At 35.2% G+C, this 72,089-nt stretch overlaps 1 protein-coding gene across 2 annotated transcripts; it reads left to right on the top strand.

Annotated features, from left to right (window-relative positions):
* The first annotated feature begins 15,204 nt into the window (after nucleotides 1–15,204).
* LOC124370462 (GDP-Man:Man(3)GlcNAc(2)-PP-Dol alpha-1,2-mannosyltransferase) lies at nucleotides 15,205–51,330 on the top strand. 2 transcript variants are annotated; one of them, XM_046828756.1, is made up of 11 exons: nucleotides 15,205–15,552; nucleotides 22,651–22,736; nucleotides 28,372–28,472; nucleotides 28,865–29,121; nucleotides 31,204–31,304; nucleotides 32,016–32,233; nucleotides 42,906–43,059; nucleotides 44,242–44,360; nucleotides 44,585–44,783; nucleotides 48,057–48,252; nucleotides 51,072–51,330. In XM_046828756.1, the coding sequence occupies exons 3-11, from the start codon at nucleotides 28,380–28,382 to the stop codon at nucleotides 51,160–51,162; spliced, it is 1,428 nt and encodes a 475-aa protein (XP_046684712.1). In that variant the 5' UTR covers nucleotides 15,205–15,552; nucleotides 22,651–22,736; nucleotides 28,372–28,379; the 3' UTR covers nucleotides 51,163–51,330. The 2 variants fall into 2 exon arrangements, with proteins under 2 accessions (XP_046684712.1, XP_046684707.1); XM_046828751.1 differs by lacking the exon at nucleotides 22,651–22,736.
* The last annotated feature ends 20,759 nt before the right edge of the window (nucleotides 51,331–72,089 follow it).

The raw sequence follows: 72,089 nt of genomic DNA on the forward strand, positions 1-72,089 counted from the left end.
CTTTAGTCCTACAAAAGTGTGCTGTAAAGATACTAGCTGGACTGAATCTAAGAGAGTCATGCAAGGATGCATTCAGGGAATGAGGAATACCCGCAGTACCCTCCATCTATATAATTGAAGTAATTATGTATGCTGTACAAGAAAATCTGCAGAGATTTATCCACATTCATCAACATAATACAAGACATTCCCAACAGTTTACCCTACATGCACATTGCCTAGCACTCTTACAGAGAAAGCCGTCCTATGCCAGAACAAAGTTTTTCAATGCCCTATTAACAAGTCTCAAGAATATTCTACCAACAACTCTAAAGAATGAAGCTGAAAGACTGGTTCATTGACAAATCTTTTTACTCCATTGATGAGTTTTTGTACAGAAATTATGAAACTGTGTAAATATTTAACATTGTATGTTTTTGTTTAAATATTGTTTTAAAAGACAAAAACTGAGTTAATATGAGACACTTTCTAAACTCGATGTTTATGAAATAAAGAGATTCTGATTCTGATTTTGTAGGCTAATTCTATAATTGACTTTACCTCTTATTAGTCTGATTTATACATAAGAGGTTGCTACACAGTATTACATGGATAAATAAATGATTAATCATCAAATCAGAAATTACTATGCACACAGTTGATACTATAACTGATTACAACTGTAGATAACAAATAATATTACTGAACATGAATCACTGATGAAGCTGCTCATATTTTCTGATCCACTTAATAATTATATAATATTTTTATTTGTTTCAAACTAGGAGTTTTTTGGAAATTTGAGATAAAATTAGTGAAAACTGACATTGCATCAAGTGGTGAAAGAAATATATTAAGATTACAATAAATGCAAAAAAAACATTAATACTAGAACTCTATTTGTTGTGATAGGATTAAAATTACAGGACTTTTTTATTATTTAAAAAACAATTAAAAGTCTACATAAGTAAGTCCTATTACAGAAAAATTCTACAAGAAAAGTAAAACTGGATTTCCATTTGAATTCACAGTTTCAGTTTAAATAATTAAAATACCATTTTTTGTTTAAAGCATCTTGTATGTGTTACAATTTTTTACTGTTTGAGTTATACGAAAATTTACATGGTAAAGATAGTGTCTTGTAACACTATGTAAAATTCTATACGCTATAGCTTATTTTATTATTAACAGATAGAATGATAGACAATTATAAGGAACATAAATTTCTACATCCCCCGGCAAACAAGAGACATTGTGTCAACCTACTGAGTGATGGGGCTTGGATGACATTCATCCAAATTCCATAGCTTGATATGCTAAATCATAGAACTCATTCCTGTCTACAAAAAAATAAATTTTCTTGCAACATTTCCAGTCTACAGATGAGATCTTTCTCGAGACATCTTGACACTTGATACAATCATATTTGTATTAATTAAAATGGTTATCATATCAGTGTTTAAATAACAAAGTCCAACTACACACCAAGTTATCATAAAATGACGTTGTATGTGTTGGGATAGTTAAGCTACATTTTTCTTTATGGTGATATTTTCTCATTTCCATCATAATTACTCATAAGAGCAATGTACAAATATTCGCTAACACTCAGCCAAAACCCATAGAGTTAGATACACAATCATAGAATTCAGAGGTCCCCATATAAAAATGAATCATCACCCACAATATCAAGTCTATATAGGTCAATTCGTTTCAAGATATCGTGCAGCAGACGGACAGACATACAGAAATGAAGCTCTACTAGCGATAGGGTTCATTAACACTCTGCAATATTAGAATTCTTTTATTCTAACCATTTTGTGGTTATGAATTTTATATGTAAAAGAACAAAGTATGTAGGTATTTTGAAAGCTAAGATTTTTAGGCCTGAGTGTTCTAAGAATTATCCAATTTAGTATAATAACTATTAAAAAACTAATTAAGCCATATAATTTACAAAATTGCACAAAATTATTTTTTAAACATAAAATCTGCACACTAAATAAAACTGTTTTAAACTGATTATATTATAATTTTTAACATAATAGCCTAAATTTAAATTGTCTATTACCCCAGCTCAGAGTAGCTGTACATTTAATGGTATACAGTCAGGAATAAAATTGATATTTTACTCATTACAAGAACTACTGTCTAGCATTTTTAGTATTTCAGTATTTTAGTTTATTCAGTGTACAGATTCAGAAGAATTTTTGTTTCTTTGTGAGATTTATGTTAGGTTTTTTTGTTACGTATAACTCCAGTAAAAAAAAAAAAAAATCAGGTAAAGAAGGGTTAGAATAATATGTACATACACAATGCAAATACTATTACTCCAAACAATTTAAAGGGGAACAAAGAAGTAATTAAAAATTAAAATTTAGCTTTCAAGCTTGTCTAAAAAAATGCTGATTTTTAATTAAGATAACACACCTAAACTTTTAAATATTGTAAAGAAGGTTTTTTCTATTTAACATTAATCCATTATTTTATAGTGTATTGCCCACTTTTAAGCGTGTTTATGTTTGTTTGGAGAAAAGGAGCAACAACTTCAATTTCTGACAGCCTCTATTCCTTATTCTTTACATTTTACTGAACAAAAGATGATTTTACAAAATTTCCAAGCATTTCACAAGTTTGAGAGTTACTACTTAGTTTAATGTAGTCTTTTCTTTTGTGGCAGTTTAAAAAACAGTTGAAATAAATCCACATTCTGGATTTGGCTTAGGTTTCAAATGGCGCAAATACAGAAATGCAAATCGTAACAGTCACTTATCCTAATAATTTTATGAATGGGAAGTGCCTTTATTTGTTTGTTATGCTTTCACATGTAAACTATTCAACCGATTGTACTGAAATTTTATAAAGACATTCTTATTTCTTAGCATCCCTGGTATGAATATAGGCCTATTCTTATTTCAAATATCCCTCCGAACTACACTCCACTTGTCTCTAAAGAAGCATAAATCCCAAATTGGTCGCTAAATTGTAAAATATTAATTGAAAGGGCCTGTTAAAGGTAATGAACTGCTCTGTGTAAACATCGTTTTATTACACCACAACCATATGTTTAATTAATTTAACAATTAATTTTTTTTTACATTTATAGTGTAAAAGCATAATGTTGATAATAAAAACACTCTTATTTCAACCTTTTCTGGAACGCTGTTGAGCACAGCCTTAGATAATGTCTAAATAAGACTATTAAAAGTTTTAGTATAAATATACTTTAAACTGTACATTTGTAGCAAACATTAAGTATTAGATATAAAAAAAATATTATCTAACTTTTACTATTCATTGAAAGACTATTTGTTATAAAACCCATCTTAGTTGTCTTTTGACAGAAGTAAGTTTCTCAGATCTGTATATATTGTAATTAAATAATTATAAATATCTAAAATAAATAAACAAATTACACTATTACAAATAAGAAGACTAAAAACAAACACTAAATATACACCATATCAACTTAAATTGTATAAATACAATAAAACACAAATCACATATAATAATACGATTGATAATGATATCTCGTATCTGATCTTTATATGTAGCCGACAAATATTCCAAAATATCCCAATAATTGAAAGATATACAGTTGTTGGCACTATCATTAAAATAACTTCTTGAGATTGATTCATTACAAACTGACAAGTGAAATCAATACATCAGCGTCAGATTCAATATTTATACAACTGCTTAAACACCTGTACAATCATTCTGAACTATAATTGGACTGCTAATAATAGTTTATTAAAACTCATAGGTGTTTCTAGGATATCTAATATGGGGATTACAATTTCAAATTTTCTGTACCTCCTAGTTAAACTGGAGTACGCGAGCACCCCCTCCCCCACCGAAATATGTTAAATGCTACTAACATTAAAAATAGGGGTTTGACATTCGTCTAAGAGCATTATTATTATTTTATGCACTGCAAAACGGCTGTAATATAAGCATAAATGTAACCTTTTGGAAACCGACCGAAAACACAAAAGAATTTCACAATAACGACGTTGTATTAAAAAGAATAACAGAGGCTCAGAGAAATGGCTATATCTTAAGAACTACATGACACATCCTCCACTTTTTCCTTAGAATTTATACATTCTAAAATGGTCTTGCAGAATACATTAACTTGAAAATATGGATTTTTATGTCAAATAATATTTTACATTAAAATGTTTTTTTTTATGTTTCAAACCATATCATCCCTGTAAAAAATATTGTGATATACATTTACATGTATTTTTATATATTATATATTTACTGTGTATACAACAACACAAATTTTGACACGTGAAATTAGTAATTGCGTGTTATTTTACTGCCGCTGAGCAGTTGATGTCCACTGTGTGTATTATGCATAGATGCGATAAAAAAATTAGACCGAAAATATTAACTTTAAGTTAAATACTACGAGTACAAAGCACATTATTTTGTTATTCTGGCTCTCTAATTTTGGGTTTTCAAATACAAAATGTGACAGAAACACGTTATAGCGATTGGTAAATAACTATTGTAATAATTAATGAACATACAAGAATATAAATCGATGAAAAATAAATCTATCTTGTTTGTTGTTACTTTGAATGTCATCCTACTGGTTATAACAAAGACTCTAATGCTATACTAGATATTCTTTTTGTTCACATGCAGTTTTAGAAAAACTATTTCAGGCATCAACCTGAGATCTGACAGGAGAGTTATGGTATACACAATATTTTTGTTAATCTTTCACATAACAAATTACTCTTTTATTTTTGCAGTTTGTTAGAAGCAAGAACGCTGAACCTGAAAAAATAAAACTGATAATTTTTAGTGAAAAAACTATCAAAAAACGTTGCAACATGAAAATTGGAATAGAATGTTTAATGAAAGATTTAAATTAACGAAAGATCATTAATTTTTATATACACGATTAGAGACTATTCAAACAAAATGTTTCCTTTAAGTCACTAAACAATATCAATTTATAAGAAGTCAAAGTTTAATCAAAAAATTTGAAATTAACAGATCATAACTTCAAGATGTTTTTATTTTATAGATCAATGGCCCACAGAATTAATGGTTATTATAAGTTAAAGAAGTTTCAACATAAAACTTATTGGTAGAGTAAAATTTGACCATGCGAGGGAGGGGCTTGATTGCTGCCGATGGCAACCCGTTAAAGGCAACCTGGAAAATTGTCATTTATAGCACGAGATGGGTGAATTGAAACTCAATAGGATTATCACACACGATCTCCAAGAAATTTCTTTAGTTTGAAATACTAACTTTACCGACAACTCTTTTACATTAAAATCTAAATTCTTGTATTCCAGTAAACAGGCCAGTCTTACCAGCTGTTCAATCTAAATCTTTAACTTTCCCATTATTAATATATTTAATTCAGTTTTACTTCCACACAATCCAGTTATTTGAATCTCTGAAAGTGTTCCTCACTAGTTATATAATACTTTTTGAGCTTTCCCCTTACGACTGTTTTGATAAAATCCTCAGTGTTTTTCCGACTGGTTTTGAGATTATTACAGTTATCTTAATCCTATAGAATTGAAATTATAATCTTAATAGATCTAAATCAATTGATGCTAATATTGATTATTCAATTTTTTTTAATATTTCAGAAAATGGTATACTATATTTGCATAAAGTAAAATCTACTGTTTCAACAATTTCTGCAGTTTTTTAATTCTTTGAATAGCAGAGACTACTGTTGAGTCAAATTAGCAAAATTTTACTCTGTTTTTCAATTTAATGAAGGCTTTTGATGTTGTCGACTGTGAGACTCTCAAGGTGGAATATTTGAGTCTAGACTGATATATGTTTTCTTCAGGATTTTAATAGTATTTTTGTTCTGTGTGGGTTTGTTGGTCGCCAGGGGTCTCGGACCACGAGAGATTTTAGAGAATATTATTTATCAGCCTCTACGGACTCGTCATTCCGAAAAATTACAAAGCATTTGTCTTGTGTTTTACTATATGTCAGATGTTATAGTTAAAATATCAAAACAAATAAATAGAAAAACCTCATAGTACATTGTTCGACTATGAGTATACTTTCTGTTTAACACAAGTAAAAATATACTTTGAATATTTGTATTCATGAGGGATTAAAACCCTCAACCCCCCTGGATATGCTTATGTTAAAACTGACAAGTTTTTTAAAGACATTTACAAAGATGCTGTCAAGTTACTGTACAGACATCACTTCTACAGAATTTTTGAGATTGAATATTTTTAACTCATAATGGAAGAACAAACATTTGATTATTGTACCAGTATTCAGATGAAGTAAAAATAAGGCAGATCTAAACCCAGTCGATGATTTTGAGGTTGAAAATATTAGGTTTCTGTATCGTAAAATTATCTAAACCTAGGTTCAGAGGGTTATGTAACAATAATTGCAGACTAATAAAATATAGAATTTTAACCATTTATAAAAACAGAAGTATTTAATGTAGTGGATCAGAAGAAATATTCCAAATGTCCAAAAAGGATGGATGTAGGAACCGGCTCAATCCAAACAAATACCTCATAAGTCAGAAAAACAACCAGTTGTCTTATTTAAGATTTTAAATATTTGATATATTTGTATTTGGTTCATGCAAGACATTATGATACATTATATATTAAAAATATCTGTACATCAGAAAGTAATGGATATTTATCAATATTATAATTAAAAATACTGAAACAGATTTTGAGTACTGTAAGTTCTAAAATGAATTGTCACTAAACATCCATACAAAATAAAAATATTTAACTCCAGTTGTTTTCCAGGGTAACAATTTCTCGTAGTTTTTAGAAGGAAAAATTGGATTCCAGACATACATTTACATCTACCAGACTGTGTAGGTTTCAAATTCCTAACTTTTCTTGAGTAAAAATATCAAAGTTGAAAGTCCTACACTACTTTTATATCATATATATATGTCATGCTGTGCAAAAATCAGATTTTTACACCATGCTCCATCATATAGCGCTTCAAACTTTAAAAAATTTCAAATTAAAAAATTAAAGAAACCTGTTTTAAGGCTAAACTTTATTATATATGTTAGAAAGATGTTTGAACTACGATAAATCAGCCCTTCTTTATTTTTTAAGCTTCCAAAAAGTTAATTTCCAAATGTCTAACACTAAACTTTGGAGGCTATTTTGAGTATACAACTTTGCATTTATAACTAGACTTATAAAGAAGATAACAAATATTGTAGAATACATATTTGAAAAGAATGGTGTTGGTTTGAAAGCTCCAGCATAATACAACCTAGAAATAATCTATTTAGGCCTAATGCTAGTATCTGCAAAGCCAAAAATCATCAGTTTGCCGTGAACAAAAATGGCTGCCACACACTAACCGAGAAAGATAAAATTTTTAAAAATAATTTTTAAACCTCTTATGAGTAGGTATAGTAAAAACATAGAGAAAATAAAATATTTTTAAATGGTCAAGCAACCAATTTAATTTTTATTGGATCACTTCATACAGATTGACACTTGGTGGTTAAACAATTTTCAGTTCTGGTTTAGCCACCACCTAAGATAACATCTGGCCGTAAAATGTATAATAGGAACACACCTGTGAAAGTTGTATCAAGGGAAATGGGGTAATTTCTGAGTTCTGAGTCTACGGGCCACCGTTATGTAAAGACAATATGACATACATAATTTTTGGATTTTGTATAAATTTAAATAATCTAAAACAATACAAAGTGCTCAAAATTAGCCCACCAACAGAAAGTAATGTAACTGCCAGTTTCATGTTTAAAAAGTACATGGTTTGAAGAGAGTAAGTAAAGAACTACTAATTTGGATTTATTATTTATCCTAGTTATAATAATAAAATAGATAATCTATACTTTGTCTATATAGAGGTTAATATAAAAACTTTTTCCCAACATTAACATTAGTTAGTATGAATTCAGTCACTCTGAGCTGAATTCTCTCAAGGATTGATAGATATTAAACCGATTTCATACACAATAATACTGTAGTCAAATAGACTAATCTAATCATTTTATTAATTTAAAATAAATGGTTTAGGCTACACTGTTATTCTAAATTATAATTTTTTCTGTTATAAAAATACTGTTAATACTTTCTGCAGGCTATTACAGGCTTTACAAGGACTCAATATCAAGATTATGCATGTTTAAAAAAAGTTACAGGATCTTGTTTAGCTATATAATCTAGAGGTCTAGCATACTAATAATGTGTAATAATACTTACCATAAGCATTCAGTGCAAGGGTCTTCCAAGTCGGAGCAAACCTGTGACAATGTCCACACCAGCTATTATAAAATTCCACTAACCACATCTTGTGTTTTTCTTCACCAAAAACTACAGTTTTAAAATTAGTACCATTCAATTCTCTTAATTTAGTAAACCCATAATACAAACCCCGACCAGAAACTATATCATGGTATAATTTTTTCCTATCTGGAGATAAATCTACTGAAGATGAAGGTTTCAGGAAAACTATTATCAACAGAAAAATTACATTGTATACAACAAATGTACGAAACATACTTCAACTCAATTGCTTCTCTCAAAGGAAACCCAGAAGTTAAGTGTACTAATTAACGAAGTTGTTACGTTTCACTTGTTAATTTATTAAGCAATTCCAAGGATTTCTCCTCTTGTCTCTCACTGATTTGTTGTGATAGTCATTTAAATGACTACACCACCACACGACAGGTTATGAAAGAACGGACTGTTCTATTTTCTCAACCTCAGAATCTCAGTTCTGTGCCTGCCAGAGAAGGCAAATACTGCAGATTGTCAAAGAGGGGGGAAGCACTGTCAACTGTTTTGCTGTCATAATCAGCTGAAGGATATTTTCATTGACATAATGCCAACATTTCGTCAATAAATAATAAAACTAACAATCATATTTCGACACATGTTTTCTTAACACATTTTAACCAGAGTTTAAAATTAATTTGATCGCTCTTTGATTTTTATTTTATCCAGAAACGAGTGACAGATTGACGGATGTGGGCGAGGGCGAGGGCGCCAACCATGAGGTGTGGTTACAATAACGACAATTCTAATTTTTGCAAACAATTTAGTCCATATCTACTACGTTTTGGCAGCAGGAATTAATTCGTATATTTACTTTCCCCAATCTTAAGCGTTTCATTTAGATAATTCCCCCGATAAAGGTACTGGCAGTAAATGAAATGTTCTAAAGCATGGAAGGGATATTCACCATGGGAACAATTGCTAATAACAGATTTAAAATTGTATCTAATTTAATTCCTACAGATCTATAAATTATTTTTAGACGTGTTTGTACTAGAAAGAAAGGCGGTTCTAACTAAACAATTGTATTAACACTTTCACTGCCAAGGTATTTTCTTATGTTTTTCTGCTATCTGCTTATGTCAATGAAATATAATTTACGCTATTAGGCCAAGTGTATATATTTGATGCACACAAAAATTTCCATGTCCAGCCAAGTGCATAACTATTATGCACGGTTTGTTTCATTGTTTGAAATTCAGTGTATAGAAAACTATGCATAGCTACCATCTAATACAATGTAATATCATTTACTTCTGGCCTGGTGGAAACCTATTTCAACGTTGGTTTACAAATTTTAGGTTATATTATTACCGATTTCTGTCACTAGAGTGAGTGCATGTTTCTCAACCAAAACCTACAGAGGCCGCAATGTGACAACACAGTAGTGAGTAGACTAATAGAGTTACTGTTGTTGTTTTTGTGTTTGAGGTTATGTTTGAGAGACTTAACATAGTGTCAATATAATGGCGAATTCAGAAGAAATTAGAGATTAATCTGGAAGACTCACTTAGTGACAAAGTGAACTAAGCAATTTTTCGTAACCTTAGTGATTCTGACGACACCTGAATATGAGGCTTTCGAGTGATTAAATAGTGATGATAGTATCTCTGAGGATGATCCTATACCAAGTAAACGTCGGAGAATTAGGCTTGAAAATAATGAAACTATAACGAACATAACTATGCACTCCAAGAAAATTTTGGAAACTCACAGCCAAGCACTAGTACTCAAGATTGTGGTGGGTCTTCTGAAGAAGTAGACCAAATTCAAATTACTCAAGATTTTAATAATAGAGAATCATTTAACTGGGGACCAGTAACAGGTAACTTATATAAATTTGATTTCAATTTAGTCGGTGGCCTACAACCTCATGTTATTGACCAGTTACCAGGAAGGGCATCTGAGATTGATTGTTATAATTTTTTTATAGATGATTCCTTAGTTGAGTATATAGTAAAAGAGACAAACTTGTATGCCCAATCAGTCCATTGTTGAATGTATTTTGCGTGAAAGTGTTGGCACCCATTCACGTCTAGCGTCCTGGAAAGAACACTAACAGTGTTGAGATGCGTCAATTCTTGGGTGTGCTAATATGGATTGGTTTAGATAACAAGCCAAAGTTGCAGGACTAGTTGGTCAACGAACCCTTTATATGCGTCTAAAGTAAGCAAAGTTATGGCAAGGAATCGGTTTGAACTTATTCTAGCAAATTTACATTTTGCAGACAATGAACAAAATGAAGCTGATAAACCCAAAACTCTATAAAATTCAAAAGCTAATAGACACTCTAAAAATAAAATTTCAAAATGCATGCATACCAAAAGAACAGGTTTGCATTGATGAAACTATGATTCCGTTTAGTGGAAGGCTAAAAATAAGGCAATATATATCCCTAATAAAAAAACACAAATATGGTCTTAAGATGTATAAATTATGCCTTGAGGGTGGGTTACACCTGGAATATGAAACTGTACGCAGGCAAGGAATCTTCAGTAAATACTATTCACTCAGAAGCTGTAGTAATGGAACTAATAACTCCTTTGCTTGACACGGGTTAGGACTCTAGTAACAGACAACTTCTACACTAGCGTAAGTTTAGGCATATAAATTGAACCAACGTAAAACACATCTAATTGGAACACTAAAAAAAAATAGAAAGCACAATCCCAAGCCTGTTACACAAAAAATTCTCAAAAAAGGAGAAATGATTTCTTTACAAAGCGGAACAAAATGTATTGTATCTAAGTGGAAAGACAAAAGAGACGTTATTTTCTTAACAACAAAAGATGTTCCAACAATGGTTGAGGTAACCTCACAATCGTGGACCTGTAAAAAAACCATCGACGATTTTGGAATATAATAAGGCAAAGGCCTATATAGATATATCTGATCAAACTTGCATCTTATGCCTCTACTCTTCGTAAAGGCGTTTCGTAAAATGGTATAGGAAAGTCGCAATTGAGCTTAATAACTAATACATCTGTGGTAAATGCCTTTGAAGTTTATAAGACTTTGAATGGGTGTGATAACAAGCACTTTGGAATTACAGAATTTCGAGAAAAATTGGCAATTTCGCTGCCTTTTTGGACAGACACCCAACAATCTCTGGCCGAGAACATCTAACTGTAGAAAACATGAACTACAGGATACCGAAGACAAGAAGAGGAAAAGATGTACAACATGTTACACGAAAATTGCAGAACGTTTTGGTGCTGCTACAGCACGCAAACAAGCAAAACAAGTAATTACACATTGTGTCGGTTGTCCTGATATCGCAAACATGTGTATGTCCTGTTTCTTTGTGACACACGATTGTTCAAAAAAATAAATCTGTACATTTCTTGCTCATAAATAAAATATTTCAATTGTAAACTAAGATGACTTGCTTTCATGACTCAATTTCTTACCCAAAACTAAGCTCACCCGGCCACTGTGCATAGAATTTATGCATGGTACACTATGCATATTATATGCATATTTGGTTTGTTATGTCAGTATTTTATGATACTTCAAATGGTTTACAGCAACAATTTATAAAAATAAAATATATAATTAATCAAAAATTTTTTTCTTCTAATGCATGGCTCAGTATGGAACAATTGTGATGCAATCATATATTTAGCACTTGGCCGGGACTAACAGAACAAAAAGGAAATTATTCTGTGCATAAAATATATGCACATGCAGGGAAAGTGTTAATTTATGAATATAATTTGTCCTGGTAGCTTCCAAGTATCACAATTAGCCTGTCGCGATCAGGGATCTGCCGTGACATTATAGAATCGGGTGGTGTAGCTAATGTAAATATATCACACCTGCATCATTATTTATTCTTTTTTTACCAAAAACTTAATTGGACAGTGTAATTTAATACAACAGTTATTACTTTAAGTATAGGTCTGGTCAGATTACTATATTAAGGACATAATAGCATTCAAAAAATCGCGCAGCTGTAACACTTAGAAAGTACACGGGAGACTTTAAATTTGAGGGGGGGAGCATTTGTTCTAATATAAATATGCTGTTTTTATTTATTTATGATGCCAATTAAATATATACTCTCCTTTATTTATCATATTATCATTTTCACTTGTTTCTTATTTCAAATAATACAAGTGTTATCTTTATTGTATACAAATACTTACCGTCTCCAATTATATTAATTTAAAGATATATCCATTATCAACAGTTTTTAATTCATTTAAACTTTACACCATACAAATAATTCAAATATTGTATGTTATCAATGAAAACATTATCTATGAATACCTTCTTAACAATTCCTCTTTGAGTTTTTTACGATATATAATTTTACTACCACTAGTCTTAATATCATTACCCATCAAATTCATAAGCCTAACGGACATTACATGGAAAGGTCTACCATATGTTACAGTTCTGTAAATGGGAAACTAAATCGTACTATTACAAAACTTGTTTCTCTCAAACGGACATCAACTAATATTGATAATTTTTCATACAAGTACTCAGGTTTCCTGGTCTGGAAAAGCTTATACACCATACTTAAAATATTATATTTCCTGCTTTCTTTCATTTTAGGACATCCCAACCTAGAAGAGTATCCTGTTACGTGGTCATCTAAAGTGAAATTTAAAATATAACTAATACACGCATTTTGAGTAATTTACTTTTTAAGGTATCGGTTAAATCACAAAATACTAAGTTAGCGTAATCAAAATATAGCATAATCAATGTTTAAACTAACATTTTTCTTAATTTACAATGGAAGATTAAGACACAATCTTTTAAATTGGTATCAGGACTGAAAAACTTTGTTATGGCTATAATTCACAAACTGGTATTCGTATTATTTAACATTTGAGTGCATTCGCTTATGTGGCTTAAGGTGCATATGAAAAGTTTCTGCTAAAGACCTACCAAATAATGTAATCAAAAGCAGAACACTGCGATCTCATCTGTGTTGATTAATTCTTCATGAAGTAAAAGCAAATGATAAATGTTATACAGAGTGATCCAGATAGGTTTGTAGATAATATATTGAAGCCTAGAAAACTTTACAAATATCATGAGTATGCAATTATGGTGGATTTTACTTTTTAGTTTGAGAGGGAAAACATTATATGTACAGTTTTTTTGAAGTACATGTCAATTCAAACCATAACTATGTATAGGTAAATACAGAAATATTTGCTAATTTACACAGATAGATAAAAGATAAAACTTAGCTATGGTGAGAAGGATTGATTCGAACGAATGTTGAGTTTACCTCCATTTCACCTACCGCCTAATGCAGTGTCTGTAATCTGACACTATCACAGACTTTACTCCTGGAATCTGGAGTTGACATCCGTCTAGAGAGATCCAAAATAAGTTTACGACGAAGACGATCAGAACGAACTCGTTGCGTCGTTTCGAAATCAGAGTTACCTAGACTACAAAAGAGCACTCATGTCTTGTTACCGAGCAGCAACCGAGTATAAAGATATATTGTATTAATCTTTTCAGATTTCCGGATCTGAAATCCAGATTCCAGGAGTCGCGTCTGTGACATTGTAAGATAGTAGACACTGCTCTAAGTGGAAGATGAAATGGAGCTAAACTCAAAATTCGTATCATATTTTTGCTTTGTTTTATAAATGAACTATTGTCAAAAACGTTACAACGATGCTAGCTTTCCATCTCTCCATTCTCCTTGTTGTTTTACCTATTTTGTTATCCCTTGTTTATCCTTTACGTGCCGCGCTGTGCTAGACAAAATATACGTTCTTCCGCGAACGTGGACTATCTGGCAGTGTTGTTCTCTAGAATCCACACACCTGGAACTCTCTCTGGTCTCGTCTACCTTTGATCTCATGCACCTGTCCAGGGAATTTTCTTGTGGTGGTGCGTGGGAAAGACAACTTCTTTTGGTGAGAGACTTCTTTGGCACATTACATGAAATTTCCTATCTTAAAATTATCTTCTTCAAAATTGTCGGAATCTGGAGACCCCGACTGGTCCTCTGAACGTTAAAAAATAATTATTCTATAACAATTGATTGATTCATTTTCTCTACTCTACATTGTTTAGTCCTCCGGGCAGAATCTTTTGTTTTTCATTTTATTGCAATTTCTCACACGACACTGGCTTATTATAATATACATTCTAACGCAGATTATGAATAATTGAAAAGATAGAGAAATATACAGTAAAACGCTTGTAAAAATTCTCATTTATCAATATAAGCTAATTTTGACACATTTATATTTACCCTAAATAACAAATGCGTCATCTTCGACTGTGACATTGTGGATAGAAATGAGGTTTTAAATTGTTGTACTGCAATAAATGATAATGTGTTAGTTGAGGTTTTTACAGGTACAACGTGTCGCAGTTGCAATTAAAGATGCTATTAGATAGGCAGTCCTGATTTAGTAAAACTGTACTTGTTTTGAAGAAACCACTCAACTGGCAGTTGAATAATCTATTGACAATACATTTGATCAATTTATTTATTATGATTAAAGAAAAAGAAAATTAACGAAAGATATTTAAAAAAATCCATAAATGGTGTCAGTTGTTTAAACATAGCACTACTACCTCTGAAAACACATCTTACAATTTATTACAGACTCAAAAGTAAATGATATCATAAATGATATGTAAATATAATTAAATACGTAATACATTCATAACAAAATTCATCAAATTTATATAGCCTGAAATAATATTTTAATTTAATAATCAACTATGTAAATTACGAAAAAAAGCTGAAGTGTAAAAATTAATTACTGTATAAAACACTGAATAAGTTAACTGAGTTGACATTGAAAGGCGGAATTGCTTCATTGTAAAAATGCCAAGTGTCAAAAAAAGGAAAGTGAACTTGTCGATAGATTTAAATCTTGATTACTCTATGGGTTTACTTGATGCCTTTGCCGGTCAGCGAGCACCGGGTACTGTCATGTGTCAGCATCAGTGATGGTTTAGTTTAAAGGGTATACGTAAACAAAACAAACAGTTCTTGTAATTTTTTACAAGTGGTTATCTTTCTTTGTGTGTGTGTTATCACTTGCCACATATTTTTGGTTTTGCGAGTCTATCTAGCTGAGTAATGTGATAGTAATATGAAATATCTTTATTGAACGTTGCGGTCTGAAGCTAAACAAAAACTAATACTACACTATAGTGTTTAAAGGTTAATAATGAATTTTTAATTAACAAATTATTACATAATTTTATCAATATCGAATAGGAAATTCTCAGTGGTTCGTTGCCGGATGCATTAGTTTAATTGAAAAAGGTAAAGTCATAGCAATCTTTATTAATGCTATAATAATATTAAGTAATAATTTCTGAGATTAGTTTTAACAAAGATGTGGTGTGTATTCCACTGAACTGTCAGTTGGATTTTAGTAAGCTAATTAATTAACCTTTTTATTTCATGGGTATTTCTCCAGCAACGCTATTTAAATTCCTATCCAAGTCCCTGAAATATATTATTGTAAGTGTTTCCATTTGCTGAATTTCATGCCTCAGGCCTATTATTTTTTGGGAAATTGTTTATTTTAGCCACTTCACAATATTTGTTTTGGGTAGGGTACGATAAGCGGACCCGGTTTTTTTATATCGAAATTGGCAAACGATATTACTTAATCACAACCATTGATATAATCAATCGATAGTGGTTAATTATTTTGGTAATTGTCACATTAACGGCCGGAGTGGCAAAATACGAGTTTCGCGTTATTAACTTATTGGAATCGTCTTACAGAACAAAACAACAAGGTTTGACTGGGTGGAAATGAGAAATAACGAAGTTCTAGAACATAAAAAATGGAACAACTGTTCAAGCGCGAAGCAATATTTCCATGTTCTACATCCACATCGGGCATCACGTGACCTTTTGTGACCATGATTCAACCTCGTGATGATGTCATCGGATGAGGTGCCATCTTTGCAAACATAAATGAAAAATAATACTCAAATGAGCAGAATTTTGATTCAAATGAACAATGTTTTTCTTAAATTTCGAGCTACAAATTAATTATCGAGTTAAGATGAGTGCCTCCAGCCATCAGCGCGGGCTTCGGCAGCACCAAGGTAGTATTAAGCCGAAGCCCGCGTTGATATCAACGAAAGAAAAACATCCCTCGAGATAGTACCTATCAGTAAAATATCAAATTCTAGAGGGGCTGATCAGTAATATAAATTGAATTGTAATGGAAAGGCAATTATGTACTGGGTAACAAACTTAATAAATCATGAATACCCCTAATATAAATATATAAATGGACATTAACCCTTTGCACGCCAACGTACCTATATTACGGCCGTCGGCTACTCAACTGAAAATCGCCAATGGCCGTAATATAGGTAAGTTACGTTTTTCGCCTGTAATTTTCTTATAGGTTATCTGATTGCCGCGAAATTTTGACTAATTGATAGTCGATTAGTTGCTTTGAAACCACAAAGTTGTTTATTCCTTTATGGACTGGTTGTTTGGTCGTATTTGAGCTTCGCAGCTGTTGGATTGTTTGGTCGAGAGTGAGGTTACGTTCGTGTTGCTGTGCGTGTTTACGTTTGTATTTCTCTCATTACTTTTGTTGCTAGGGCATTTTTATTATGCCCCTTTTATTAGATTTATTGGTACTTTGGGATTATACCGACCACATTCGTAGATACCTTATTGGTACTTTGGAATTATACCGACCACACCCAGACATGAATCGTTATTTGACATTTTGCTTCTACTGATTACTAGATTAGCGTAGAACAATAATTCGTCAGTATAAAACAGGAATTGTCTTATCGCAAACCCCTCCCCATCCTCAGACACAGGTCAAAGTCGAGCGGTGTAGTAGATAACGTGATTGCAGAGTCTCGCCGCCCTTTCAGCTGGTGCGTCGCTTTGTTGTACTTCCGTGTTTTACCCCTACATTTCTCCAAACACAAAAATTCATCAAAAACAAACATTACCAAACAAAAACTAAACTCTTTATTGAAAAAAACACACAAAACTTGTTTTTATTCTTGATCACACTCCGTTGCCCAAAATGCGAGTGCCTCCGATCGAAGGTGCTGCCGAAGCCCGCGCTGATGTCAATGAAAGAAAAAACATTCCTCGAGATAGTACCTATCAGTAAAATATCAAACTCTATAGGGGCTGATCAGAAATATAAATTGAATTGTAATGGAAAGGCAATTATGTACTGTGCAAAAAACTTAAATAATCATGCCGCGCGGCCTGCTGTAATCGGGATTCTCTAGAAAGATAAGATAACAGCGACAACAATACCGATCACAATTCCGTCTGGTGCGTCTCCCTTCAGATTGCCAAAAGCAAATCAAGCTCAATTACCCATGTCTCATCCACCCAGCGAGTTGCCAGAGCAGAACAAGACGCAACTAAAAATACACAAGAAATTGACCGGGAACAGTTTCCTGCAGGAAATGCCTTCAAGGTGCACAAAGGACCACCTTGCACTGCAAAAATCCTTCTGCCCGGTGAAAACTTTGAAGACTTTTTCAATAAGAATATTAATACCATTTCTTTTTTTAGAGCTGGCACATCGAAAAGAAAAAAAACACCATACTCAACCTCAAATAAGCAATACAATATCCATCCTTCACCAGAACACAGATAGGGTCTCCAATAAAATAGACTGTCTTAACACCCTTCTGGACAGTTTACAACCAGACCTAGTTATTCTAACAGAACATGGACAAAGAAAGGAGACAATAAAAAATACAAGGCTAATTGGATATGAGTTAACAGCTGAATACTGTAGGAAACGTCATCTTAAGGGAGGAGTTTGCAATCTTTGCAAAAGATAATTTGAAACACAACGTTGACATGGTCGATATGTATAGTCTGTGCGAAGAACTAGTCTGTGAGATTGCAGTAATTAAAGTAAAACTTGGTAAGTCATGTATGTACCTTGTTGGAGTTTACAGAAATCAAGGAAACACTGAAATAAGCCTAGAGATACTCTCACAGGTGTTAGAAAGTATTCCTACAGACAAAATTGTAATGATAATGGGGGATATTTAATATTGACAGCTTAGTAAAGAAGAATGACTACACCCTAATGAAAGATATATTAAGTGGACATAATATACAGAGACTAGACCTCCCACCAACAACGAATAACATCAACCTCTGCGACCTCAATAGACTGTGTTTGCACTAACATCCAGCCCAAAGACATTAACGTAGAGGTAATAAACACAGGAATATCTGATCATACTGGGCAGGTCTGTACTATAAATTGTGAGAGTAAAAGAACCCCCTTACCTATTAGTGAGCGAAGAAACATGAGTAATAATAATCTCCTTGAATTAAAGCGGTTCCTTGGCCAGCAAGATTGGGCGATAATCTATAACACAAATGATGTAGAGGAATCCTACAACAACCTAAACAGGACTATGTCACACGCAATAAATATCACTTGTCCGCTAATTCGACAAAGAAAACAAAAAGCCCAAGCACATTCTAACAGACCAGACCGCAATGGCAAATAAAGAGAGAATTCCTTAAAGCTCAAGAGTTTATATAATACTACGGGAAGTGAAAACTATAAAAGAATTGCAGCACAGCTCAAAAAAGAGTATGATCTGAGGCTGAAACAACTAAGGCGGCAAGATCACATAGATGCAATATCAAAAGCTGATAACAAATCAAAAGCACTATGGCAGATTATAAATTCTGAAAGAAATTCAAAAGAAGAAAAAACCCTACCCTCTTCTCTAGACATTAATGGACAAGAAATCAAAAACCCAAGACTGATTGCAGACCACCTTAACACCTTCTTTACAAATGTTGCCAATGAAACGCTTCAATTGAGTGGACAACTTGACGAACGAAAGATATTGCCAGCTGAAAACCTGAACATTCCAACCCTAATACTACATCCCACCAATAGACAGGAACTAGCAAAACTCATCCAATCTCTAAAGCCAAAAAGCTCCGCTGGCTACGACAATATCTCCACAAAACTTTTGAAAACATGTAAAGAAGAACTGATTGATCCCCTAATGGATATTATCAACAAATCATTCAATTCAGGAATTTTCCCATCTGCACTAAAAATAGCCAAAGTTTATCCAAAATACAAGCAGGGACCTACTACTCAAACAGCCAACTACCGCCCGATATCATTGATACCCACCTTCTCAAAATTAATTGAAAAACTTGTGCTGTCCAGACTCATACACCACCTATCAATTAACCAGCTACTGACACCTGAACAACATGGTTTTTCCTGCCAGGCAAATCAACAATAACAGCACTGATAGGTCTAGTGGAGTTTTTGGCTGACCAATTGGAAAGACGGAAACACATCCACTGCCATCTTGCTTGACTATAGTAAAGCTTTCGACTGCCTTAGCCATGACCATCTCCTATCAAAATTGACTACTCTTGGGATACAAGGACAAGCTCTTAACTGGTTCAGAAAGTTATCTCACCGGACGAAGACAGATGACTGAGGTGAAGTACACAACCAGGGGTTTAACACGCCAAACAACATCAGGGCTGCAAACCGTCACCCGAGGAGTGCCCCAGGGATCTGTGCTCGGGCCAGTCCTTTTCATTCTGTACACCAATGACTTCCCCCGATACATGGAAAACTACAGCAGCACAGTAATGTATGCTGATGACACTGTGCTCCTACTGAGTAAAAAACAACAAGAAGACCTGAAATAGCTGCTTATACTGCCGTCAACATGGCAGTACAATACTGTCATGGTAATGACCTTGTCGTGAATGAGAAAAAGACGAAGCAGCTAGTTCTAGGAAGGCATAAAGACACAACTGGAAGACTGCCTGAAGTGGAGGAGAGCAGTACTTCAAAATAATCTCGGGGTGGTAATTGATGACACACTGGCATGGACCCAACACATAGACTTTCTTTGCAAAAAGCTCAGTGCGGGACTATATGTAATACGCAGGATGAAACACATCAGTGACACCGTAACAGCTAAAACTGCCTACTATGCTCTTCTATGAGACTCATCTCCGATATGGAATAGTAGTCTGGGGAGGCACCACAAGGGGCAATATGCAGCGGGTACTTGTCCATCAAAAAAGAGTCATCCGCATCCTTGCAAATTTACAAGCAAGAGAATCCTGCAGGCAGGCTTTTCCAGGACTTGAAGATTCTCACCATAGTTTAATCTCTATATCCTGGAGACTGTCACGCAAATACACCTCAAATTTCCCTGAGTCTATTGCAACTGGAGCAGACTATCACAACTACAAACACCCGCCACCGCCTTGAATTATTGCCTCCCTGTACATCATCTCACATCCACAGAGAAGAAGCCGACATATGCAGGAGCAAAGCTCTGGAATGCCCTCCCAGAAGAACTGAAGAAGACAGAACGACAGCAGTTTGGACGGCAACTGAAGCACTGGCTCCGAGAACACCCTTACTACACCCTCAAGGAATACTTTGAAAGAACTGACGACTAAAAGATTGCTTTTCTGTCTTGTTTTCTTATTTATGTATTGACGCATGTACTATTCTCTAAGATTATGTAAACAATAAAGAACAATTAATTAATTAATTAATTAATTAATTAATTAATTCCTGGAAATGCTTGTTGATTGATGGAATGTTAGTTCTGTTACTCAACTACATCGTTTTATAACGTTCTAAGTTTATTGAAAAAAGTTAAAGCGTTGGGGGCATATAATGGAATCTGACCGCATTAACAATTGATAATCGTTGTAAGTTTGTAATTTTGTAATTAAAGAGTTTTTTTTTGTCATATCATGTTTGTATCTATAAATTGATATTGTTGTGTTCTTCATACTGGTGTGGTCGGTATAATCCCAAAGTACCGATTTATTTTAGTATAGTGTCAAATATTGATTTGTGAATATAGTGTAACATTACATACAACGTCCATGCAACTTACAAAAACTGTGCCCTTGTCACATTTAGTGAAAAAAAATCACAACTGGACTTCTATATAAGATAGGTTTTTGAAATTTTGTAATTAGGTTAAGGGGTAGATATAGTTGACTAGGATATAACAGGAAATCAGCAAAAATATTTTTTGAAACCACTTATTTGTGCTAAAAAAAACTTTTTTGAAAATTTTAATTTATTTTTTATTTTTTTATAAGTTTAAATTACTTTTATGCAACTACAATTTACCAACTGAACAAGGGCTTTTCATAAGCAAAATAATGGTAAAGAAATCATCAATATCTGTTCAAAAATAAAAAAGTTATGATACATTTTGTGAAAACTTGCAAAACTTCTGAAAATGCCCTTGGCGTTTCTGTGTAGTACTTTTGGAAAATAGGCTGGCGTGCAAAGGGTTAATAGAGAACACTTACCATTCATTAGTGTGTTCCACAGAATGTACAGGAACTAAATAATCTCGTTTCGGTTGAAACGTTAACTCTTAACCCATTGCGGATCACTGACGAGCTGGGCTCGTCACGCAGCGGCTGGGCCTAACGGTGACGAGCTCAGGTCGCAAAAGCGGTCTGCTTTTAAGTTTCCCTCCAAATAGTTCTATTAATGTCGATCGGGCGATTGTCTCACTTGTCAACTAAGAGTGTTTAACAACGGCCTATGTTTAGAGTTTTCAAAAGTTTTATAAATATCCTACAGATCGCAGTTGTATGTAGAAGTTAAAAAATCATTCATATGAGTTTACTCTCTCCTTTTTAGCGCTTCTGATTGTGTGTTTTCTTCAGTTGTTATTATAATACTTTTGAGGTTAGTGACACAACGAAACAACGCAGACGTACATGTTGGCGGGTTTAGTCTAGACAATGGTCCGGATGTTGTAATCGCTTCGCCCGAGCCGCTTTATTTAGACTATGATTCAGACATCATCCCTGCCACCCCGGAATCTTGCTGGCGTGTTATCGTTCTTACATCAAGGATACCCCAGGAGGCGCATGTTCCATCTGAACGAATACCTTCACAGCTGAATTTTCTAGTATACAATAGTGAGCGATATGATGTGGCGCACCATTGCTGTTCGTGCGGCCGCTGACCGTAAATTAATTCATGCCCGCTGGTGCCCGCGCGCCAAAACAAAACGATCCGTAATGGGTTAACATGCCTGACAAAAACACTCCGACACACCAATTCACTACGATTGGTCGAACTAGTGGATAGTTGATCCATGAACGTCACGCACGCACTAGATCTAAACTACAGTACACGATATCTAGTGAAGCACTGACTTCTTTTTACAGATATCCAGACACAGCACACAAACAGAACATTAAAACATTAAGAACTTAACTATTTATGTATATACCCTCTAAAATCATGTTATTTGTTATTTGCACCCCCTTATTGCACCCCCTTATTGCACCCCCTTATAATATATATATATATATATATATTTTTTTTTTTTTTTTGTTCAGGAGGATGAGCAGAATACGTTGATAACGTCAAATTCGTGATTTGCCAGGTCGGCCTTTAATCTTATAATTTCCATTATTTTGAACAAGTAAGTTAAATAATCTATATCAACAGGTATAAACACTTTCAAATAATACACGTAAGGTAATATTTCAATTTTACATAAGTAACATTTGATTATTAAAAATGGCAGTTGCTTTGAAAGATGATAAACAAGTCTGTCAGTATTCCAAAAATGTTCAAATGGATCATTACCAATAATCATTATTTCTCGTCGATACATATACTCTTAAAGATAATCGGAAATGCTGTTACTCTAGAGTCCTGTTTTTAATGATTCTATCCAATTGGATTCTATTGTTTGGATGTTTGCAGAAGTTAGTGCATCAACAAAGTTTTTAATGTGGTTTGTAGTAAAAGTGTCATATACTTTCCATGTTCCAGGTTTGACATACTTAATGATAAATGGGATAAGTGAATCAGCATTACGTATATTTTCTGGACAAATCTCTAAAAAGACCTACCACCTCTTCTTTCCTGGTATTTTGGTATTATCTGGAGACCACTCTGTTCCTATCTGCTCCTTGCATAACTTGATATATCTAGGTTTAGATTAGGTTATCATAAATATGTTACTAGTAGTACCGAAGTTAAAGTTACACTTTATAAGTACTCATGTGATCTGAGCTTCAATTTGGGTCCTATCTCGAGTGTTTTTTTTTCTTTCATCAGAAGTGCGGAGTGGAAGGCGCTATGAAGACCACACTAATGGCTAGGGGCATTTCAGACATCAGATCATGTTAGATCATCCAATATGATCTGGCATTGGAAAAGTTGGTACGATCTGGACAATATTGTTAGTCTATAAAATAGAAACAGCTGGTAATTATTAGTTATGAATATTACAGTTCAAATTTACTCGTATATATATTTTTCCCAACTAAATGATTTTTCTGCAAATAAAAATACAATTAGTTTCAAGTAGATCTCTAGCATCAACAGAATATTAAACTAGTTTCTATATTTTAATCTTTGTCTCCACCAGTAATTATTCTAGTAATAAATTATTCTAGGATATACTATAGCAGCTACAATGACGCTGACAAGTGGATAAAAAACAAGTCTGAATGATGTTTACTATGGTGTGTGCTGCCAATAGAGAAATATTAATTTAATTATTTATTTGGTTTAGAGATTCTAGCATTTTGCAGTCAAAACTGGATGAGAATTGAATTTTATAACTGCGCAATACAGTAGGCCACACATAGTGGCCACGAGCTGAACAGCAAAACAGGGAGAGCCACTGGGTGAGGTCCGCCGATCTGAGGTAGGACGTGTGGTCATAAATCAATGATCTGACGCAGAGGACAGCCATGGCCACTCTTGTGGCTCAGCGATCTGTTGAGTATCTTATTGGTGTTGAAATCCCCAACCAACTTAACTTTTGATGACTAATCACCGATCTGTCATTCTTAGCATTTTTCTTTTAAGGGCTACTGGGCTGATCTGTCGGTCTTAATAGTTTTTGTGAAAAAGATCCATCGTTAATAAGAGCCTAAAATGTAATATTATGGAACCAATGTTTACATTTTAGTGTATTACATAATCGCTAATATTACATTGTAATAGCTTATTGTGTAGTTTGATGTTTTTTGTGTTGTCTCATCAGGTGCACAGTTGAATACAGGGCGTTTCAAAAAGGACTTTACAACTTTGAAAATTCATATAAATTTTATTAAACAAGGTACAGAGTTGGTTTTGGTGTTATTTTAAAGGAAAGAACTTCAATTTTTTTTACCTTAAACTAAAGATGTTCTATGTAGCTTCCGTTGGTTATTCTGCAGACATCCCATCGGTAGTCGATTTCTTCCCAGACTCGCACTAGCATTTCAGGTGTAACTTGCTCAGCAGCAGCGTAAATTCTTGCAACATATCAAGGTACACTATCCCATTGATGGTTCTCTCTTGGAAAAAAGGGGCCGTACACTTTCCTCTTGCTCAACACACAAAAAACGTTCACTTTAGGGCTATCACGAACATGTTGTAATGTTGCATGTGGATTTTCGCTGTCCCAAATCTTACAGTTATCTGTCTTTACCGTCAGAAAAGATTATGTTGTCCAAGAAATGTTCATCATCATCCACTCGATTTAACATATCCACACAGAAGTTCCTACGGGCAATCTTATCAGTGTCTTTAATTGCTTGTAAAAGCGAATATCGGTATGGTTTCAAGTGCAAACGTTTTCTTACCCACGCCAAACCGTCCTATGTGGTACTTGCAGCTCACGAGATGCACGCCGGGTCGATTTCGTAGGGCTATTTACAAAACATTGTCTCACTTGCTCAACGACTTCGTCAGATGTTCTTGGACGACCTGAGGATTTTTTATGTTTCACTGAGCACCCTGTTTCTACAAAAAAACTATCCCACTCATAAATTGTAGGCCTACTAGGAGGATCTTTAGCGTACTTGGTACGAAAATTACGCTGAACTGTTGTCGCAGACTTCGATTCTTCAAACCAAAACACACAACTAGCATGCTCCGGTCCAGTGAAGGCAGCCATGTTTAACGTAACTGTCACTAGCGCTTGTGCGGCGCGATAAGGCACTAGCGGACTACGCGAGTCAAAACTTGAACTGTTTTCCTTTAAAACAACACCAAAACCAGCTCTGTACCTTGTTTAATAAATTTTATATGAATTTTCAAAGTTGTAAAGTCCTTTTTGAAACGCTCTGTATAAGACAATGAGAATACCTCTTAACCAAGATTACAATATATTTTGTAGTCTAGGTGTCGAAATAAGGAAATAAGGTCATTTTGAACTTCTTGGTTGCCGACTTGTTTTGGGATCTCTTCAGACGAACAGGATTCTAGATTTCAGGAGTAAATTCTAAGATAGCGTCAGATTCCATATGCTGCATTGAGAAAGAGGAAGGTGAACTGGAGCTATACTCAACATTTACGAATCAACTCTTCCCACTATATCTACACTATGTGTTGAAAACTTGGTTGTTCCACAATGCTTAGAGACCGAGTCTAAAACACTGTAGTGTACTCAGTTGTGCACCTGATGAGACAATGGGAATGCCTCTTCACCTAGATTACACTATATTTTGTAGTCTAAGTATCAAACGATGTAAGGAGTTTTTAAAAATATTTTTGTCATAGACTTTTTTTGTCTCTCTTCAGACGAACATGACTCCATTCCAGGAGTCAAGACTGTGATAGCATCAGGTTCCAGATGCTGCACTAAGAGGAAGGTGAATTGGAGCTCAACTCATCTTCCACACTGAATCTATCCTTCCCATCATAGCTACGTTATGTGTAGAAAACTTGGTTGTTGCACCGTGCTTAGAGATCGAGTCTAAACATCATAATGGTGCAATGAATAATTATCCACCTGATGAGAGCAGGAGAATACCCCTTCACTTAAGTTTATACTATAATTTGTAGTCTAGGTATCTCTGATGTTGAAACGATATTAGGAGTTAATTTGAACTTCTTCGTCACTTTTTTTTGGATATCTTCAGACAAACATGACTCCAAATTCTGAAAATAATTTTACAAAAAATACACCCTAAACTTTGAATGAAAACTATACAATAAAGTATCAAGTGAATAAAAAACACTAATTAATATTAACTTAAATTTCATTTTTCTCTATTTTTAGGCTGCAATTATTTGATTATTTCACTCAAATGATATTTTTTATGCTCTGTAATGTTTAATTGATACATTACATTTTTAATCCTTTTACATACATTACATAACATTTTTTAATCTCTTCTGTTCCATATTGCTTCTTAATTTTTGAATAATTTCAACTTGCTGAAGCTCCTTGCCCCCGAAAGCAACAAGGAATGGGATGATTAAGGAATATTTGCAGAGTCGTTACAATGTTTTGGTAGCCTTCTTCTAAGTGCTCATAAATAACATTAAAAGTTAATTGAGATGTAGCATTTCTTCAATTGCTATCCAATTCAAGGGCACGCATAAGAAAATGTTTTATTTTGTTGATCAGTTCCTGTTTGTTTATGGATCATTCAGCCTTATCTTCTTGAAGGGTATTATTGACTGTATATAGTTTGGCTTTAGTACACTATATCAAAAGGATAAGTAACATAACTATTTAGGTCAACCGCTATTAAAGAAACCTGCGCAGAAGCAAATTTCTGAGCAGTTACCGCACAGGAGAGGCCCCCTCCGGCGGGGAGTTGGGGTGGGGAGTGGGACCAGCCACTTGTTGTCCCTGTTTATCAGCTGTGTGGGTCGTGTCTCGCTCTCACAGTTTTATTTACACTACAGCTACTTTACCTGTTCTATAACTATATTTTTTTGTGTAGTCATATACAAGTGTCACAGTCTAAGCGTTTAAAATATTAATTGAAACAGATTAAAGTAGCCATAGATGTATCCAGGAAGCTTGCATTTTGTTTTGAGGTTAGCCGTGGAGTGGCAGTGGCCATTAGAGATGTGTCATTCAATTTGAAACGGGCCAGTCAAGTGAACAAGTGATCCAGATCAGAGTGTTTTACAAGACCCGTTTCACCTAGAACGTTTCACTAACATTTTCCTGCCAACTGAATAAGTTTGATATTTCTTTCAAAATGGATTTGTTATTTTTAATGGTCGCTAAAACTTATAATATTATTATTAAGTTCATTTAAAAACTCTTATCCATGAAAATAGCTTAAACATCATATACAAAAATAACTACAAAAATATATAGTTTATGCGTTAGGTTACACTAGGTCCTCAAAATTGTTCAGTCGTTATTTTTCGTTCACTGCTAACCGATTAAGAATAAAACTGTAATCACATAACTCAACAGGGGGACTAGGGAGTCTCCCCATTTGTAGGGAATAACCTTACTTATGATAAATCAAAGGCATATCAACCAACCAAGTCCATTAATTATAATAGTATTAACATTTAAAATATTTAGCAATGTATCTGGTAACTTACAATTACATTTATTTAATAAGATTTAATAGATATATTTGCGTTTAATAGATTTCTGAAAAATAAATTCCATTACATTTATTGTTATATATCTATCCATTCACTGTACAATATGCTGTTTCTTCCTCTATTCGAATACTTTTTTACTAGCAGATCCTTTCGTTCACTTGGTCATTACATCTAGTCGTTCATTTTGTTCAGTCAACACGGATGACCGGTATAACACGCTCTAGCAGGAAGGCTCAGTAACTCTGTACTGACCGGTTCAGTTCAACTGAACGGGTCGCAGCAGTGAACGATACCGACTGAGCCAGATTAGTCAGCTCATCAAATAGAGTGAGTGGCCGAGCAGTGGTGGGGATACTTGGGGTGGGTGGCGGAGGGGTATTTACCCCACCCTGCGTGAACTCAAATCAACCAATGTTTTTTTGTAAGCGGTTTACCTATAGTTTAAAATCTGTAATACAACAGAGCTCTAGCATTGTGACTAAAGTCTAGAGTACAGTTAAACACCAAGGAAAAATATTTACATACATAATGATGACAAATATCTGAAAACTTGTTATTTTTTAATTTTTAATATATTTGTCATTTGATAGACTGGCTAATTTGTGACATAATTTTGTCTTAAGTTGTTATAATTACCAGAATGTTTGAACCAGTAGTGTATTAAAATGATAAGGCTGTATTGTAGATTTATTATTTTCTAATTTAAATTGAGAAATCTCTGTTTAAACTAATGCTATCTTGTTTTTCAGGTAGACTGATGACTGTTGAAATGGTAGCAGATATGTCAGTACTGTATTTACTGACCATTATTGTGTCTTGTATACTTGTTATCAATTACTTTGTTATTAAGGTAAGTTGATATAATGTTTTGTTAAATAACTTTTTGTACATAGAAAAAAAAAACAACTCACAGTTATGAACTTTGAACTGAAGGTATGTGTTTTTAAGGTAAAAACATCTTTGCACATCTTAATAAAAGTTGTTGTGTGTAATATGGTAATTCTATTGTATTCTAGAAAAGTGCTCACATATTATAATGTGGGTAGTAGATACCCGCTGGTCCTCAAGGGATCAAGCGTTATTTTTTTTTAATGTCATTCCACTGTTTCTCACTGGTACCTTGATAGTAATCAGGTAAATACTGCACAACAAATCTCAACTTAAAGTTATATAGTAAGCATGAAGGTACCAACTAAATGTGTTACTGTATATTGACCATTAACTGTGTTGTTTGTCTGGCAGCAAGTGAGGAAGTGTCGGGTGAGAAGAACTGGAGGTCTGACAGTCGGGATATTTCATCCATATTGTAATGCGGGTGGCGGTGGAGAGAAGGTGTTGTGGTGTGCGATACGTGCTCTACAACAGAAGTATGACAACGTGGACATAGTCGTATATACAGGAGACATTGAAGTTACACCAGATGAGATACTGAACTTGGCTGCACGAAGATTGAATACACCTTTACCGCGAAGTGTCAAATTCATCTACCTCCAGACTAGGTAAACAAGTAATGAAATTCAGATGCAAACATATTCACAGAACCTCTCATTTAGATTATGCAGTTATAAACACTATAATAATCATTATGTATTTCAAACCCTTTACAGTTTTCAAGAAATATAGTAATTAAAAAAAAATAATTCCATAAAGTTTGTAAAGAAATTAATAATGTACAGTTAGATAAAAGATAAAGTTAATAATGTTAAGTTTGTAAGATTGAATATTAGCAGCAAATTGAAATGGCCATGCCACTGTATTTAAGAAATATCATCGTGCAGGTCATCAAGAGACAGCATAAATTTCTCACATACTCACAATTGCTAAGTTAAGATCACTAAGCAAAATTACAAGATACGAGAACTAGGCTACAACTGAAATAGCAAGAGAATGGGAGACAGTACGTTAGAAGCTTCATGTCTCATGTAAAAATTTGAGTGGGAAGAGGGTATGATGTGATGAACTTATTTATTGAGGAGGAGGAAGAAACATTTTTATCACCTTTACATTTATACAAAATGAAGTGAAGTAATACTAGGATGTAGCTTATTTGCTGTGATATGATGTTGGGCACACTGTACACTGCACTTGCTGTACAGGAGGTACGAGAGAGTGCTGCTGGGTCTGGGAAGAACTAGGTTGTTAATATGCTTGAGAGGAAGTACTGAAATGTTTCATTCAATTCAAGGAGCTGTTTAATTAAGTAGGGAAGAAATGTATTCTTAAAAAAAATGTTATTGCAGGTTTATAGGAGATATGCTTTTGTATCTGTTCTTGCAAACTATTGCTTTGATACTGTTATTGAGTAAAACTTTCAGCTGTGTATATTCATGTTGTTAAGGTCTTCTTTATCGTGGAGATTTTTGACGGAAAAATAAGATGGTCATAAATGTAGTTACATTTCCTTTAAATATTGTCTATCAACAGGCTTTTCAGGATGAACATTGCTAAGAATTCGCACTGCTTTATGGTAATTTCCCCCTGCTTCACCAAAACATAAAATCATTTTCATTACGTTCATTTAGGCAAGTGTTTATGCGTTTAAACAAAACAGGGAATAATAACTAAAATATGTAGTTCACAGAATAATTAATAAAAAATGTAGTTCATTCTACAAGTTAATCTCTATATTTAATAAATGAAAAAAAAGCAAGTGAACAAAAAAAGTTTAAACATAAAAATTACTTTTTAGTTGAATGTTCTTGAGCACTAGAACTAACTCCTCTGACATGCAACTGGTGATTATAAATGAGATGTAACTCAATCTCAGGTGATTTAGCTAATTTCTTAAATTGCCTTCACAACAAATGAAAAAAAAAAAAAAAAAAAAAACAGCACTAGAAAATCCAATATCTGAAAATGAACAATACAAGCCAGGTAGTCAACATAGGTAGCACTGAACTGAAAATGAGATGTGGTGTATGAGGAGTAATAGGAATGCATACTGCACAATCCCTGCCCACAGCAATGTTATTCTGGTTACTTTTGGGTACTCGCGCGTGCACGTGTGTGTGTGTGCGCGCGCGTGTGCGTGTGTGTGTGCGTGTGCGTGCGCACGTGTTAGAGCACCACTTACCCAGAGAAACCACCAAGGATGATGGATGGTGCCTGCTGGGTATTTGTTGCAAGTTTTCTCCTTTTTGAAAAAATTAACATTTTTATTGCTTATAATTTTGTTTGGAAAAAAGTGAATGGGAGCTAGTGGTTGAACTCTATGGAATTAAAAAATGTATTATGAAGTGTCTTTTTAATCCAAACTATATGTAGATTTGAAACAATATATTACAATCTAAATAGTTTTGAGAATATTTCAACAAGTTTCATCTAATAAATATTTTATTTGCAAATAATTTTGACTGTTAGCAGAATAAATAACTCTTTTGATAAAATGTCCAACAACAACACAAAACTGAACAATACTGTAACTTGCCTCCATTTAGATGGATTACTGAATTATTCCATGATTGACATATTGGACTGTTTACCAAAATTTGATTTGAATATTTATTCTTTTTGCTTGGTCCTCTTGGTCATCATGGGTACATTGTGACAACAGTTTGTGTAATTCATTGATTCTGTGACAGGAGCCTGGTAGAGGCGGGGAAATATCCTGTGTGTACCCTACTAGGGCAGAGCCTAGGGTCTGTGGTGTTGGGCGCCGAGGCCATGTGGCGTTATCTACCAGGTCAGTTACTTCTTTATTTATAAGTGTTGTGAAGTTAACTTATAAACAATAACATGACTGTTAAGCAAAATCCTCCTGCCAGTTAGTTGTTGATCGGGCAAATAGGCACTTCTGTCTGTAACAATACAAACACAGAATAAACAAGTTAGTAAACAGAATATACTGTGACAATATTAATAATATGACAGTTTTCATTAAATTATCACTGCACGATTGTGATGAAGTTACTTTGTTGGATTGGTTGGTTTTGTACAATGCTTGGAGATTTTTAGCTTAACCTGGAATTTCATTTTCATAACAAGCCAAAATTGTAAAGGACATTTTTACTCTATTATGTTGACTGGGATTACTGATAAAAAATGGAATGAACCAAACACTGATCTCATGTATGAAATAATAAAGTCTATTAATTTATTATTTTTATGTTAATTAAAAATATTTAACAGTTTTCAAAATAACTTTAGGAAAAGCCTGGGTCTTTAAATTCATAACACAGCTCAAAACTGTAAAACAGTGCTGTAATATGTAATAAACTTTGACATAGTTTCATAAAGTAACTTACAAATTGTGCAACAGCTATTTAAGAATTATGAAAACATACAGGAATATACAGTATACGATTAAAATACTTCTATCCAATAATGATTTGTTTAAAAATTTGAGTTTGGTGTTTAATGAAAGTAAGAAAGATTTAACTTTGTTTGATCACAGATGTGTACATTGACACGATGGGTTATGCCTTCACACTGCCTCTGTTCTCATGGATCGGGGGATGCAAAGTGGGCTGCTATGTGCACTACCCCACCATTACCTCTGACATGTTGCGGAGGGTATCTGATCGTATCGAGGCCCACAACAACCGAGCCGTGTTCGCACGTAGTCCTACACTGACAGCTATCAAGCTGCTCTACTACCGAGCATTTGCCTGGGTGAGTGTACAGTTGTCTCATCAATCAATTCTATCTTCTTATCGTATATCATTAAAAACAATCAGTATGTCCTCCTCTTAACCCTTGCCGAGCGGCATCCGTATATATGCGCCAGCCGCCAGCTGCGTTCCAGCTGGCTGGTACGTTGTCGCCACACATTACTTTCAACGTCACGTACTACGTAGCAGCACTTGTTAATGTAGCCCTGTACAGTTAGTACGCCTTTCTGTTTAGTAGGTAGCAGCACGTATCAATAAACCTGTGTGTTATTTGTTTTCCCGCCTTTTCCAATGCGATCATTGTAAAGTCAACAAAACAAATAACTCGTGATCCGTGATTCTGAATAACCTTACATTTACATTATGTTTATTTCAGCTGTGTTTTATGTGTTGTGTTTTTAGTTATATATAAATAATGTAGAGACACTAATTTAGGAAATTAGTGACAGTAATATGGGACATGTGTCATGCCGCGCCGTTCCCATGCCTCGCTCGTCTTGGTGTCGTGATCCCCGCCAGTCCAAGGACGCTACACTACACGTTCACCACACCCGTTTCAAGATAATATATTTTATAAATATGGGTAATATACAAGTATTTTACTCACTAACAAAATATAGGCATTGTAACTTATTCATATTATTAATTGAAAAATATCAAGTTTTAATTATTAATTTTTGTGAATATTTAATTAAAAAACATTTCATATACTTTTTTAATGCAGTTATGTAATTATAATGTTAAAACAAAAAAGAAAATTTAATTTAAAAAATATGCAGGGTAAAGTGTTTTTCTATCTTAATATGCCGCTCAGCAAGGGTTAAACCCTTTGACACGTTGCCTATTTTTTCTCATTGTCCTTTTGCACAACTTAATTTGGAAATTTTGGCTGGATTCAGTATTAGGTATATAATTTAGTATCAGGATGATATTATTCAATTCATTTTGTGTATCACATCTGATATTTACGGTCTTTTTTTACCAGTAAACACATACATAAAATACTTTTTTGTCACTCATGTAACTGTAAGTTCTCGATCAGTCACATAGTCCTAGGCCTGTTTTAGTTCCTCAGATCATCATTTATGCCTATATTCATTGTATTACCTAACTCAGTCCTAATTCATGAACAGCAGCTTAAATTTAATTAACATTTAAATTTATCCAAGCCTAGACCTAGATTTTGGAACTCTTCTTGATTGAAATCTAGTTCAAATTCTGTCAGAATTTTCTGAATTGTTAGTCTATAAGCCTGTCAAATTTATTGTCTCTGATAATATTTGTTTCAGCCATAACAGTGAAACAATATAAAATAGTTTTGTTTAGCTTAATCAAAATAAACAATTAACATACAAACATCACGAATGTCTGTGTAGACGGAATATTCACTGAAGACATGATTTACTACACGCACTCAAACTTTGCATTGTACATCTCAAATTTATAATCACATAATTATTACAAATGTGTTATTACTTAAAAGATATGTGAAAAACAAACTAAAATTAATGCAAAGGCGATGTAAACGTGACCAATATAATTCAATAGCTTGTCAGCTGACTTGTAAGTCCTACACCTTTCAGCTGGACCACAACAAAATCCGATGAAATATATGAATTGATTTTTTTCTATCTAGTTTCACTGCTAGAAATAAATTACTCCTTAATTTTGTAATTCAATGTAATTTGTGATTTAGAAAAGTAACCTTTTGTATCAAGTGTCATGGAACTGTACTGTATATACATACAAGTACATCAAAATACACAGAAAACGGAAGTCAAATATATATTGTGTATTCCAAAACTCCTCAGGGTTTAACTGACTTCTCTAATGTATTGTATAATGTATGAGGTTGATGACGTCATGGATAACGTCAATGTGGTGTTGTGTCAGTGCGTCGTTTTCTAAGAAGAATTTAAACAATCTAAAAGGACTTTCATCACATGAACTGCAAATATCTTTCCTGATAAGTATTAACAATTTTATGAACCATAACATTTAAAATATTTCAAAGTTTTAAATGCACAAGAGCAATTCAAAGAACCGGTACTCACATCAGTCACGTATGTTTCAATCCACATGTTTCCGGTTATTTCTGGGGCCAGTATTGTGTAAATAAATTGCCATATTTTATTAATATAACGCACAAACTTAACAGACATTACAATCTGATGACTTCAATCCAAGCATCTCGTTATTAATTAATTGATCTTCAAAGATGAAGACTTAAAATACACGTTGCTGACTCATCAACAATACAGATTACCCCATGGTTTTATTTGACGGTTGACTCGTTGTCAAACACACTAACCTCAATCAGATACCCAGCAGGGATCACTTCTGGCTGGTTTATACCTACCAGTTGAACCCACTACTGGGCACAGCAAAAAACCGATGTGCCACTTCAACCTGGGCAACCTTATGGATGTCCAGTAGCGGCACATCACTAACCGCAAATGTTGAGATTCTGGGGTTCATGGGCAATTCGATAGGTCTAGTCTACTGTGGAAGAAGACTGTTGGAGTTGATGGGGTTTGCTCCCTTACCTCAGAGGTTCTTGTTAACCTCAACAAGGGTGTGCCACCCCCTGCCTACTTTGACTGTAGAGGCTCGTTCAGAGCTGGCCTCCCCTTCTTCCGGGATGACTTTGAGATGTAGTGCCCTAATTCTTCCTCATGGATCTCGATAGGAGGCGGCCCCTACTCTCTAACCTTACCCATCCTAAATATCCTATCACTCCGGAAGCAGCAGCGCAAAGGTTCTTACAGGACTAAGTGCAATTATAAGCTTCTTGTCCTAAGAGAACAAAAAAAAAAAAAAAAACTCAATCAGCTGATTATAACCAACTGATGTTCATCTGTTCCTCATCTGCCATGAGATACGAATTTCCTTCCAACAACAAAATCAGGCTGCCCAGCAACAAGCGCTCCCAGTGCGATCGTTCAAACTAATTGGTCGATAAGACAGATTTTCGTCGGCAGAGCATATTTTCTGTCAGTAAAGCAGTTTTCTGTCAGCGAAGCAGTAATCGTATATAATCGTTATTATTACTGCTACTATTGTAAACATTTATTAAAATGACAAGCAAATACCCTTGTGGAATATGCAATAATGGAGTAAGATATCAAACGATCCTCTGCACTAGAGAATGCAAACAATTGTATCACTCTAAATGTTTGAATTGGACCATCAATCAGTTCAACAACTTAACAAAAATTGAAATCAATCTCTGGAAGTGTGACTTGTGCAAAACAAACTTCAGCAGTACAAATATAGACATAATTGAACACAAAATAAAAGACTATGAAGAGCAAGATGAACAAGCTCTAGAAACATCCTTAACTCTAGCTGCCGAAGCTGGGAGTGCCCTCCTTTGTGAAAACCAAAAGCTAAAACAAGAACTACAGAATATGAAATCTTATAACGCTGACCAGGCTAAAAAAATCACGGAGTTAAACACTAAAAATAATACCTACTTTCAACAACAAATAGAAGAACTAGAAAACGATAAATCTCTTCTTATCTCCAGAAATAAAGCTCTCACAGAAACTCTTCAGGAAGTAGAAGCGCAACTAGGAAAAGAAAATCAACTGCGGCTGGAACTGACTGCTACTTTTGAGTATTATGACAAGGAGAAAGAAGAACTTGTTACCAAACTTGAAGGACAAGTAAAGAAACTGAGTCAAGAGAATAATTCACTTCAACTCAAAAAGAGTGCCGAATTATCTCCTACTTTAACAGACAAAATTTACAGAAGTACTGAAACACAGACAGACTTTACTGAATCTTCAGCGAAATGACTAAAATAAAAATAAGGCAGGATAGAATTGAAAATGCATTTGAAGCCCTCCAAAACAATACACAGAACACTAAATCAGTCATAGAAAATAAACAGTTATCTTATGATTTGTTTGAAACAAATACTACTACTTCACCTAATTGTACACCAACAAAACGTAAAAAAGTTAGCTCAGGAAACAGAAAGAATGTTTTCAGCATTTCCTTACAAGCAGCTAAATATATGAAAAGAAGAAATGCAATACTTGAACAAGAAAACTTGAAACACAAGAAATCTAACATAACAAGCTCAGTTGTAAATAGTAGTTCTCTCCCAGATGTTGAAACAAGATTGGACGTTGTCTCGGAGCTTAAAACTTTACAATCAGCTTTGAAACTAGGAAATAAACCCCCAATGTTTGCAGTCCCCGGATAAAGAAGAATGTCTTGAAGCCTTTTATGAAAGTAATATTGAACAATTCTTGAAAAGAAACCAAATAAAAGACATACCAACTACAGGGCACTTGTCTGACACCAAGCACGTAGGTGTTTGTTCGGTGACAGGTGACATTGTATTTGAGTCTACTGCGTCAGGTGAATTAGATACACCAGTTCAAGAACCATGCCACCAAGAGACTTCTTTTTTGTGGAAGAGCCCATTGAAGAAAAGCAGAGAGAAGTTTGCTCGGAGAAGATGTCTTTTCATAAATTCAAGATGGACACATAAAAATATCTAACTGTGCTACACCAAAATGTTGATAGGATTGGCAATAAGATTGATAGGTTCAATCATCTTCTGCATTCTTTATCACCAGACATTGTTTTGATTACTGAACATGGACAAAGCGACAACCTAATAACACGAGATTACTTGGCTTTAGTTTGATTTCTGCCTTCGGGAGAAGAAATCGGCAAAAGGGAGGTGTCGCAATATATAAAAAATGTACCCTAGAAAACGAAACTGCTAATTTAAACGTGGAATGTAAAAGTCTACCATTGATATGTGAGGTAGCAGGAGTATCCATCAAGTTGAGTGGCAAAGAAATTCTATACATCTAGGAGTATATCGCCCTCCTATAAAATGCCAAGAAACTATCGTTCGAGCACTTGAGCTCCTGTCAGATATACTGGGCTCATTTACATCTTCAGACAAGGGCAAGGTACTTCTAATAGGTGACATCAATATCGACAACTTGCAGCCATTGCCTGAAAGAACCCTTTTCAACAACCTTATGGCTTGACACAGCCTGACGAGGCTTCAACTCCCAGCAACTAGGATTACTGCATCTTCACAAACATCAATTGATGCCGTATGTACAAACGTCAGCACAAATCTCATTAAGGTTGATATAATGCATACGGCGATCTCAGACCACACGTGTCAGCTTTGTCACCTCACTTTCCCAGCAAGACAACGAATAACAGAATCTTCTCTTTGTCGTCACCTCAATGCACAAAATTTGCACAACCTAAAACAAAATTTTGCAGCTGAGAACTGGATTGGAGTTTTTGGTTCGGACAATGCAGATGGCGCATATGAGTCTCTGATTCACACTCTAACTTTTAATCTAGATATATACTGCCCCCTGAAGAAGTCTAGACAAAACCGCAACTACAAAATATCTGCATGCTACGACGAAGAAGCAAAGCTATTGAAAGAAGAATTTTTGGAGGCTCAAAGGAAGTACATCCTGAATAACTCAGACAATGATAAACAGACTGCTGTTCGACTAAAAAAAGCCTATGACTTAAAACTTAGGTCTCTAATAAAAGAAAAGAGCGCATCTGTCATTAGCCGATCTATGAATAAAAGCAAAGCTGTTTGGCAAATAATCAATGTGAGAGGAAATCGTCCAAAGAGTCTTCTGTAAATGCCATAAACCTTGAAGTAAATGGAAGAGTGGTAGATAATGCTACAGACGTAGCTAATCACTTCAACAGGTACTTTACAACAATAGCAGATGAAACAATTAGAATAAATAATAGCAGCCCTTCTTATAACCAAGCTGAAACTACTCATGCAATCCCTGTGGAACAAACTATGCATATCCTGAAACCTGTATCAATTGAAGAGCTTGCAATTACAATAGATTCATTGAAACCTAAATCTTCAACGGGAGTGGATGGAATCTCAGCTAAAATACTGAAAGCAGCCAAACATGAACTTCTACCACCCTTGCTTCATGTCATCCAGCTGTCGTTGGCCCAGGGTGTGTTTCCACAAAAACTAAAAACCGCCAAAGTTTTTCCTCTTCTCAAAAAAGGCAGTAAAGATGAAATAGGAAATTACAGGCCCATCTCATTAATCCCCACTATCTCTAAGATCCTCGAGAAGATTGTTCTATCTAGAATCCTCGAACACCTAAATATCAACAATCTTCTCACTGATAGACAACATGGTTTTGTAAAGGGTAGGTCCACTCTCACAGCCTTGGTGGATTTGTTTCAATTTATTGTGGATGGCATAGAAAATGGAGATAGTGTCGTGGGCATTTTTGTTGACATGAGCAAAGCCTTTGATTGTTTAAGCCATGACATGACTGTGACAAAATTACACCATCTTGGTATCCGAGATACGGCACTGTGTTGGTTTCGATCTTATCTTTCTAACAGAAACCAAATGGTTGAAATAGCTCAATCCATCAAAGGCATCAGATCCACATCCAGATCAGACTCTCAGCCCATGGTGAGGGGGGTTAATCAGGGCTCGGTCTTGGGCCCACTCTTGTTTGTGCTGTCCACCAATGACCTGCCTGCAGTGACGGAGCCTTATTGTAGGGCCATTATGTACGCGGACGACACCGTCCTACTCACTTCTCAGAAGTCTGTTGAAAGCCTCGAAATAAACGCGTACATTGGCCTGAATTTGGTGGTAGACTACTGTACAAGGCATGATCTTGTGTTCAATGCTTCCAAGACCAAGCAGGTTACCTTTGGCACCAAGAGGGATGAAGTCTCAAACCTTCCTGACATCGATGTTGTCACTTCAATTAAACATCTCGGATTACACTTGGATGGAGATCTTAAGTGGAATGAGCACATAGATGTTCTCTGTCAAAGGCTGTCCACAGCTGTCTTCGCCATTAAAAGAACATTATCTGTCAGCACAGAGGAGGCAGGTTTAACAGCCTACCATGCCCTTTTTGAGAGCCTCATATACTATGGAGTTTCGGTATGGCGTGGAACCTCTGTCATAACTTACAACGAGTTCTAATTTTACAGAAGAGAGCCATCCGAACTATAAAAGGTATGAAAATGCAAGATAGTTGCCGGCCAGTCTTTAAACATCTGAAGTTATTAACCGCTGTAAATATATATATATCTTCCAGTCTACAACACTAGCTTGTCTCCTAGGAATAAATAAGCGACATCAGGATGTTCACACACACTGCACCAGACATGGAACTGACATCAACCTGCCGGCCCATCGCTTGAAGCTCTTTGAATCAAAACCTTCTTATGCAGGTGCAAAATTTTACAATGCCTTACCCGCATGCTCGAAGGTCTTGGAGCTGGAAGTTTTTAGGAAGAAATTAAAATCTTGGCTAGCAGATAGACCCTTCTACAGTGTCAATGAATTTTTAACTTGGAGAGAGTGACCATGGCAATTGGCAAGCAATTCAATTCAATTCAATAATTCAATTCAATTCAATTCAATTCAATAATATCTTTATTCACACATTCATCGAGAATGGTTACAGAGTCAACACATGCAGTAAAAATTGATGTCATCAAGAAGTAGGTAAACTAGTTTAAAACTATTATAAATGCAAAGAGAAAATATCTTTAAAATTTGATATCAACTAACATTTCTGTAAAATAAAATATATATGAGGAGAAAATATATGAATGCATATACATACACATACATGTCTTAAATAATAGCAATTATTTAAGTTTAGATTAAGTTTAAATTATTTAAGTAAGTTTAAAGCAAATAGACTCTTTTCTATAAATAATGTAGCCTACATGACGCCTGTTTCTATCTTGATGATAGCAAATAAAGATTTCTGTATCTGTATCTGTATCTATGTACCCAAAATTGTTCACTCTATGCAAAGTACATCTTTCACAGATAGGCCTAGACCTACAACACTCACAAACAAACACCCACTAAATACCTTTTGTATCATTATTATTTTGCACGTACTGTACAGTGAAATAGTATTTAGACCAAAACTAATAACCAGAACATCTTTTACTGATTTCATATTTATTACAAAACAATAATTGTTTTACCAGAACTTGTAAAACACAATGTAAATACAAACCGGTCTGTAATAAATAACAGAGCACGACGCAATGTTGCAACTAAGCTGATTTGAACCATCTGTTTGGTTTTTAAAAACAGCTGAATAAGAAGAAAACATTTCCTTAGAAGTCGAAAATATAGAATGAAATGCACTCTTTTTTGTCGCCTGTGACTGCCTTGTGAAACCACATTGCAGGGTTAATGTTGTACTGAGTTCAATCAGCTATTTAAAAGTTCTGTCATTAACACATTCACTGTGGAAATCCAACATCTTTGCTCCACTCTGACCTATTGCCTCAGTAATGGGATGGCGAATGATGTGCTGCTTACCATGTGTTGTCAATTCCACAGTTTCTTTTCATGCAGACAATCTAAGATTGACTTCTTGGTTCGTTTTCTCTTTTATATATTGTATTTATTATATGGTGACTATAAATATGTAACTGTAGTCCAACAGAGGAGAAATTGAACTCATTGAATACTTAATTTCTGACAAAGAACAATTCTATTCACGTTCAGACAGTTCTTGTGATGACAACTTGTGTGAGTAGAGGAGGGGAGCTGTAAAATTATAAAATTAATAAATATTTTTAAAATAAGTATAAAATAATTCACAGTTGTTAGTGGGGATGGGGAATGAAAAACCAGTGGTGTATTTAGTACGGACTGGTTGAATACCAGCACCAGTAGCAGTGGTGGCAGGCTGAAATTTTATACCTGGAAATTTTGTCATTAATTCCAGTCAATAAGGCTTCCTTTACATCTTCAATTAACTTTTTGGATATCCAGACACAATTATTGAGTGAGTACAACAAATTGTACTTTTCCGTATTGTTTCCCACAGTGCTCTGTTATAATAGTGCCAGCCTCTGGTCTTTCTTGTGTAGATTCTTGCTAATTTTTCAGCAAGTTCATGTCTAAGACCCAGCTGAGCTGTTATAATGAATTACGACTAGCTAGAATATATAAAGTCCTAAAACATTTCCATAGCAACATGTCTGGCCAGTCTGTTAGGCTATCAGATTGTACCACTATCCATTGATATATATATATATATATATATAATTCCTAGTCAATCCTATATTAGTGCAAGCTAAAATAGTGTATATTTAACCCTGAAAGACTGCGTAATGCTCACTCAGACTTTGCTGAGAGCTGTTCTGGGAGATAAACTGCTCAACGCCATAACTATATTTACTCTCTATTAAAGAGCCTTCTGCGTACCAGACTAGATTACCTTTGTTTTTTCTCTCCTTCCTTCTATAGTCCTCCTGGGATCAGATGGTTACAAAGATCTTACTACATTCAGACTCTTTCGCCATAGTGTCTGATGTCATATCCAATATTGATCATTATAAAAGAACTTAAAATTATTGTAAGCTAATTTTACCTTTTACTTGAGCCTGAAAAGATCAGGTAAGTACTAAACTTGAATTACCTTCCTGGACAGAATAACTTAGAGCAAATCTTATTTATAAGAAAAAAATTGTGTAACACATGGAAAGAATGTAAAATAATAAGGAAAAAAGTACATGCTTTAATGTTGAGCTGCCAATTTACTGACTCCAATTGTGCTTTCCAATTAACAGTGCTGATTCTGAACTTAAAAATTGTTAGATTTTGTAAGGAAAACATATTTTTGTAACTAGAGGGCTGGTCTTTTCAGGCTCATGTCAACTTTTATTTACAATTCTGAAAACAAGACTGTGATGGGAAAAAATGGAAATGCTCACTTATACAAAAAATATTTATTGTCCTTATTTATATACAATAGAAAAAAGTCATTCCTCTAGTAGGGTGTTTATTGTGAACATGAAGATTGTACTATCTAAGAAGACTGAATAGATCAGTTTGTTTATTGGTTTTAGCATCAAAGTGTATGTTGACATCACCGTCTCAATGACGATTTTATAGTTGGTCAATTTGATCAGTTGTAGTACAATTTCCCCAAGACTTTCTAAGAAAATCGAAATACTACTGTCACAGAGTAAGATACACAGACATTAAGATTTGTTTATGGTGAATCGATACAACTGCACAAGCCTCAATCTTTTTCAATGAGAAAGGAAGATAGATCTAGAGGTTAGGAAGCAAAATGCAGATGAGCAAAATTAATATATCATTGCTACGAAAATTAGTGCTAGTGAAACTACTAAAGAGATTGTTGCAATTAAGGTTGACAAAGTCAATATCTCTTGATGAAGCCAGTGTACAGAGAGGCAGATAAAATCACACAATCGCATTGGTTCAATATAAAAGCTTCCAGTACCAAAACTTTTTCACAAATCTTGAATGTTCAGGAGTAAAAATGCACTGTGCATTAAAGGTAAACATTCTCAAAATCAGTGTTTATAACTACTTTTTCATCTTTTGTTTAGTTGTCTGTTTAGTAATTTTTTAAGTTAAAGACACTATATACTGGAGTGTGTGAAATGAGTTAACTAATTTTGCTCTTAATAACATTCTTTAATAATTTCTATTTATGACCCTGTTGGTTGTATCAATTACAGTACAGTGTTATCCTACTGTAGAAAAATAACAATCTGTATAATTTAATATTTTGCATAGTATGCTTTTTTTGTTTGCTCTTTAAAGCTTAAGATGAGGTTTTGTTGCTTAACATAACAACACTGTGTTGTTGCAGCTGTACAGAACAGCCGGAGGCTCGGCTGACATTGTGATGGTCAACTCCAGCTGGACCAAGGGTCATATATTGGACTTATGGCAAAGACAGGACACCACTCACCTGGTCTATCCTCCTTGTGACATTTTACCTCTCAGGCTGCTGGACCACAGAGGTGAGAGTTGCAGTAGAACTCATCCATCAAAATGGGAGGGGGTTGGCAGGACACGGTGCAAAAGGGTACTCTAACTGGCTGTCTAGTTACATAGATTTGTGGGTGTGTGTAGATAGTAAACTTATATAATATGGGAGCAATATTGGCCCACTGTGAGACTTTATGCACCAACACTTAATGACTTAATGTAATGAATATTCAGTAGTTTTCTTATTCAAGAACATTTTTTGAGTCTTTCTTATTTTTTTATTAATGTCTTTACAATGTTTGAACAATAAGTCTTCATAAGATTTATCTTCAGTGAATGTCTTAGCTGTTCAGAGAGTGGTTTTAAATTTTGTCAATTACACAGATTTACAATCACATAATGACTGATTCTCCTGCTGATCCTGTACTATATAGAGTTGTCAGGTGCCTGGATCATTCTGTTAGTGTTGTTGTGGGCAGTTTTTTTATGTAACTTATTCCCTTGTTGATCTAGCAGCATCTGGAGATATTGCAACTGGATTCCTGTATTTTTGTGGATAGGTTTTAAAATGTTTGTAACCTTCAGAGCTGACAGTTATCTTGATTATTCTGTCAGCACTGTGGGCAGATATTTAGTTTGACAAGGATTCCTCTGTTGATTATGTAGTCTGTAGAGTTGTCAAGTGGCTAGGTTTCTCTTTTAGTGTTGTGGACAATTTTGTAGTTTCCAAAATTTAAAAAGTTATATTTTAATAAGTACGCTAAGTCTTTAAGATGGTACAAATTACTCTCAAAACTTTCAATCCATCTCCATTTTTATATTTCCAGATGACATCCATACAATGTACTCCATATTTCTTCCAACTGTGCCGAAAGGAATAGCTTGATTAGAAAAATGTTTCTAACTTTCAAAGTGATGACTAACTTTCTAATTAAGTTATGTGGTATGTAATCACAGTTTCAAATAAAAATGCTGTACTCTGTTCCCTAGTGATATTATAAATTTATATAACTGTATTACCATACCAGTGCTGAACTATCTATAAAATTTATTTTGCTAAGTGATAAAAAATTACATTAAGAAACATTTTCTCTTTTAAACTTCTGATATAAAATAAACAACACGAAAAATATTGGAACATTTTCGTTTTCTTGAATGCTATGTGAACAGTTAGTTTTGTAGCTATGGATTTACCCAAGTTACTTTTTTTACAGAAACCGATGAAGTGCGTATTGTGTCTCTGGGTCAATTCCGTCCAGAGAAGGACCATCCACTACAAGTTAGAGCTTTCCAGATTGTCAAATCCAAAGTCTCTCCTGATGTCTGGTCCAAGGTACATTAATAAACTTTTCAGCAATTTTAGCTATTGATGCCTTTACCTATTATTTAAAATTACTAAAATATATGCTTATGATCTTCCGAATGATAACTAACTTTCATGTGGATGGCATGAATTTTCCATTAATCTTGCTAACAGTGTACATAATAATTGAAAAAGTGACTTTCGACTCAGTAATGAGTACGGAATATGTGGTGACCAGAATTTTTCTGTCGCAGGTAAAGTTGGTGTTGATTGGTTCGTGTCGAGATGCCCAGGATGAGGCTAGAGTGGAGGCCATCAGGCAGCTGGTAGAGGATTTATCTGTCACCAGCAATGTAGAGTTCAAGGTGAACATCTCTTTTGATGAGCTGAAGGAGCAGTTCTCGCTAGGCACCGTAGGACTGCATACCATGTGGAATGAGCATTTTGGTATCGGTGAGTGCTTTTTTACTTTTCTTTATTTATGTCTTTTGGAACAGGAAACTCTCGGAACAAATACAACATTATGACAAAAAATACATATTGTATCGTACTTCAAAACCAGAAAAAAGGAGAATAAGAAATAAGAAACTACAAAAAAGGGCTGTTTAATATTTGTATCATAAAAATAATTACATAATCGTGAATGCTAATCGTAATTCTGATGCTTTTGAAAACCAAGAAGCATCCAGTTGCTAGGTTTGAAGAGTGCAAATTTACCGGAAGTAAATTTGCACTGGTATGGTTCTTCTTCTGGTTTAGAGTTTCCTGAGAGCTAATCTTGCCTATTGGTCGTCTGATGTTTGGCAAGAGGGTGCCAATTCTTCCAGCTTTTTGTATCATACTGCACACAGCAGAAACATTCTGTGCTTCCAGATAACAGGACCAGAACAACTGTCACTCTACACTCTCAGAGTTGCAGAACTACCCATGATCCTGCTTAGGACTAGGTGTTTTTTTTTTATTCTCGTGGAAAAGGGACGGTTGCCTCTGCATGTAGTCTTAAAAGGACCCTTTGCGCCTCCCTTACTTATGTTTGTGATTTCAGAATCTGAGACTTTTACGGAAGCCAATCAAATTTGAAGGCTTCTGTCCTCTGATGTCCTTGGGGCTGATAAGATATGTGTCTAGGACTGTTTTCCTTCTTTTAGATATGGCAAGGCAGTTTATTCATATGTGTTCCACTGATTTTTCTGCTTCTCAGCAGAGTTGGCATTCATCAGTCTGACTAAGACCCATCTTCATAAGATGTTTCCTAAGAGGGCTACTTCTTGTCAACATCCCTAATATGAATGTCATATCCTCCTTACTTTGATCTAGAAGAGCTGCCCACCCTTTAGCATAAGGGGAGATAAACATTTTAGATTGTCAGTCCTGAGGCCCTACTTAAGTTTAAGGATTTAATCCTTTTTTCCCTATCTTTACGAGAGCTTTGCTGTAGGAGAAGGCTACTCCACAGCCTGGCTCAGGCTCTACCATAATGGATTCTGTACCCATTTTGGCAAGGATGGCCCGGCACCAGACCGAGTGTAACTCTGTTCTTTTTTGTTAGTTCCACTGGAACATTCTTTACATTCCCATTCCAAACAAGCAGGCTTCAAGTCCTTTTAGTGCAGCCTGGCTATAAGAGAGGATTAAGTATTCTACTCTTTTTGGCCTAATTTTTATGATTCTTCTGGCGTATGATGTATTGCCATGACTTCCGCTTGGAAGACTGTAGCGTGTTTTCCCAGAGGCGCAGTTAAGTTAACTCTTGGTCAGCATATACCAAATCCTACCCTAGAATCAAGGCGTGATCCATCTGTGTAAAACTTCTGGACTCCTTTAGTAGTATAGGCCTCCTTTTTACTCCATTGTTTCCTATCTTCAATTGAGACTATTATATGGTTTTTCAAAGGAGTATTTCTTAACCGTACTTTTTGATGATCTGGCCCTAGTAGTAACAGCAGCTGACAAAGGTGAACTCAAGGTAAGGGTAGAAGTTACAACTGAAGCAGTGAGGACATGGATGCACAAAAATTAGTTGGACCTAGCTACAGAAAAGACAGAAGCTGTAGTCATAGAAAGAAGGAGATTGAGACCTGTAACCTTCATGATTGGTAGGGTGCAACTCAAGCCAAAAGTGAAATACCTTGATAATTGGTTGGATTCTAACTTCTAACTAATAATTTCAGGCCCATGTGGTGGAAGTAAATGCAAAAGCAGAGAGAGTAGCGGCTGGCATATCGAGGTTTATGATAAACGTTAATGGAGTTCTGCCAAGTAAGCAGTGCTTGTTGTCATTAACAGTTAATTGGATAGTGCTTTATGGAGCTCCGGTATGGATCTCTGCACTAAAGATGAAGAAAGTGAGGAAACTAGCTAGACAAGGTGCAATAGTCTTGAGAGTAGTGAGTTGCTACAGGACAGTCCCGACAGAGGCCTCTTTTGCTATAGCGGGAGTTCTGCCACTTAGGCTACTGGCTAAGGAGAGAGTGGCAGTTCACAGAGGAGAGATGGGACTGTCAGGAGAGAATTACTAAGCAAATGGCAAGAAAGATGTAGGGTAGTGGAGGCAGGAGCCTAGACCCGGAAGATTATGCCAGATTTACGACAGAGGGAAGAACGGCAACATGGTGAAGTCAATTTCCACCTCACGCAATTCCTTAGTGACCATGGAAGCTTTCGTAGCTTCCTGTTTCAGAGGAGGAGAAGTGATGATGCAAGTACTGTAAAAACTGTAAACCCTGAGAAAACACAGCAAGTACACTTCAGTAAAAGAAATGACCAAATACCAAGTAACCAAGTATCTGTGGTTAAACAGGCTAAGTTCCTGGTAACTCTAGACAGTAACCTTTCATGGACAGAATATGTAAACAAAAATCTGCAAAAACATCAGCTCTGGCATCTATGCCATTAAATGATTGAAATGGATCAGAACTCAGGAAGCTGCAAAAGTAGCTTATTATGCATTAGCTGAATCTTATATGAGATATGGATTGTTAGTTTGGAGTAACTCTCCCGGAAATCTCAAAGGAATTCTCATGCTGCAGAAGAAAGCAGTTAGATCTCTAGCTTGACTTGAGCCTCTTCAAAGCTGTTGGCAAGCATTTCAGTCATTAAATTTGGAATACTCACTGTAACAGACCTCTACATTTATGAAGCCATCTTACATCTTGACAGGCTAAACCTATAAACAAATGAGAATATTCATAACTACCACACTCGCCACACCTCCAGGTATGTTTTACCTCAAAATCGGACTGCACTGTGGGGGTAAAACCTTCTTACATTGGCCGAAAACTCAAAAACATGCCACCAGACATTCTCAGGAACTTAACAGGTAATAGATACAAGAAAGAATTTGAGATTTTCTAGTGACAAGACCATTATACCCTTTTGAAGAGTTCTTGACAAACACCAAGTAGTAGATAGTCCACTTAAATGCTGTTTGTTTATGACACTATTACTGTACTTGATGTTAATATAATAAAGAATTTTTGTTGATTGATTGAACTGGTTATGCTTGAATATTGGGCTTAAAGAATAGCAATGCAATCTTTGTTGCTCTAATGTTAAAAAAATTATAGGCAATATGAGATATTATGTTTATCATTGTATGTATCAGTTTGACAATAACAATTTTCTGATCCCTTAGTTATTTATTTTATATTTTTTTATTTTATGCGCCATAAAATATTTGATATGGTTCTGTATAATAGAACGTTAAAACAAAAGTTGAACTTGCAGGTATAGTTGAGTGTATGGCAGCTGGTCTGGTAATGCTTGCACATCGCTCTGGCGGTCCCAAGCTGGATATTGTGGAAGAGGAGGAGAGCAGCCGCACAGGATTCCTGGCTGAGACTGCTGAGGAGTATGCTGATGTGATTGTGCGGATCATTAACACACCCAGCAATGAGCTGGACAACATACGCAAAGCTGCTAGGTTGGTACATATGCAGATTACAAATTTTTGTCATTAAATGAATTTTTATCTTATCTTGATAAATTGAATTACTAACATATCTTCATACTTAATGCATAGCTATTGCTGATCACAATAGTGTCTGTATGAATGTTAAAGTAAACAAAAGATTTCCAAAAGTTTTATTCGAATCTCATTAAGATGCTAATACACATTTATAAAGGAATAAACATGGCCTAACTAGTGGTGTCTCCTAACTAAATATTTAATATTTGTTATTTATTTTGTGTCATATTTATATTGTACATAAATATTATCAATAGATTTTTATTATGTAGATTTATATCAAAATTCCTTTATTGTGATAAAAGTGGTTTGAATTTTTTTCAAATAGGTCAGTGTTATAAATAATGCAGTAGCAATTCGATAACAAGAGTCTCAAGGGGATTTGGAAAACATTCTTGTTATTGAGGGATTCTTCAAAATAACATAGCTATGGGAGAGGAGTATTTCAATATGATTGTTGAGTCATATTAAATCAACATTCCTACCATAGCTAAATATATTATGTGCAGAAAACATGGTTTGTTCCACTGTGCTTAGAGATTGTGTCTAACACACCGTAGTGCACTTAATCGTGCACCAGATGAGGTAATAAGAATATCTCTTCACCTAGATTACACTATATTTTGTAGTCTAGGTATCTTTGATGTTGAAACAATGTAAATAGCTCATTTTGAGCTTCATCGTTACCGACTTTTTAAATCTCTTTACACGAACATGACTCCTGGAGTCAAGTCTGTGACCGTATCAGATTTCAAACGCTGCACCAAGAGGTAGGTGAACTGGAGCTAAACTCAACATTCATTTGAGGAATACTTTCAGTTGAGGTTGGTTGTATCAAAGCTGTGTAGACTTAGTCATAGTATTGAGGTTACAACGGTTTATTAATAAACCTTTTATAGCAGTACATTTTGGGTCAACCTTGCTAACAAGTTTTCTTTAAAAAAATATAGTTACTGTACAATACAGTAGTGTATAATATATTATTATTGTAACAAGCTAATTAAAACACATATTTTAACAGAAAAGAAAATACAGTAGATCGAACAATTCTGCTTTATTTTCTTCAAAACAAGTATTTAACTGTGGAAAATGTGCACTGAAAAAAGTGAACATGTGCTGTGGTATTTCTGTTAATAAAATGAAGTACTACAACTATAAAATTAATATTATAAATTCACACTATAAAAGTTCAATTTTATAAAAAAAACTTGCTGTGGAGGTTAGAATATTTGCCTAAATTGGAAAAAAATCCATGCTATTAAGGTTTAACAACAAATAGAAATTGTACTATAAATGAATTTTAACATTAAGTGGTATGGCTATTCAAGAGGGTTAGGAAAATGCACTTGTTATTGAAAATATGCAGCCTTTGATGTCTATTGCTCATGTTATTGAGAGTTAGCTATAGTTAAAATGTTTATTATATACAAGTAGAAGATGGATGATATGACTTGTTGTTTAAACTGTAAAGCTATTTTCCAGATTCCTTGCCAATTCTATGAAATATCGTGGTAAAAGCTAAAGTTAAAAATAAAGTTGAAATGCAAGTTTCTTTGCATTGCATTGAACTGATCTTGTGTACCACCATAATCATGGTCTCATACTGAAAGATCATGCACCACAGATATCTACCACTCAAAGTTGGACCGCCATCTACCCCACAGCAGTGCTGTGTTCGTAGTTACTTGTTCTCTGAATTCTCTTGTTTTCCTGAATTCGATACGTGTATTTTCCAAAGATCACAGAAAGAAAGATTATAAGGTACATGATGTTACATTGACACATTGAAACACATACAGGATGTAAACAAAGAAGCTTAAAATAAGAAGGTGGCAATGAATTATGACTGTGGCATTTCTGACATACATTGATAGTGAAAAAATTTGGCTATAGAGCTTTGTGACATTTCTTGCTGGTACAGTTGGTTGGCGATGGAATTTGGTCACTGTGGCACTTGGTGTATGGGTTAAATACAACAGTTACAATTGTTTATATTTAGTTTAGAAATGGACTAACCAAGGGATTTGCAAAAAAGTTTTGAGTAGCCATTTTTTATTATATTTTTAAATTTCATTCTAGAGTAAAATTTTCAAGTTATTCAAATAAAAACATTCTTAAAAAAATAGTTTACCTTATTGGAGATTCAATCAGTTTAACAGTTTGAATATAAACTTTCTTAAAATCACAATTTAAAGATGTAGTTTAATAAAAAAAAGTGTTAAAAATATGGTTGTAGATTTTAGTTATTGTTATTTATGAATGTGTACATATATAAATATATATACCAGTATAAATTTGGTTCTACTGGTCTGGATTTTTTTCTTTTTCACAAAAAGAGGTTGTGTGAGGAAGTTATGCCCATTTTAATATGTTTACTGAGTTTTTTAATCTGGTAATTTTTCTTATATCGCAAAGTGAGTGACTAGTGACTTATAACGATGCATTATTTTAGTGTGTTGTGGTTCACTGGTGACTAATAGTGCACTCTTTAATTGAGAACCCTCTCGGATTCCACCAAACCTACTCTATTTGGTGGAATATGTTCTATTTAAGTTTTTTTACAGATTTAAATGGAAATTGAAGGCATGATAAGTATATTTTATAGTTATTACAATGAAGTGGATTATTACATATGTTCATGTTGCCCGCTTAGAGTTAATTATTTACATTATCAGGTTTGTGCTAATATCCATTTATGTTGTGTGTATTTTACATTTCAAATAGTTGAAACTTTTATTGTTAAAATATACTGATGTTGTTTTCATTCCTTCTAGGAAATCTGTGGAAAGGTTCTCAATTGACAGTTTTGAAGAAAAGTTTTTATCTGTTATAAATCCATTGCTGGAAACCAAAAAGACAAACTAATCAAGATAGACTTATTTCTATCATCATGAAATTTGACTGTGATTTTGGATAGAAGTAAGTTATTCCAATTTGGAACATGTAATGTTAATATTTTTAATCTGTTATTTATTGTACATTTATTTAAGTATCATTAAAAAAGAGGGTGAAAATAAATAGTTATAGCAATTATGTTGTTTCTTTCCTTATTCATTACTCTATAAATTGTAACCAATGAGTCAATCAATCAATCAATCATATTTTTATTGCTTTCAAACAATTTTACATTGTATTTGCAAACGTCAATAAATAAAGCTAAAGATCCTGCAGTTTGCTATTCTAAGATTCATTCACTACTCACATACATACATTAAATTACATTCTCCCACTCATTCATACATGGCTTCAGTATCGGTACTAAGTTACAAAAAATTAGTGGTCCCAGCGGCGTAACATGAACTCATCTACAAAGTAAAACACTTCAGACACTAAAAGGTTCTTTAATCGAGCTTTAATCAGGGTTGGGTTGTTGACATTTTTTATGCTCTCGGGGAGATTATTAATTAATCTGACACCAGCTTGTGATGGAAGTTGTTCAGATGCCAGTGTTCTATGATGTTGCATCCTGTAGTTGTCCCCACCTCTAGTATCATACCTGTGAACGTCCCTGCCACGCACTAACTCACATCGGAATTGGCAATACAGAGCTACAGATATAGAGGCAGGGTAAAGTCAGAAAACCATGCTCCCTGAAAGCATCGCGGCACGACTCTCTAGGATTCAATTTGCACATGATTCTGATGACTTTTTTCTGAAGCCTGAAAACTCTGTTGAATCTCATCCTGGCACATCCACCCCAAAGGTGTATGCCGTAGGTCAAATGGGGATATAAAAGGCCAAAATAGGCCATCCTTAGAACGTCAAAAGAGCAAACCTGTGCCAAATTCCTCAGGGCAAAAACACCTGAAGCAACCCTTGCACATACATGCCCAACATGATCGGTCCAAGTTAATCCTCTATGGAGATATATTCCTAGAAATCGAGTGGATTCCACTTCCTCTAAAAAGGTGTTCTTTACCATGACAATGGGTCGAATTTCAATGACTTGTTGACGCAGACAAAAACTTATATAATTCGTTTTTGTATTATTTGTTTTAAGATTTAAGTCCGAGAAATACTGAATACAAGAATTCAGTTTAACAAAAGTTTCTATTTCCAGACCGGTATTTGATTTTGCTCTGACGCAGAGAGTCGTGTCATCCGCATATTGGACTATCTTTCCATTCTGAGTTCTGATCTCAGTGTCAGGTGAATAATCTAACAAATGAAATTTAAAAAATCCTCACAGGTCACATGGCTATCATGAGTGGTCGCTTAGTTCTCTGCTATGACTCGGCTATTGATCTGCTATACCTATTGATCTGCTGCAATCACCAACTTGAAATTGTTTTGTGGACTTGTGCCTGAAATGTATGTGAAAAGAATTAAAATTATACATATTATGTATTTGAATTCAATTTTTAGTAACATAGTAAAGCCATTTAAAATAATAAACATTTTAGCGAGCTTTATGGAAAGTATTATTTACAAAAGTTTAAGTCAATGCTACCTTTATGATCTGATTAATTTTTATCAAAATCTAGCACTAAATATACCTTAGTCTGATTTCTAATTTCATTGAATTTTAAACTGCATCCTTCATCCTTATTAGCAACTTCTCATATAATTAGCACAGCACAAAGTGATAAAAAGACAGGCTGTTCACATTAAACAGTTGATCTAAATTTAGGTGTAGCTTATAGAACAGATGTATAAGGTGAAAAAGTAACCAAACTTACGCAGTTAAAGAGATTGCAGCACATTTCAAAGAAAACAACATCATTATGTTGTGAGCACTCCTGTTGACAATGTGAGCATTTGTTGGATGTTGTGAAGTTGCCTTCCCACATGCGCTAGGAGGAACAAGACTGGATATGACCTCAGAAATTTCTAATGACTTCATCTGAGCATAAAAGGTTAATGAAACATAGAAATAATTAATGATGCAAAATACGAGTAAAGCAAACATTCTAAAACATATTTGAATGCACATTGCAAGCATCAGAACACATTACCCTCACAAATACCCCTAGCATCAATTAATTGACCCTCATTCCAAAAATACAAGACCATCAATACTTCTAATATCATTGGGGAGAGCATTCCAAAGGAGAAAAGTCTTAACAGTAAACAAAATATTTAAAATGTTTATCTATGAATTGGAATTGATAGTAAAGTGCCTCCCTTTATTTGTAGGTTTTTAAATAATCTCAGAGATAAAATAAAAATTATCGGACATGTAAGCAAGAGTTTTAAATTTGATAATTGAAAGTACATTAGAAAGAATATCGAATGTACATAGTTCTTGATTTTAATGAGTGATAGTTGCAGACAACATTGTGTAACAAGCTCTCGAGTCTGATCTATTGCTCAACAGTCAAATCACTGATCATGGCATCACAATGGTTAAATGTGGTAATATTTTAACCAGCATCACCTTATGAGCTGGCTGTACTAGAGGCCATCTTTGTTTTAACCAATAATAACAATGTTAAACTTTATAATCGTTTATGATAATATTTTTTGTCGTAGAATTATGCCAGATATCTTATTTTAAAAATATAATTAATACGCACTCAATTACCTTGTAGTTTTTTTTGATAGTTTAATTGGTTTATCAGAAAATATATTAACTTTATATATATATATATATATATATATATATATATATATATATATATATACGAGGGGGGGTACCAAAAAAAACCGGAATCATTTTATAAAAATTATATATTATCAAATTTTTTACAATACGACCTTATCTCCTTCAAAATAATCTCCATTACAACTAATACACTTGTCCCAACGGTATTTCCATTGATCAAAACATTTTTTTGTAGTCATCTTTAAAAATGGCTGCAAGCTCGAGCTTTGTTTTTTTCTTAACCTCTTCAAACGCTGTCAAATCGTTGACCTTTCAAGCCTCTTTTCATGTGTGGAAATAAAAAAAAAGTCGCATGGAGTAAGGTCGGGCGAGTAAAGGTAAGGTGCGTGGGGCAGCGGAACCATGCCGTTTTTGGCTAAAAACTTGCCTAACTGAGATGGCTGTGTGTGCTGGTGCGTTGTCGTGGTGGAAGAACCAGTCTCCAGTCTGCCACAAATCGGGTCTTTTCTTGGCGAACACTGTTGCGCAATCTTCTTAAAATCTCCAAATAAAATGTTTGGTTGACAGTCTGGCCTGGAGGAACAAACTCAGAATGAACAATGCCTTTAGCATCAAAAAAGCAAATTAACATGGCTTTTGATGTTTGATTTGACTTGCCCGACATTTTTTTTGGACGAGGTGAAGATGGCGACTTCCATTGGCTTGACTGTTGCTTCGTTTCTGGGTCATAAAACCATAGCACCATGACTCATCACCAGTAATTACCTTTTCCAGAAAATCGGGATCATTTTCGAGATGTTCTTTCAGAAGGCGGCAAGTTTCAACTCGATGTGCCTTTTGATGGTCAGTCAGAAGTCGAGGAACAAATTTGGCAGCAACCCTTTTCAGTCCTAAATGTCCTGTTAAAATTCGCTGAAACCGAGCTCCAAGTTAACCCACTACTCTCTGATAGTTCCTCAATTGTCTGTCGACGGTCGGTGAGCACAAGTTCACGAATTTTCTCAACATTTTCGTCCGTTCGAGAGGTTGATGGACGTCCAAAACGAGGTTTGTCTTCAATCGACATGTCGCCATTTTTAAATCGAGCGAACCACTCATAGACCTGAGTTTTCCCCATAGCATTCATCTTTGTAAGCTGTATTCAACATTAAAATAGTTTCTGCAGCATTTTTACCAAATAAAAAACAAAATTTCACAGCTGCACGTTGTTCACTTAAACTTGCCATGACAAAAAACGAAACAAGAACTAAACAGGGTTAGCGAAAACAGTCACTACGAACGAACAGAATGCACTAGGACAATGGGAACTGGGGTCACTGAGCTCGCAATGGGTTGCGCGACACACGCTTAGCGGCAGGAATGTGTACTACACGCTGCCGGCTGCCAGCAATACAATTCCGGTTACTTTTAGGTACCCCCTCGTATATATATATATATATATATATATATATATAATAATATATATTATATATATATATATATATATCTTCAATAAGAATAGAAAAAGAATAGAAGAAAAGAACATAAAAATTCTCTATATTTCGTCTTAAGACATTTTCAAGAGATATACAGTTAGGTAAATAAGCAAATATATCAACAAAAATAATAAAACAAAAGAAACATCATATGTTAATAAAAACTAATTTTGAATTACGTACAAAGAGTAAATAACTTTTGCTTATTACAAAGGAAATATAAAGTTATAAATTAAAATTGTAGTTAAATGTGTAATGTTATAAATTAAAATTGTAACGTGTAATTTATACATACTGCTATCCGTATCTCAAATTTAGACCATCCGGATGTTTAGTTTGTAGCACCTCTGATGAGCTATTTCTAAATAATTTATTTTAAGTTTATGGGGGTTCTGAATTTTGTTAATACTTTTTAGAGAAAAAGCATTCATCGAATTTTTTGTTATGCTCCATTGCGTGGGCCGAAATAGGATTTGATTTAATTTCAAGATTTGTATCGCTGCGATTTTTGTTCATTCTAATGTGCAATGGAGTTATGGTCTGACCAATGTAGTCCTTCGGACAGTCTTTACATGACAATTGGTAAATAACATTGCTTGATTCACAAGTCATTTTTACCAATTATCGGATAATTCCTTTTCGTTGTGCTGCTACAGAAATGTTTTGAACTTATTATTAAATTACATGTTTTGCAGCGAGGCTTAAAACAGGGTTCACAGCCAAAAGGTTTGTTTAAATTTTGAGTTAGCTCATCAGAGGGTAGTTTTGGTCTTACTAATATGTTTTTCAAATTTTGAGGCTTTTTAAAAAATTACTTTAGGTGGATTAGTGAATATATTTTTGGTTTACAGGTGAAGCCTGTAGAATATTGTGTGCAGTTTTTTATATATACCATTAATTTTGTATAGCCCTGGATGATAGGTGGTAATAAATTTTTCTTGGTTTTTTATAATTCCTAGGAGTAGAGTTTTTTAATTTTTGCATGTTATCATTTACAATTTTGTTAGGATACCCTCTATTTCTAAAAAACATTTTTTAATTTTTCAGTGTGACAATAATAATCATGTTTATTAGAGCAGAGTCTGTTTGCTCTAATAGTTAGACTTTTCGGAATAGATTTTTTAACGTAACCAGGATGGCAGCTTGAGTAGTGTAAATATTGCATTGGATTTGTATCTTTGACATGGATTTTCGTTTTTAGGTGTCCCTGGTCTAAAAACACATCGACATCTAAAAACGTAACAAGATTTTTAGAAATATTGTTATATATATATATATATATATGTATTATATATATAATACATATGTATATATAACATATTATTTAATTAATAAATATATTAATTTTTACTTTATCATTGAAGTAATAAAATAAGTATACACTTTAAAAGAAAAACTAGAAAGCCTTTGGATGCGTATTAACCATAATTTAAAATTAAACATCTCTCATAAATTCTATGTCAAAAAATGGGTTTCAAAGTGTTTGAAGTTAAACATGTGTTTATTGTGTAAAACTCAAGGTAGTATAACTAAAGCTGACTTTCAAAATTGAATGGCAAATAAAAAACAAATTTATTTAAATCATAGATACCATTAGCAAATCTGTTGCGTAAAAGAATATGTTGGTTAATTCTTTTTAGGTTTGTATTCTTAATGAGCAATAAATTCTTCAATCTTTTTTGGTAATTCATTTAAAAAATGTTAATTAGGTACTAGTTTTTGTGTGGAATCAAGATAAATATGGTTAATTAGTGTCAAAGTCTTGAGCTACCTATTATCATAACAAACGTCTTGTTTTCATTTAGTTTCAGTCCATGTGTCGTTACATAAAGAGTGAATGTATGTTTTTAAGTTGTGATTTAATCGGCATAAAATGAAGATTTGAGTGCTTTATGACTGAAATAATGTGGTATAAGTGAGAATATAAGGGACTTTGTGGAACTGTCTACTAAACAGTTTTCAGTCAGACATAGTATCTTCTTCCTTCACATATTGTTGAGATCCAGTGAGGTCAACAACCCAATTTATCCAAATTGACCCAATTAACACAACCATGCAAAAAACATATCTTTAATTTGGTAACGAGAAGAGGGTGGTATGCACACTCAAAGGCCTTAGAGAATAAAAAAAATGTATTGAATTGTTACAGCTTCTGTTCATTGCTGATCTGATATTATCAGCGATTAACCATAGAGGCTGTAGTGGTACTGTGATTTATACCTGATTCACAATTGGAAATTGGTAAAAAAATATTATAATATTGAGGTGAGAAGAGAAGTGTTGGTGAACTACTCTGTCCAGATATCTTAAGAGAAACTTGATACAATAATTATTGGACTTAGTTCAGAACAAGTTTGAGGGTTAAATGTTTCCTTCAATGGGAAACTAGAGAATAGAGTATATTACCAAACATTGAGGAAAATAGAAGAATTCAATGAAAAAAAGCCACACTGCATTGCTGGTCACCCTCAAAAAAAGCGGAGTTTACTCAAAGAAGTGAATGACAATAAGAAAGACTACTAACAAGTAAAAATAGACAAATCATACTAATATGCCATAACATGCCAGGGTTAGGCAGTGGCATCTTATGGTGTACTGGCATGCTAGTGTAATAATTTGACATATTTTTTCAAAGGTAGGGGCAGAAATGCTATGGCAAAGTTGGGGCAAGAATGCTGGAAATGTGGCAAATATGAAGGTTGAATGATGGGTGTCCTGAGGATGGAGTGGTGTGGTGGGATCCTGAATGTGTGCTTATGCTATTAGGAATGTTGGAAGTTGCAAGAATGGTATAGCAAGGATGGGAGGATGAGGACAAGAATGCTGGGGATTATCAGGGTTGTGCATGAATGACAATGGTTGTTCAGTACCGTTAGTTAGTTAGATTTTATATAATGTAACATTTCACAACCTAGTCAGCCAGTACAATTTAATATTATTTTTTTTTATCCAATGTTCCGGAACTAAATTATCAGCGGAGTAACTACCTAATTTGCACGTGTATGAATATTTTATTCTAACCCTTTGTAGCAGCCCAACTACGTGACCGATTTGACCTCGCGCGCCTTGTCCGTAAGTAAAATTTATCTTTCCGTATTATTAAATTAGCCCTTTGATGCCAAACATATAAAAATGAATGTAACGTAAAGTAAAGTTGTAAATAGTAAAGTAACTTACCCTTGAAGATCTTTTATTTGCTTGATTGAAATAGATACAAGTTGTGGCGTCGTCCTTCTGACGAGCACATGGTCGTCATAAGTTTTTTTCTCATTAAATGGCTAATACCGTCGCGAATTTGTTTTAGGCGAGCTCATGTATTATTTGAGTAGATGGCTACCACTTTCATAACTTCTACTCCTCTTCTAGTAATTACCGACAAGAAATAACCCTTCTTAGACTACAGCTTCAATGTCTCGTGCCAAGACGCCGACACCCGAGTTGTGAGTCTACACATTGCGAAGGGAAGTAAAATCTTAATGTTTTATAAAGTAAAACATCGTAGGCATAATTCCATAGAACATTGGATATTTTAGGCCCACCTATCAGATATATATTTTTAGTTCTTGTACTCTAATTAGCAGCAACGTGGCAAGGCATATATTTAATTTACCAACTAAAAGTGGTGCTTGTAAGTATTATTAATTAAATTGAACTTATAAGTAAACTTTGCAATTCGAGTATTTATTACTACGTCCTCAGAAGTCACCACCCCCATGTGTTATCGTCATTCGATACAGTTCCATCTTACATCTTACCATATACATGGTCATACAACATATATATATATCTATGGATATGTACAGATGTACTTCATAGATAGAGAAATTCGTTAATTATTATATTATAAATAAAGAGGGCATTAAATTTTGACAGGGATAAATTTTACTACACAATAATCAACATAACTTAATTTCTGTATTGGTAATATAGAATTTAATGATTGTGCATATCCCTCCTTCGAATTTGGCTGAGCATTAGTGAAGCCTATCACTTAATGATATCCAGAGAACAAATTGAGCTATAGACTTCAAAATTTTTAACAACTTAATATCTACTTCAGCATTATCAAAGTCGATACCTTTTATGAATGTCTCATTTGGTCAGGGGATACCATCAAAGATACACCCATGACTCCCAACAGTGGGAGTTCAGGGGGGTGACAGTTCCCCTGGCATGAATCATGCAATCACTTAGTACCTTTTGGCTAAATAGGACAGTGGGATGAACCATATCTCACCAGGATATTGTTTAGGATTCATCCAGGGTCCAAAGATTTGTAAGGCCTATTTACACAAGTAGTCTGGAAAACTGCCTTGTTTTAGTCATAGGTTGAGCCATGGAAATTTTAATCAAGACCTGTTCTATGTATAAGGATATGACCTATAGCAGTAAAAATACCTACAGTTCTTATCATGATCATGTGAATTACTAAGGTCAAATATGAAAGCTTTAAAGCCGGTATCTATAAAAGTGCAGTAAGCTTTAAAGCCGGTATCTATAAGGTGTAGTAAGTGTTTTGAGCAAGTAAGTCTAGGAATGACAGGACTCTAATCTGTGGTATAAAAATCAGTTTAGTTTGATGGAAAAAGTAGAATAATTGTTGTGGGTTCTTTCTGAATTACTTTTGCAGATGTCAGTATATATGCTTTATTGATGGAGTAATGATAAGGCTCTCAGTCTTGATTAGAAGTTTAAGAATATATGAGAGCAAGTCTCGCTAAAGAAAACGTAGACCAGAAGACCTTGGTGATAAACGCCTTTATGTTCACAAGAACAAGAAATTATTATTGCACTTGGTCATAAAAGAACCTTTGAACTTTCTTCATGAATGGGAAATAAAAGACACAATAAAAAACCTACCTTATAATAAGAGACCTTTGATATATAAATTTGTTTCATGTTAAATGTAGTACCTAGTTTTATTTAACTTAAGCACTATACTATTATATTAGGGTTAATTGTAATACAGGGCCTTATGACCCTACATTTGTCCTTTTGTACATATGATACAAATAAAGTGATTTGAATTTGAACTCTCTGGTAACAATGATAGATATTCCAATCTCCTGACCCATTTTTGAATAAATCAATGTTAATAAGTATGAAAAGTAGGTCACAAAATAAAAAATATAATCATTTAGAATGGATTAATTTTAGTTTAGGGTTTGTTTTGGAGCCCTAAAGTTAGAGAGTAAAATAGTAAGTAACATAATAAGTATCAGTGACATAACTCGAATTCCATTGTAACATTCTATGCTATTTTTATTGAACACCTCCAACAATTTAAAACTATTTTAGGCCAGTTTGGAGGCCTAAAATCAATAAAATCATAAAATATATCCTAAAATCAAAGTATATATTTAATTCTATGGGCCAAAAACTTATGTGTTGTATAGCCTAGCTTTAAAAATATTAAATATTGTAAAAGATACTCAGGTCTCAAATTATAAATATTTCTTAGGTACTTAGAATGCAACTGCAGTTTTTGACTAAATGTGTAATTCTCACTGTTGGATAAATAAAAATATCTTCCAATTTTATGAAAGATAAATTATTTAAAACATGCTTCTAATTGTTACTGAGTTGAAGTGTTTGTTATTGCCAATCTCTGTAAAACATCAATTTATATTATATACGCCAATATGAGACTCCCACAGCTATAAACCGAATATGACCAATACTTTTTGGAGAAAAATGAAATATTTAAAAACATACTAATGAGGATTTAATTAAATTAAAGAGATAACATTCATGAATATAGGATAACCTGTATTTTTACACTTTTGAATGGCTAAAGCATGTATCTAGCATCACTGAACTTACAAACTATCTGAAGCCAAATACTGGAGTAAAAGTGAAGAAATCAAACTGGAGTAGGTTCATGAAGGAGGAATATGGTTTCACCAGGAATAAAGTTATGTAGTGTTTTGAGAGTTAGAACCAAAGACCGAGGACTAAACGAGTGCAGGAAACCGAATTGGGCCGCAAAATTGACAAGAGGTTTCCTCTGTTAGCCCAGTCGACAATAGTTAATTTATGTCAGAAATAATTCCTTCAAGCTGAATTTTTCACATGTCTTAGAGCACTATTATACATGTATTTTAACAGAAACCCTCGGTTTTTCTTTTGAAACTTTGCAAGCTTTTTGAAAAACGCAAATATCTGCTAAACTACAGTAGAACCTCGATAGTTCGACACTTTGTGGACTAACGGGGTGTCGAAACTATCAAGATGTCGAACTATAGGGAGTATATAGATTTTAACACAAGGAATATTAAAAAGGCGAGTTTATGTTAAGATGGACTGTAATTTTAATTAACAATGTACAACTAAACAAATATTAAACTGATGATGAAACAAAATGTATCAACTTACATTGTTTTACAGTGCTGTACTTCTTCCTCTTAAAATAGTTAATGATTAAATGAATAAATGTAAAAATAAACAAACTCAATTCATAATAGCCTATAGGCTAGATAAAAAACAAAATGTATATACAAAAATAAATTAATATGGGACAACTATAACTTGTAACATGGTTACATCATGTTTTAACTTTTTACAACGCAAAATAGTTTGTGATTTTTAATTGTTTTTCACTTTGGTTTTCTTCGCCGAGCCGCCTCGTCACGTAATCGTCGAAGAAAACAAAATGTCCATTCCAGTCGTCCTTGTTCCTGTAAATACTGGATCGCTCCCTCGAAGAATTTTACACCTTCGCTGTGTGTCAGTTTTGATTTTTGAGTGGTATCTTCGTCGTCTTCTGACTCTTCTTCACTATCCTCTCTTGATTTTAAAGCATCAACTATTTCTTCTCCTCTGAAGTTGGTCCGCTTTCTTCATCTTGTTCCATCCACTCGAAAACATCTGTAGGTGAAGCTTCTTCACAACCTGGGGATTTTTTCCATTAAAGTGGCTAGCTCGTCATCTTTAATTTCTTCGTTGAACTCATTTCCCTGGTGGTCCAAGAGCTTCCTCCAAGAACGCACGAGCGTTAGGGGATTGAGTTCATCCCATGCCTGGGAAATCCAGCCAACAACATCCAGCATATCAATTTTTTTTAACTTATCCACTAATTCGACTCCTTCATCTAGGGCTTGAATGAGACATGAAAGGAGTTTCTTCCTATACAACTTCTTAAGCGTTACCAAAACTCCTTGGTCCATAGGCTGGCAAAGGGAGGTTACGTTAGGGGGCAAGAACATAGCTTTAATTTCTCCGTCTTGAATGACATCTACAGCCGGGTGCGTTGTTGCGTTGTCGAGGATCAAGAGTGCTTTCATTGGAAGGTTCTGGGACTTTAGATGCTTCTTAATTTCGGGCACAAACTGTTTGTGAAACCATTCGTTAAAAATGCTCTCTGACATCCAAGCATTTGATTGGTGTCTGTAAAAAACGGGGAGGTCAAAATGGTCACCATTCATTTTAATATTTTTGAAGGCTCTAGGTTTCCTGGCCTTTCCTATCAGTGCCAATTTTATTTATGAGTTCCTGTTGCGTTACTGCAAGCCAACACAGTAACTCTGTCCTTACTTTTTTTATATCCTGCTGCAGCTTTCTCTTGTTTGAGAGCCAAAACTTTTTGTTGGGAGCATTCTAAAATTCAGACCAGTTTCATCACAGTTATAGATTTGCTCTCCACTAAGGCCTAATTCTTCAATCAAAGCTTGAAATTTCATTTTAAAAATCATGTGAACTATATCGAGATTTTGCTGACAGTTTTTTCTCCACAAATGCTCAATTGTTTAATACCATACCTCTCTTTCCATCTGTCCAGCCATCCAGAGCTTGCTGTGAATTCAGGCTCTCCCTCTTCTTTAAAGTTTTGATAAAATTTCAAGGCCTTTTCCTGTAAAATCGGTCCTGAGATCGGTGTCCCTTTCTCCCTCTGAATCCTAAACCACTGGAAAAGAGCTTCACTTACTTGTTCATACTCAGACCTCTTCATACTCCTCCTCTTGCCCTAACGATTCTGAACACACTCTTTTCACACACCAAGACTCAATTTCATTTCTAGACTTCCTCCATCCAATCACTGTTGACCGACCAACGTTCAAATCACTCGCCACTTTCTGTACACTTTCACCTTTGTCAATCCTTTTTAGAGCATCTAATTTCATTTACATCGTAAACAAAGCACCTTTTACGTTTTTTATCTGACATTTTAAAAAAACAAACAAATTACAAAGCAGTTCAGTAACACCAACTACGTATGTCTAACGATCGTAAAACAGTAACGTATCACGAAAGGAACAAAAAAACGCGTCTTAACTCCCGCAGCGTCACGAGCGAACTGAGTTGACGACTAAGAATAGCGGGTGAGTCAGAGGGGGAGGGGGAGGGAGGATGCGCTATACAAAGGGCAGTGGCGCGCGTTCACGGCAACAAATGGCGGGCCCGTCAAGGGACACCACTTGTCCCCTGCTGTCACGTTATGTTGGTCACGGCTGGTGTCGAATGATACGGACTGTCGAACTATCGAGTGTCGAATTAACGAGGTTCTACTGTATTTCACAAAATGTAATGACATTTTTTTGATTGGTAATTAGTTTACTCAAAAAGTGTTTACAGGTTTTTGTAATAAAACTTGTGTTATTTGTAAAAAATTACCAAAGAACACAATATTAATTACTTTACAGTTACAATAAAAAAAATATTGCTATGTAAAATTGAAATGAGCGGTTTTTGAGGGGCTCAAATAAACCATGTAGACAACACAATAACAAACTGTTTGAAAAGCAACTAATTATATTATTGTTTTTATCATAGTACATAAATTAAAAGTTTCATTACGTTAGTATTACTAAGTAAGTAATAATAATAGTAACCAACGTACCTATACCATCCTTAGAAAGTAAAAGACTATGAATCGTTCTATATACACAGGATGTTCACAAAAAGGTGTCACAAACTTCTGTTCTGGCTGATAGTACTTATCATTTTAAACAAAACATGTCATATAAACATAGGTTGAGAAATGTCTTGTTTAGTCGATAGTCGCCATTTTGTATTAAAAAAATTTTATCTATAAAACTAGTTAAGCTAAAGAAACCAAATTTGGCACATAGGTTTGAATAGGGAAGAGAAAATGTTTTAAAATAACTGTTTTTTTAATAATAACAAAATGGCGTCTGTTGACACTTTTTTAAGTCAAATAAAAAAAAAACCAGTATAGTTATCAAAACTGTCCTAAGTACCATCTGAATGATAACTATCTGAATGATTTCATAACAATTCCAACGGTGCTTGTTTCAATGAAATCCTTTAAATGCATAAGCTAGCATGACCACTTTATAGATACACTTGCACAAACCAGGAGCAACAAACAACTGATACCTGTCAACGATGACATGTTTGGTGCTCCCAATACCTTCTGAGTGTATTGTCTATATTCATAGATTTATTTTTGCCTGTAGGGAATTATTTCCGACATTTTGTGATGTTTTTACCTTCGTTGCTTGGGCTGTATTGTATAATCTCCATAATCCGAAAGCGAGCAGCTCTGGCTATAGACAATACTAATAATAACAGAACAAAGTGTGTTAGTGTGTCATTATTACACTAGTTCGTTAATGGTGTGGATATTAATGAATTCATTTGGGGCAGGATAATTTCATTGGAGTTAAATACAATAAATAAATAGTCCACTAAACATTGCCTCAGTGAAGATTAAGTTTAGAGACGTTAGAATTTCCACTTCAGCTGTTAGTAAATGTGGTACCCTACTTGTGGCGTGACGACCACACGTAATTTAATTTTAAAAAAGTTCTCGGGTTCTAATTCGGACACGGTGATGGAAACTAGCCCAGGTTGCTGTAATAAAAATTCTCTCCTCGGTTGGCCAAATAAAACAATTTAGTTTATTGCGAAAACAATTTGAATTTTATTGCATAATTTAGAATCAGTTGAACAATTACAAATTTAGAACGGGAGAGGAGAGAGAGCGAGAGAGCGATTTCACGCGAGCTTGACGCGTTCAAAACCCTGGCACGACTGCGACTCAGAACAACGAACTCCAGGGAGCAGCGTTGTTCCAGACGCTACCTCAGCAAATTCCTGCCTGTTTACCACCCAGTAACTGCGCAGCTGCTCTGGGTATGGAAAGTTACCAGGCTTACTGCTGACAGACTTGGACTTACAATTCATGTGCTGAATTAAACTATATATCTTCTCCACCTGCACTGCTTAACCTAATAAGTCTGGCTGCATATATTCATTACTCGTTACTACAATTAAATGTTATGCTGAATAAAAATAAAATATATTACTGATAATTTAATATTTTTAAATTGGCTGATTAAGGAAGACCGCATACGATGTTACCGGTCTGGTCTTAGAACTATATGCTGGGGTCGTCACACTCCCCCCACCTTAAAACCATACTTGTCCCCAAGTATGAGGAACCATCAGCCAGCAGCCAGAAGAAAAGTCTCTAATCTGCAGGGGAGGATCTCTGTCCTATCCTTTAGCAAGAAAATCTTAGTATATGTTCATTGATTACCATGCCAGCTGTCACTCAGTAGCCTCAAACTAAATGAAATTTAAATAAACAATTGAGTTCCCTAAAAAGGCAGAAATTTCTTTTAATAAAAAAAAAGTATGCAAATGCGATACGTAATTCTTTAATTCGATCCGATCGCTCACTCTCTTCTCAATGATTGAACACAAAAGATTTTCAGTCTTACAACACATACAGTATATCATGGTATACTACGATACTAATTCAAGACCAGTCATTAACATCAGATAACCATTATCTCTAATGACCCAAATACGACTACCTAACCAGTAACACATTTAAAGCAATACGTAGTACAAGGGAACTAACCAGTGCTTCTAAACTTAATCTATAATACTTAAAACATTTCAAGTTGAACTACAACACAACTACATTTAATTAATCTGGTTTAGCACTCCAGGATAACTATGGTTCGATGGGTTTAATTTTAATGATCGAAAATATTAGTTGATAACATACCACATTTTGCAGAGCCTAATTAAATTTAAAATAATTATAAAGTGGTAGTCTTCTTTGTGAATTTTGAACGCTACTCCCCCCATTCCTGGTTAAGCCTCGTGGGTTTTTCACTCGGGGCCGGTTTCCTCAGTCACCCCTACTATGGATTATAATGGAGTTATCCTGAGTTAGTTCACTTGTACATCGACTATAACACAAAACCATTATAATATACACAGCCAACAAGTAGCATGTCATGAATGACAACAAACTTAACTAACAAAATAAATCGTTAAGAAACATCCTCAAGAATAGTACAAAAATTGCTACCATCTTAATTGTTCTTATTAAGCTACTAAGGCATCGACCAAAACCATTACAGTACTACATTCCATAAGGGCCCTGACAAAAAGACTTAAAACTAGTGGCTCGACCCAGTTTAGTGGGTGGGCCGTTACACTGTAAATGCGAGGGGGGTCTCTGGAAAAGCGGTTCAAAAAACCTTTCATCTTTTAAAAAGTTTGCGTTGACGTTCTTCTGAACATCCAACAACTGGAGGACACATTCCTCACACTTCTCGACCTTCTTCAGTTTCATGGCAGAAACAACAACAAAAAAAAACTAAAACTAAAGGTTCCGCCCCTCACGCTTGGTTTTTTAAGGGCATTGTGGACCTGGGGGCTCCCCAAGGTTTTCACCTCGCTTACCCCTGGAAACAGGGTAGCTCACCGAGACCTTCCTTCTACATTTCCTTTCATTACATTCTGCTGATGCCTTAGAGCTTAAAATTAACCTAAAGCCAAACATATTCATATAGAACTCACAATTCACTTATAAGAAAACTAACAAACAACTTAACAACTTTACTACATCGGCCAGACTGGAGATGTTACACCGCTTAGTTGGTTGCGCAAGCCAACTAGGCAGTTGCGACAAGTTAGTCTAACAAATTACTGTTGAATGCATGGGTATCAAGCCAACAATGGGTTACACAGTCCAGAACTTTGGGGTAAAGGTAGGATCAGGGTTAAGGGTATGTTTGGATGGCCGGCAGGTCCTTCCTGTGCCCCCATGTGGTTGTCTCACATGTTTATTTTACTTACGTTTTGTCAATCGCTTAAAATATTAGCCAATTATCGAATAATTTGGAAAATTTATCTCCAAGTCTGCCTGATCAAAACATAAAGATCAGTTACACATTCCACAACACTACAATTTTAACAAATTAAAATGTTTACATCTAAAAACATGGTTTACATCAACAATCACCAATCTAACATAACTACGAGTATATTCCTTAATACATCTTCCAGTGTCTCCCTTTAACAAACTGTCCCGTGTGCACACATCTCTCAACACACAACTTGACTAGTCAACCACAATTAACACAAATCGATCATTCCTTACTCAAGGCCTTTGAAAGATTATTCTGTCACAGCATTAACACGAATGTCTGGAGCAATCGGTATGGAGTTTGCCAAGCAAAACTTTCTCACCATACCACAGTGAGTTGAGGACTCACACTTATTCAGAGTGTCATTACTCAGAGTTACAAAGCTTGTATCACGTCCCGCAGTCGCTCGAGATTAACAACTTCGACTGCCTCCACGTTCTGTTCAACATCGTTTATCTCTCCAGGGTTTCACACCCTCTTGGTCTCCTTCAGGACTGTCTAGTGACGTCAGGCCTCTCACTTTTGCGAAGACCTCGGTCAGAGTGGCGGAGCGACGCTGTTGGCGACGGTTGCGGCGACTCGACCACCATGCCATCACATGCATAACAAAATCTGTAACACATGTACACAAGCATCAGGATTGACACTAACCCAAAACTACCAGCAAGCTGCCACTTTTGCAGCATAAAATCTTCGACCAAACAGAATGTGGGACTTCAGATGACGGACTACGTCCTCCGGACGGTACTCCTTAACACCTAATGTGCCCAGCCGTTCGTTCAGTCCCTGCAGGACTTTCACAGCCGTTTCCTGCTCAGAGCTAAACAGCTCCTTCTCCTCGCTTGTGTAAAATTTCTTCCACATTTGGAAACACAATTTCACTTATCTGTTCTGAGAACACAGAGCTGCCGTGAATTACGGGCAGGCACCTTGAATTCTTCAGAGACAACATCACACATATCAATTCCTCTAAATTCACCGACCCCCTTCACTACCGCGGAAGTTATATTCAGGGTCCCCGTCACTAGTTAGACAGTTTCAAAGTCAATCTGTGCTCCTCTGAGGCACTGTATATCCATCGGCTTGGAGTTTTGACAAGTACCGGGGGACCTTAATCCCGATATTAATTTTATACCACAGAGCCTCACTTGCTCGTAATGAAACATTTCAACCGCACAATTTGGTCTCTTGCTTACGCTTAACAGGACATTCGATAACGGGCAAACAATCAGTTGTTCCCCTCGACACTCTCGGTCGAACTCCAATTGATTGTACATCGAGTACATCAACCGATCCTTACTGATCAATAATTTTTTGGGTACCAACTTCCCATGGGTCCATACTTTGAGAGAGGCATCATATACCGGATAGGTAATAATATCATATAATTGGAACATCTTATTATCGTTTGAAAGAGGCAACCTCATCACTACCCTTAGGGTGTGAATCGTTGTATAACTATGAACAACCACAGCAGAATAAAAATTGATGAATATTTTCTAATTTAACAGGTGAATACAATTTAGTCGTTGGAGGTATAACCTCCCAGCGAGTCAAGTGTCTCAGCGATGTTGGGTAGAGGATATACATCAGGTACAGTCACAGCAATTGACTGCTCTAAAGTCTACGCAGAAAACGATATTTCTTACTGCCATCCACAGATTTCTTCGGGACGATGACTACAGGCGACGCCCACGGGGGCTATGACTAGGAGTTATTATCCCCTTGTCCAGTTGGTCTTTAATCAACTCATCCACTATGGGTTTCTGATGAAATGGAACCCGATAAGCTTTCTTATAAATGGGCGCAGCATTTCCCGTATGGATAACGTGTTTTACGGCCGATGTGCATTGCAGAGGCTGGGCCTCACTATGCGCAAAACACGTCCCTGTATTCCTCTAGTACTCTTTTAACCTCTTGTCGCTCGGGTTAGTCTCAAATGGCTAAGTTTTTTCATCTACACATTTATCAAAACGATTCGTCTTCTTTGATAGCTAGTCCTACTCGCTTCGTTGTCACATCTACATCATCCAAGATGGTCTTCCGCATCAACTCTGCGAGTTTCAGCTTTCCCTCTTCATTGAGGTGTAGCCCATGCTTGGTATATACAAGCGCCTAGCAAACCTTCCTCGCATCTCACAGAAGGACATTCCTTCCCCGTCCCTCCGAATTGGTTCTTTTTACGAAGGATCTAAGTAGATCATTCGCTCTCTTCAGATCTCCCTATTACATTCTTGTCGAACCTATCAGGAATTCCCATAATTTACAATGCGAGCATCCCACTTATTAGGTATTGCTTGAAAGGCTTGTTGTAGGGGTGCGCGAGTAAGGAGCACCTCTATCCACGTCGTTGGTTCCTGCCATCACCAGTACCGTATCACCCTGAGTCAGCTGTGCAATCTCTCTTTTAAGATTACCCATCGCATCTTTAAGCTTACCATTAGGTACAAACCACGAACTGAGCTCAAAGTTCCCTGGCAACCTCTCTTCCAATAGCTGCTGAATTCCGCGACCGTGACTATCCGCTATCAAGACTATCTTACGTTTGACCTTATCTATCGTATCGTTACTAACTGATTCCACTATTCCAAATTTAGAATTTACCGTAAGGGATACTTCTTCGCCACTTACATTCACAGCCTTCGCCCAACATTTATTGTTCACTATTTTTCGTTAATACTCGTGCCAAATACACGCCCGGTATGGTAAGACCCACTGGTTCGCCCACTACATCCGAACCCTCCAGATTATCATTAGTCGTAGATCCAAATTTGCTTAACTTCAACCTGAACCAGTTTTTCTCACTCCGCGCGGGTATTGTGACATCTTTTGCGTTATACACGTAATTCTCTATACAACTGTCCTGGCGTTCAGCCACTCGGACAACCTCAGGTTTCGTAGTAGGGGCCTGTAGGGAATCTTTTAGGGAGCTTGGATTTATGACTTTGCCCTGCCTCTACATTTTTGAGGTGATTACGTACTGCAGATCAAGGTGTACTCTGATTCGTGGCAGGGACGTTCACCAATATGAAACAAGAGGCAGGGACAACTATCGAACTCAGCATCACAGACTGGCGCTGTCGCAACATCTACCTCAAGAAGTTGGTGTCAAAACTGATCAATAGGCTCCCTGAAAGTATAAAGAATTCCAACAATCAAAATCAATTTAAAACTCGTCTAAGACGCCTACTGGTGTCTAGAGCGTTTTACTCTGTCGATGAATTCATGATGAGCCGCTGGGATTTATGAGAGCATAGGATCTGAGGTCAGTGAGAATGTGTTTGAGAGAATGTATGAAGATGTAAGTTTGACTGTGTGTGTGAATGTATAAGGGGTTTCTTGACGATTGCGATGCAATGTTGAATTGTAAAGAAAATGCAATAAAAGATGATTTGATTTGATTTGTGCCCTTTTGTGGCGCGGCGCAACTACTTGCCTACCTGAATCGGGGACACTCTCACCCTTGTGCAACCGATTTAACCAAATGTTCTTTCCAGACATACGGAGAACACCTTCCGTGATGTCTATCGATGCATTCCCCTCTTTCAGAATATCACAACCTAACACGGCTAAATACCCACGGGGTAGGTTACTCACAACAAAGTTCCCTTTCACCGGCACACCCGGCTTTAACATCAAAGTCACTTTTTGTCTGCGTAAATCTTCAGAGTTCGTCCTGAAATTCCCCGGATAATCAAGTCAGGCTTTGTCATCGGAGCTACAGCGGCTCCACGTTTGATGAGCGACACCTGAGCACCGGTATCAATTAATATCTTCCCCTCGGTATTATCCACACGCCCCCATGGCAACTAGTTTCCTCGGCTAAATCTTTCACAACCGGAACTATTCGTATTTCTTTATCTACTCGGGCGGTTTCACGACTCTTAAACTAAGGCTCCTACTCTAGGTTCACAAGTGTTCTTTCCAGTCGTTACATTTCTTTTCGTCGCCTTGGCCTGCGGTTGTGGCTCAGTTACTCTCGGGGACGGGTGGCGGCGACTCCACTGGCCCCTGCCCCGTTTCCCGACTGACTAGCACTAGGAGTGCTGTTTGGAAGTTTTTACGCGACAATCCTTTTGTCTGTGCCCTGGCTTATTACATCGCCAGCACCTCAAGTCATTACTGGGTCTACTAAATCCCCCTATTGTCCCGACACTCACGAGACGTGTGCCCCGGATTATGGCACCGATAACAAACAAGGTCAGTTTGAAAAACCTCCCGTTCATCTGTAGCGCGAGACGGATCTTTCGATTGCTTCAAAATGTGATCAATTGCCACCGCTGTAGTGACGGCTTCTCGGATGTTAGTAGGGAATTTTAGTCTCGTCTGATCACCAACGTGTCCAATAAGACCTCGGGTAAAAGCATCCAAAGCTCTACGATCGGCTTCCTCCTTAGTGCAGCATTAACTTCTGGATTTTGCAGTGGACTCACACTGTCTTTTCATTTAATGTCCGCACTCGATCAGCAAAAGCTTCAATCGTTTCACCCCTCCGTTGCTGTATTACAGACAACTGCTGGAAGTAACAATCTTTCGGAGCTTTGTCACTAAACCGTTGTGTCAAAACTTCTTTAAATCCCGCATAGGTACTCAACCGGCCTTGATCCTCCGATCGAATAAAAACTCAAGGCGGTTCCAGCC

The sequence above is a fragment of the Homalodisca vitripennis genome, chromosome 1 (genome assembly GCF_021130785.1).
Source record: "Homalodisca vitripennis isolate AUS2020 chromosome 1, UT_GWSS_2.1, whole genome shotgun sequence".
NCBI lineage: Eukaryota > Metazoa > Arthropoda > Insecta > Hemiptera > Cicadellidae > Homalodisca > Homalodisca vitripennis.

Coding starts and splice junctions, on each gene's coding strand:
- LOC124370462 (XM_046828756.1), top strand. CDS start 28,380: ATGACTGTTGAAATGGTAGCAGATATGTCAGTACTGTATTTACTGACC. Junction 32,234..42,905: donor ACTACCGAGCATTTGCCTGG/GTGAGTGTACAG, acceptor GTGTTGTTGCAG/CTGTACAGAACAGCCGGAGG. Junction 48,253..51,071: donor AACATACGCAAAGCTGCTAG/GTTGGTACATAT, acceptor CATTCCTTCTAG/GAAATCTGTGGAAAGGTTCT.